This window comes from Microcaecilia unicolor, chromosome 1 (genome assembly GCF_901765095.1).
Source record: "Microcaecilia unicolor chromosome 1, aMicUni1.1, whole genome shotgun sequence".
Classification (NCBI taxonomy): Eukaryota; Metazoa; Chordata; class Amphibia; order Gymnophiona; family Siphonopidae; genus Microcaecilia; species Microcaecilia unicolor.
The window spans coordinates 221291423-221363511 of NC_044031.1; the positions used below are offsets into that span (position 1 = coordinate 221291423).

The following is a 72089-nucleotide window of genomic DNA, read 5'->3' on the forward strand; positions in this document are numbered from 1 at the left end:
TCCACTCCCATTCTTTGCCCATGACCCACCTAGTTCTGCTCTGTAACACAAAATTCCCTTAACATGTGACTCAGCAGTTAACACATTTGTGTGTTAGTTGTTACCTTGCGCTAAACTGTACAATAACAGCCCATTGTGCTTTAATAATAGGGTCCTTGTGTAATTTTGCTGCACGTTGTTATGGTTGCATTAAACAACCTTTGATAGAAAAAATGGTTACAAACAAATGGAGAAGGTCCACAATACCCAATAAAACATCATCATAGTAATAAAGGTGTATTAATTGGGCTGAAATAAAATGAGGTCAACCTACTTTAAGTTTCAGATAATGAAAATAGTTACATTCAATGCAAAGGGTCTCAATACCCAAATTAAAAAGAAAAAAAAACTTCTTCTGTACATAGCAAAGTTAGGCTCTGATATTGCTTTTATTCAAGCATTTCATCTCTCCCAACAAGTTTCCTTTCCTTAGGTGACAAAAATATGAAACTAAAGCCTTTTCACCAGCTATGAGAAAATGGAATAGAGTATTTATTTTAATTAAGAAAACCTTAATCTGTGAAGTACTATCAGAAGCATCAATTCTATTCACAAATTGATTTTTTTCTTACTTTTCAAAAGCATACTGTCCAAGTTATTATTATCTGAAATACATAGGATTATAGTTTCAGATCATTCAGCTGTCTCGATTGGTTTTGATAATAACTTTTTACAAACACGCACTTGCTCTTGGCAATTTAATGCAGCACCATTGCAAGATGATATATTCTGTGAAACAGAGTAAAATAGAAACTGATGGCAGTTAAAGACCATAAGGCCCATCCAGTCTGTCCATCCATGTCATCTACTATCCCTTTTCCCTTAGAGATCCTATATGCTTATCCTATTCTTTCTTGAATTCAGATACAGTCTTTATCTCCTCCTCCCTTCATCAGGAGGCCATTCCACATATCCACCATCTTTTCAGTAAAGAAATATTTACTTAGATTACTTCTTTGTTACCTTTCACTAAACCAGTTTCTAACCCAGTCAGTCACTTATAAGTCACCCAGTGGCATTCCTAGGGTGGCTGACACCCAGGGCGGATCACAGATGCGCCCCCCCGGGTGCAGCGCGACCCCCCCTGGCGAAACGACGTACACCCCCCCGGGTGCATCTTTAACTGCTGGGGGAGGTGCCGCGCATCTGTCGGCAACACTCGTTCCCTGCTCCCACGGGTTACTTCCTGTTCTGGGTCAGAGGGAGCAGGGAACGAGCGTTGCCGACAGATGCGCGGCACCTCCCCCAGCGGCAAAACAACGGACACCTCCCCCCGGTGAAACGACACCCCCCCCCGGGTGCATCTTCACCTGCTGGGGGGGTGCCGCGCACCTGTCGGCTTCGCTCATTCCCTGCTCCCTCTGCCCCGGAACAGGAAGTAACCCATTCTGGGGCAGAGGGAGCAGGGAATGAGTGTTGCCGACAGACGCGCGGCACACCCCCAGCGGCGTGCACCCGAGGCGGACCGCCCCCACCGCCCCCCGCCTTGGTACGCCACTGAAGTCACCTACGTGGAACTGTGTCAAAGGCTTTGCTGAAATGTATAACAATCTAAATTGGACCATGCAATCTCAAAATACACTCATTTTTGAATGTGGGGAAAAGTCTCATTAAACACCAGGTCCTATTATTTTTACTTCAAAGATCTCTTTGGTGCTAAGTTTAGTCATCAACAAAAAAAACCTCCATCCGTTGGTGACATGAAAAATTCAAGTAATATGTGAATACAAAACTGTGAAAAATTAACTGTGAATGAACTATTATATCTTCAGCAGCATGGCATTTATCTTAAACTCAAAACTCTTTTGTCTTCAGCAGAGTATGAGTATACAGTAGACTCTCTATGAAGAGTCTAAGATAAGTGTTAGTCTGCTGAAGACATAACAGTTTTGAGAGGGACATACACAGTCTAAGATAAGTGTTTTTGTCAATGATTAAACTCAACACCAAAGAGGTCTTTGAAGTGAAAATAATAGGACCTGGTGTTTAATGACACTTTTCCCCCCACATTCAATAATGAGTATATTTTGAGATCACATGGGTCGTTATACATTTTTGTGGTATAGTTGGAACCGTGATATTGAGCCTTCCATTATATAGTAATTAAGTAACATATGGTAACATAGTAGATGATGGCAGAAAAAGACCTGCACGGTCCACCCAGTCTGCCCAACAAGATAAACTCACGTGTCATTTTTTGTGTATACCTTACCTTGATTTGTACCTGTCTTTTTCAGGGCACAGACCCTATAAGTCTGCCCAGCACTATCCCCACCGCCGGCTAAGCTTCTGGGGATCCCTATATAATAGTTTTGCTGAAATGTAACCACACCACATGTGGCACTCTTCCTTGATCCAACTGTCTGGTTACTCAGTCAATGACAAGATGTATTTCTAGTAAAACCAGGCTGCCTCAGGTCTTGCAATCCATTGGATTCCAGAAACTTCACTATCCAAACCTCTCTACTGCCAGGCACCTTGTGAAATAATACAATACTAATTTCTATGATTCAAACAGCATGAGCTCTATCTAAGAAAAAGTAGCACTACAAATAGTACACGGGGCCCTAGAATACCAATTCACCGACTGCTGATAGAACAAGTGGGACTGCTATAGAGTTCAACAAAGAAACTACATGCAAACAGAACACCACACATTGGCCATTTGCAAAATATAGACAAACTTTCACCAAATACAGAACAAGGGATCACAAATTAGAAATAGAAATATGAAGACAAAAATTGAACTGGAAATCCTAAGAAGTCAAACTAGGCATGTACCACAACACGAGAGAAATAAAAACAGAAATACATTTCCTCTTATACAGAACAAAATACAAAGATATCTGTGATGAATGTTTTCCCAAAGCTAACATATTCCACTTAATAAATTCAAAATAAAATACTTTTTTAAATCTTTGTTTTCTAGGAATTTTTATTTTCCAAGAATGTTTACCCCAGTTTCTCTTTTCTTACTTCTGCTCTCTTTCCAGTGAGTGTGTCTATTTGTTCTTTCCCCACTTTCCTCTGGTGTTCTTCCATTCTCTCACTACATCTGTCTTTCTGACATATTTCCTCTTTCTTTATCCTCTTGCTCTTCAGTCTTCTGTCTATATTTCACTTACCTATCAACATTCCTTTTTTTTACTCTCATGCCCTAGGTATCCCATTTCTCCTGTTTCACTCCTTGCTGGTCTCTTATTCTCTTCTCTTTCACCCACTTCCCTTTACAACACTTCTAGACTCTGTATTCACCATCTTCCACCCACAAAATAGCCTCTGCACACATGGACCTCAGCCAGTGGTGTGCTGGAGCCGGCTCGCACCGGCTCGCAAGAGAAGAGAAGAGAAGAGAAGAGAAGAGAGAGAGAGAGAGAGAGAGAGAGAGAGAGAGTTCATGGTATGGTGGAAGGTGAACAACCATAGTAAGAGACCTGGTCAGATGGAAAATGAGATATACACTTCCACTATTCATGATGTATTGTAAGCCACATTGAGCCTGCAAAGAGGTGGGAAAATGTGGGATACAAATTCAATAAATAAATAAATAAATATACTGATCATGTACTCAGAGGCTTTGGTGGCAAATTAATTTTTCTGAATAAAGCAACTTCAGTTGATTTGGTCATATTTCCATGAATCTTATTTTTCGTATTTGGTACAAATGCTGATACTACCATATGTGGCCCCCATATTACAAAGCCATGCTAGCGGCTGCCGGTGCAGTAATGCCAACACAGCCCATTCTTTGTAAAATGGGGGTCTGGACTATTGTAATTCTCTCATTGGTTTAAATGCTGTTTTGATGAAGAAATTACAGCTTATTCAGAACACTGCAGCTTGCTCGATTTTTTGGATGACTAAATTTGAGAATTTATCTAAGCATCTACAGGACCTACATTGGCTTCTGTTGAAAGAGCATGTCTCCTTTAAAATGGTCTGTATTGTTTTTCATATTTTACAAGGCAATGCTCCTATTCCAGTTGTTGAGTTATTGTCTCAGTTTTTTTTCTTTTTTTTGGTCACTATCAGGCTTATTTTCCAAAGAGAAGGGCGCCCATCTTTCGACACAAATCGGGAGATGGGCGTCCTTCTCTCAGGGTTGCCCAAATTGGCATAATCGAAAGCTGATTTTGGGTGTCCCCAACTGCTTTCCGTCACGGGGACGACCAAAGTTTCTGGGGGCGTGTTGGAGGCGTAACGAAGGCGGGACTGGGGCATGCCTAACAGATGGGCGTCCTCGAGCAATAATGGAAAAAAGAAGGGCGTCCCTGCCGAGCACATGGGCGATTTTACTTGGTCCATTTTTTCTTATGACCAAGCCTCAAAAAGGTGCCCAAACTGACAAGATGACCACCGGAGGGAATCGGGGATGGCCTCCCCTGACTCCCCCAGTGGTCACTAACCACCTCCTACCCCGAAAAAAAACAACTTTAAAATTTTTTTTGCCAGCCTGAAATGTCATAGTCAGGTCCATCGCAGCAGTATGCAGGTCCATGCTGGGGGGGGGGGGGGGAGGTATGTGTGTGTCAGCAGAGGCATAGCGAAGGTGTGGACGTTTCTTTCAAACATTTTGGATGTCCTGAATGCCCCCCCCCCACACACACACACACAGGGACAGCCAAATTTCAAGGGTGTGGAGTGGAGTGGAGTGGAGTGGAGGAGTGGTCGAGTGGAGGAGTGGAACACTGGTCTTCCAATGCAGAGGTAGCTGGTTCAAATCCCACTGCTGCTACTTGTGATCCAAAATCCAAGCAAATAAAGGAGATGTGAGAGGCATAGCAAAGGCATAGACATCCTTCTCACAGAAACACCCACACTTTGGACTTCCTCAACTGCCCTCACAGGGACAGAGGCATAGCAAAGGACATCCTTCACCCATACTCAAAAAAAACATCCCTGACAAGCACTTGGATGTTTTCACCTGGACTTACATTTTTCTAAGGTTGTAGATGGCAATTTATTTAAGGTTGTAGACGGCTATTATACACGCAGCTTGTCTGCATGTATGAAGCCATTTTTGGCATGTGCAGAGCAGCCATGCATAATACTTGGCTGCTCTGCAATGGCTTCCCCTCCTTAGGAAGGAAATCGTGTGCAAATGAGCTCATTTACCCAGTGAACTCCGTTCGCTGGGTAAATGTCTCCTGTCGTTCCCCCTTCTCCCCCACTGCTAACTCCCGGCTCCGTTCCTTCTATCTCGCTGCTCCCTATGCCTGGAATAGACTCCCTGAGCCAGTACGTCAGGCTCAGTCTCTGGCTGTCTTCAAGTCTAGGCTTAAAGTCCACCTCTTTGCTACTGCTTTCGACTCCTAACCATGACTCTCTTACTCAACACCCTCACTTATCACCCCTACCACTGCAATTTCCCCACCCCTAGCTGTCTGTTCGTCTGTCCAATTTAGATTGTAAGCTCTGTTGAGCAGGGACTGTCTTTTTCATGTTGATTTGTACAGTGCTGCGTAAGTCCAGTAGCGCTATAGAAATGTTTAATAGTAGTAATAGTAGTAGTAGTAATTTCCTTCATGCGTGCCCATTCCTTTCCGAATTGCTAAGGGATCGATAATGGAAGGGCTTTTTCCATTCAGTTAGTGCATCAGTTAGTCCACTGCAGTGCCCCCTAGGGTGCCCGGTTGGTGTCCTGGCATGTCAGGGGGACCAGTGCACTACGAATGTTGGCTCCTTCCACAACCAAAGAGTTATATTTGGTCATTTTTGAGATGGGCGTCCTCGGTTTCCATTATCGCTGAAAACCGGGGATGACCATCTCTAAGGTCGACCATCTCAACATTTATGTCGACCATCTCTAAGGTTGACCTAAATGTTGAGATTTGGGTGTCCCCAACCGTATTATCGAAATGAAAGATGGCCGTCCATCTTGTTTCGATAATATGGGTTTTCCCCACCCCTTTGCGGGGACATCCTGCGAGGACGCCCTCAGGAAAACTTGGGCACCCCGTTCGATTATGCCCCTCTTTGTCTCTGAGACCAACTATTACTTAGATATCCGGCTATTAAGGGTGTTCGTTATAAGTGTATATTTAATTCTGTTTACTTCTCAAGCTGTTGCTATTTGGAATGCCTTAGCAGATTTTATTAGATGGATCCAAAATTATCTGTTATTTCGCAAAAGGTTGAAAACATTTTTATTTGTTTGACTGTAAATTTTCTTTTCTTTTTTTTCTCTTTTTGTTTTATAGTTATAAATTATATTTTTAATATTAAGTTGTAAGGCGTTGCATTCTGTTTCAAGCTTCTTATTTTGTAAGTCACTTACGGGGGTCTTTTAATAACTGATTGTAGCATTTTTAGCTTGCGATAGAAATCAGCTGGCGGTAAACACAGAGACGCCCATTATATTCCTATGGGCATCTTGGCATTTTCCACCAGCTGATTTCTACAGCGAGCTAAAAACTACTACTGTGGATTAGTAAAAGACCCCTTAGGACCTGTTTTAGGAATTTTGCGACTCTGCAAGCTATCTATTAGATTGGATTAGAATTGATAGATGTTAAAAAGAATAATGCAGAGAAAATTGAAGGCAATGACATAAATGATTGTAAAAGCCAGTAAGCATGAGATGAAACAAGTGGAAAAGCAGTTTGAGCTTCTTCTCCATATGTCAAGGTTCCAGGTTCATTTACTTGATATACCACCTATCACAGTATCAGGTAAGCGGTTAATAATAAAAATAAGTTCAAAGTTGGAAATGAAGTTCAAATAGGGTAGAATAAAAAAACAGAGTGGAGCAATGAGCTGTACTGTACAATATACCGTATTTTTCAGACTATAAGACGCACTTTTCTCCCCCCAAAATTTGGGAGGAAAATGGGGGGTGCGTCTTATAGTCCGAAGGTAGAGAAATTTAGCAGGCCGCCCTCCCTCCTGCCGAGTTCCGGGATCGCCCTCCCTTCCTCTGCCCTCCCTCTGAGGTCTAAAAGTAATTTTACCTAGTCGGGGCTGAAGCGAAAAGCATGCAGGCTCAGCACATCACTCTTCCCTTCTGTCTCTCTCAGCTCTCTGGTCCCGCCCTCTGAGGTCTAAAAGTAATTTTACCTAGTCGGGGCTGCAGTAAAAAGCAAGCAGGCTCAGGACATCACTCTTCCCTTCTGTCTCTCTCAGCCAGGGTTGCCAGCTGTGAAAAATTTTCCCAGCCCGAAACAGCCGTAAACCCGCCCAAAAACCGCCCGTAGCCAATCCCCGTCTTCCGCATCACCGAACCCCGCCCCCGCGTCACTAACCCTGCCCCCCCGCATCACCTAACCCGCCTCCGCGTCACTAACCCTGCCTCCCACGTCACTAACCCCGCCTCCCATGTCACTAACCCCGCCTCCCACGTCACTAGCCCCGCCCCCTACGTCATCCCTGACGTCAGCCCCACCCCTGAAAGGCTTCTATTGGTCCAATTTGGACCAATAGAAGCCCCGGAAAAGCTTCTATTGGACCGAATTGGACCAATAGAAGCCCCAGAAAAAAACGCCGAACTCGCACAGCGGCGACGGGAAAACCGCCCAAAATACCGCATCCCGCGGCCGGTGAAATTTTCCCGCCGCCGCTGGCGAAAACCCGCCCAATTGGGCGGTAAAACCGCCCACCTGGCAACCTTGCTCTCAGCTCTCTGGTCCTGCCCTCAAACAGGAAATGAAAGCGGGACCAAAGCTGAGAGAGACAGAAGGGAAGAGTGACGTCCTGAGCCTGCATGCTTTTCGCTGCAGCCCACTAGGTAAAATTACTTTTAGACCTCAGAGGGAGGGAGGGCAGGGGATCTCGGAACTCGGTGGGGCGGGAGGGAGGGAGGGATTCCCTGAACTCGGAGGGAGGGATTCGGACAAGATGCACCGGAGCACCTAGGTTTTAGAGGAGGAAAAAGGTGCGTCTTATAGTCCGAATTTTTTTTTCCTATTTCCCTCCTCTAAAACCTAGGTGCGTCTTATGGTCCAGTGCGTCTTATAGTCCGAAAAATACGGTAGTATCAGAGACTTTGGGTCTTTCATTTCCCCTCAAGATTGTAGCTTTTTTTCATAGAAATAGGTCTTAAGATATGCCATACATTTTTGCAGGGATGGTTCAGTACGTAGATAGGAGATTATTCCAGAGAGATGGGCCCATAACAATGAATAAGGAGCTACTGATATGTCCATAGCATATTTGGTGAAAAGATGGAATATTTATTAATATGATGGTTTTTGCATGCATTTGCTGTTTCTCTAGGACACCTATATGATCAGAGTGATTTTGCATGTCCAAGCAGGGATAATAAGATTATGTATAAAGAAATAAGATAGCTCATACTTTCCATAGGACGGAGCAAAGTATGCTTGAAATGCCTTATTAAGGTGCCCTTTTACTAAAGTTTAACACAAACTAACGGAATTAGCGTACTGAGGAGCACTTTTACAAAGGCACGTTATGCTCTATGCACATGCAGCGCATGCTAAAATGAGACTACTGCCTGGCTACCATGCCCCCTGGCGGTAATTTTAGATTTGCTGCGTGCCCATACCGCCTGGATGATTTATTTATTTATTTCCTACCTACCGCATGTGGCATTTCTGGTAATAATTGGCAGTTGGCGCATGCCAACCGGTCAACGCACATGTAGCATGTGAGCCATTACCGCTAGATCAATGGGTGGTGTTAAGGGTTCAGGCTGGTTTTAGGCATGTGCTGGTTTCAGTTTTACTGCATGGCCTTTTCCTGTCCCATTAAAATAAAGCCCTATTTTCCAGACGCAGTAAAAACTGGCCTGGTGCACGCCAAAAACATGCGCCCGCACTATTGCTGGCCACTTTTTACTGCAGCTTAGTAAAAGGACCCCTCAATGCTAAGACGTCCATTTTATATCTTTGGAAGTCTTAGCGCTTAGCACGTGCAAATTCCATTAGTACACACTAAGCTACAGTAGAAGGTCCTCGAAATGTTTATTGTTGCATTATTTACCCCTGCTCAGCCTTATGTACAGCTTCTGCTTAAGTTTTTAGTGCCAAACATGTTCATTTGCCAACCTGCCTGAATAGCTATTCATTGTTCAGAAGGAATGGATCCTCAGAAGCTTAGCGGAGATTGGGTGGCAGAGTCGGTGGTGGGAGGCGGGGCTGGTGGTTGGGAGGCGGGGCTAGTGCTGGGCAGGCTTCTATGGTCTGTGCCCTGAAAATGGCAGATACAAATCAAGGTCAGGTATACAAATAAAGTAGCACATATGAGTTTATCTTGTTGGACAGACTGGATGGACCGTACAGGTCTTTCTCTGCCATCATCTACTATGTTACTATGTATTGTGGTTTCCTTTGTGGCCTAAGAGGGATTAGGATGAAGCCATAATTTCCAATAAATAGAAAAATGTCCTCTACTTTGTAGATACTAGAGCTAAATTTTGGATTAGAACCCAGTTCATGAAGTGGATCATGTTTCTGGGGAGGAAACAATGGTAACTTATAAATTTCTTATAAATTTATTTGGAAAGGGAAATCTTAAGTACCAATCAACTGTGTCCATCTCATCCTGTTGGGATCTTTAGTGTCACTGATACAAATAGGTATATGGCCAATATCAGATGTGGAATTGATTTAGTAGTTTCGAATCACCACAATAATTTTGGAATCCGTATTCTGTGGTAAAAAAAAGTGCATCTGCATGGCATTCCCACCTATGAAAAAGTCAGCTATTTTTTTATAAATACGTTCAAATGGTATCTTTTCGAAATGTAAGAGGTTTGAGTCAGAACCTCGTAGAGGAGCCATCTTTATAAGGTCATTGCTACATTAGTAATGAATAGATTTGAACTTTATTCTGCTAACTGACCATCCCCTAAGTAGCAAGATTAGGGGCAGGTCGGGGCAGAGTTAGGGCGGTACACCAACTTGAGCGGTTAGTGGCGCTACTGTTTGGTGTGCTAACTGGCTAGGTAAGTGCATAAAGTTAGGATAGCAAATAGCTGAATATCAGCCAGAGCCTGGTTAACTTCCAGGTCAGCGGTCATACCTAAATATTCAGTGCCAGGAGCCAAGCATGCCCCAATAATGAATATCTGGGGTTAGGTCAGCTCATGCCCAGGGTTGCCAAAAGACAATCCAGGCCCAGGGCAAACACCCACCGGGCCTTTGTGCTGCCCCTCCAGGCCCATGTTCTCCCCCTCCTCTGGGCCTGCTTACTTGCTTGAGGTGGGATGTAGCAGGAAGAAGGATCTGTGGCTGGCAGAGCAGAGTTAATGTGATAATTCTGCTCTGCGGCACACAGGAGCAGGAGAGCCATGCTAGCACCAGGCAGACACTGGGCCCCCCTTGAAGGCCAGGCCCTGGGGAATTTTGCCCCCCTTCCCCCCCTTCTCAGTGGCCCTGCTCATGCCTGGAAGCAGCTTACAAGCCGCTTATCGCTGCTGGCTAAATATTATCCCCTAAAAGAACAATTCTATAACTGGACACCTGCACTTACAGGCTCTATGTGCATGTAAATTTACCGAATACTAGCACTTTTGCATGTGTAAGTGCTAGAAGGATGCCTATGTGCCATTCTATAAAGGGGGGTGAACACTTGGCTAGAGCATGGTGGGCAATGGGTGGTGCTCCCACTTACAAATATACTGCCAGATTCTATATAACGCGCCTAGCATTCCTCGCTGATATCTAAGCGTATTCCCTAACAACACACGTAACTTAATTGGCTTAACAAGCTAATCATCATTGATAATAGCACCTAACAAACAATAATGAGCACTAATTGGCAATAATTAGAATTTATGTGCACAACTCGCTAAGTGCATTCTGTAATGAGCTGTGCCTAAATTCTAATGCACGCAGTTCACAAGATGCATGGTTATGGGTGGGGAAATGGCCTTTCCATGGGCCTAGTTATAGAAAATGGCCCAGTGCATGTAAATCTACGCGCAAGAATTTACGCCACATTTTTGTCGGTGTAAATGGAGGCATGTTGTTTTAGGACCGCGCTGATTTTTTAGACGCCTTAAATAGAATCTGGCCCATAGTGTAGGTTGCATGTGTTCCTGCCAGATTTACATGACTGCGCTTATGCTAGCTCTATGGTTGGTAAAACTGAAGTCATGTAAATGCAAAGTACCCTAATATCAGGCTGCACTAGTATTCTATAATGGAATCTGGGTGGCCAATGCCGTTATAGAATAGGCTTTCACTGCAGAGCATTGTGGCACCGAAGTGGAGACAAAATTTATAAAATTGCCTTCTGACTGCTCAGATCTGAAGCAAAATGGTCTAGCTACTGGCCAATAGTCTGTTTTTATTTTCTTGTCAAATTATTAGAAGGAGTGGTTGCTTCTCTCAACAAGCTATTTGGCTACTTATGATTTAGATCCATCTCTGTTCTGACCCCACTGCCGTGTGTCCATGTTTATATTTGTTTGAATTGTACTTACAGTCTGAGGCTATGTGAGATTTTCCCTGCTTAATTCTATAACCTGCACTCTGATAGGAGGTTATTAGCTCCTTGCATGAGAACCTATTCCTGCAACCACAGGAGTCTGATGGGTTAGCTTCCCATATGTGTCCTATTTCCTTTAATCACAGAAGTACTGGCAGAGACTCATTTCATTTGGCCTGTCTTAGCTTCCTGTCACACAGACCCTTTGCTCATTGGTCCTGGCCTATGCCCTGTACTTCTGTTGCTGTTTTCCCACCTTGCCCCCTGTATGGTGAGGAAAGAAGAAATGATGACTAGAACACAGGCAATGCTAGTACTCCCATCAACTCGGGAAGAGAGATCCTAATGATCATGCATAATTTGCACTAGGATTGACAGTTTGAAGGCACTTTAAATTTCAGTGCTCAATGAATTTAAATTTCAATGCTTAATAAGTTTATAAAATATTTGGATGGATTTCTTTGCAATATATATCTGAACATTGAGTGGTTTATCTATAATTGTTTTGTTTCTGAAACATATATTTGAATATTGGATACATGTTTTTCATAATTGGACCCAAACAGGATTTAATATGTTTTAAAAATATTCTGGATAGTGTCCTTTTGTATTTGTGCAAATTTTGAATTTTGAGATGTAATTTGTACTAAATTTTTAATGTCCCTTTGGGAACTTTCTGATAACAAACTTGGATAATTCCTTACTTTGGGTCGTTTTGAGAGACCTTATTTTGGATTGAGTTATCAATTTTTGATCTCTTTTTTTCTGCCTATTGTGGGTACTCAAATCAAGAGAAACCATATACTCATTGAAGTGTTTTTCAATGGTGAATACTCTATATGACCCACTAGTATTCATGGCTCCAGTTACCATACAAGGAAGATCCTTATTAAGAGAACATTCATCAAATGCAAGTGATCGGGATGCTCCATTATTTCAGGAAAGAAGACAAGAATGGGAATTTGGAAATATTTTCTATAAACCCTTGAATAGTCCCATTAGTAAAGGCAATAGCCACAGTAGCCTATCTGAAAATAATAGATTCAGAAGGCATTGCCCCATGTGGGATTTATCTTTAGCAGGGCTAAGTTAGCTCCATAACCTAATCGCACCAATTCAAGTCTTCAGTTATGTGGAGTGATACTAGCAGTAGAGATTGCCAGTGGTGTTCCTTGGTCAGCTGCCACCCGGGCGAATCGTCACTGCACCCCTCCCCCTGGTGCAGCGTTATCCCTCCACTCCCGGGTGCACCACGACACCCCCCCCCCCCCCCAGTGTATCACCTCCAAGCAGTGGTGTAGGAAGGGGGGGTGGGAGGGGCGGTCCGCCCTGGGTGCACGCGCTCGGGGGGTGCCGGCCCCACTGGTTCCCTGCTCTCTCTGCCCCGGAACAGGTTACTTCCTGTTCCGGGGCACAGAGAGCAGGGAACCAGCGGGGCCGATGCAGCTCCGAGTGACGTGCAATCGGGGTGGATCGGCCCTCCTGCAGGTAAGAATGCGGTCCGGGGGAGGGGTTGCACTCCGGGGGGGGGGGTGCGCTGAAGAGGGTGGGGTCGCACCATGCTGCACCCGGGGGGGGGGTGCGCAGCAGTGACCCGCCCCAGGTGCCATTAGCCCTCGCTATGGCACTGCCTCCAAGCTCCCCCCCCCCCTCCGGGTGCATTCTTCTTACCTGCTGGGGCACTGGGAGCAGCTGAACAGCTGTCGGCTCCACCAGTTCCCTGCTCCCTCTGCCTCAGAACAGGAAGTAACAGCAGGGAACCGTCAGAGCCATTAGCTGTGTGGCTGCTCCCTGCACCCTTCCTGCAGCGTGCACCGGGGTGGACCGCCCCCACCGTCCCACCCTCGGTATGCCACTGGAGATTGCAGAGCTTATACTGAGTGAAAGGGACATTCAACCTGATGCACTTGAATTCTGCACTGACAGCAACATAGTGCTGGGCTATATATTATTATGTATGCCGCATTGAACCTGCTTTGAGTGGGAAAGCGCGGGGTACAAATGTAATAATAAATAAATAAATAAATATACAACTAGAGCAGAAGGTTCTACGTATATGTAAGCAACAGAGTAAAATGCATCTGGAAATCAACCAGACCTGAACAGCTCACTGACGAAAACCCAGTAGACCATTCCATGGAAGCCATCTGATATCCCGACTGACACAGACATTATTAACTGGGCCAGGCTTCCTTTTAAAACCTAATCATACACACTCAGAAATATTTTCAGTTTGTGGACCCTGAAATTGATCCAAGAATAGCTGTCCTTGCTACCAGAATTGTTTCTGGAAATAACTTGGGAACTCATCGCTTTAACTACTTCTCAACTTGAGTAACATTCAGAAGAGCCATAGCAACCTCATCCATATTTATTTTAGTTACATTTGTACCCCGCACTTTCCCACTCATGGCAGGCAATGGAGAGTTAAGTGACTTGCCCAGAGTCACAAGGAGCTGCCTGTGCCGGGAATCAAACTCAGTTCCTCAGGACCAAAGTCCACCACCCTAACCACTAGGCCACTCCTCCAACAGTTTCATCAAACAGTTAATGAAATATCTATTATGTGTTATCATTGGCATCTTTGTATAAATCCTTACACAGTCAATGAAATTTTCCAATTTCCTATGTCTATTTCAAAAGCAGACTATGGACTTTTCCCCCAGGAGCTTGTCCAAATGTTTTTTAAATCCATATATGCTAACCGCTATAACCACATCCTACTGCAATGAGTTCCAGAGCTTAACTATTCATTGAGATAAAAAATATTTATTCCTATATATTGTAAAGCGGATCCTCTTCCCTCAGCGGTTGCAGCTCTCCACAACCTGAAGAACACCTTCCAAAACTGCTCCTTTTTTCCTCAGAACAATGAAGCTTTTTATTGCCTAGGAGGGGCTTCCCTCCTTCCCTCAGTTTCATGCACCAAAACACAAAACAAAGCACAGTTATCATTCACCTTTCTCAATCCGGTTAGTTTCCCAGTCCAGGGTTCCACAGCTGCTGCCTCTCCCTCCCTCCTGGGGAAGAGTAGCAGCAAATAAAATAAAAAAAAACACAGCTCAGTCCAGCTTGGCTTTCAAAACACAGTTCAATTTTAGCCAAGCTTTCCAAGCACAGCTCAGTTTAGCCAGGCTTTCCAAAACACAGTTCAGTTCTAGCCAAGCTTTCAAAACACAGTTCAGTTCTAGCCAAGCTTTCAAAAACACAGCTCAGTTTAGCCGGGCTTTCAGAACACAGTTCAGTTCTAGCCAAGCTTTCAAAACACACAGTAATGGCTTTGCGCGGGCTCAAAGCCTAGGGTCCCACCCTCTTGGTCAGTCATACTCCTACCTGACTTCCTCCCGCCTGACCCGGCTTGGCCCCGCTACTTCCTTGGCTTTCGCTGAGCCAGAGCTGAAAAGTACATCGGCTCTTCCAGGGTGTTCTCCGATTCAGTCAACTCCATAGGGCAAGGCTCACTCTCTGCCTCTCTCTCCTCAGGAGCCCAATCCATATTCTCCTCGCCCCGCCCTTCTCCCAGCTGCTCACCCTTTCTTTCATTAAAGCTCTTTGGTGTCTCTTCTTTCTCCACCCACCTGTTCCACCACCTCTTCCACCAGGTTGGAGAATCAGCCTTACTCCTTCCCCTGCAACCCTCCTCTGGAGACTCCTGGGAATGCACCTCATTTCTCTTATCCCCAGGCTCCCTTAGGGCATGCTGGGAGCTGTAGTTCTTTATTTCTAGTTTTTTCCTGGGGAATGCCTGCCTATAACGGGGGTATTCTGGCCTATCCCAGGGTTCCTTTGGGGCCTGTCCTACATACTCTTTACAATATTTTATGTTTCAACACTTTATTGAAAAGTCAGCATATGATAAAAATCAATCAACTCAATATACAACTAAATATCATATAACAGTCGTATTACCCAACGAGTTATTTACGTTCTATAATTTTTAAATTTCCCCCCTTTCCCCCCTCTCTGTTCGTAACCCTCCCCTTATTGAACTATATATGAACTCCCCTATTGTCCTCTTTCTCTCATACCTTCCCCTCCCAGCCTCTCATTTATTCCTATATATTTTGAAAGTATTTACCATGTATCTTAATTAAGTGTCCCCCTAGTCTTTGTACATTTTGAAAGAGTAAAAAAATGATTCACATCTACTTGTTCTACACCACTCAGGATTTTATAGACCTCTATCATATCCTCCCTCAGCCATCTCTTTTCCAAGCTGAAGAGCCCTAACCTCTTTAGCCTTTCCTTATATCATAGAAGTTCCATCCCCTTTATCATTTTGGTTGCCCTTCTTTGAACCTTTTCTAATTCCGCTATATCTTTTTTTCAGATACAGTGACCAGAATTGAATGCAATACTCAAGGTGAGGTCACACCATGGAGTGATACAGAGGCATTATGATATTCTTGGTCTTATTTTGCATCACTTTCCTAATAATTCCAAGCATCCTGTTAGCATTTTTGGCTGCCGCTGCATACTGAGCAAAAGATTTTAAAGTATTGTCTACAATGACACCTAGATCTTTTTCTTAGGTGCTAACAACTAAGGTGGCTCCTAGCATCAGGTAACTATGATTTGGATTATCGTTCCCAATGTGCATCACTTTACATTTGTCCACATTAAATTTCATCTTCCTTTTGGATGTCCAGGTCTTCCTGCAATGTTTCACAGTCTGGATGTGTTATAACACCTTTGAATGTCATCTGCAAATTCAATTACCACACTTGTTCCGATTTCCAGATCATTTATAAATATCGTATGGATCTGTCCTGGTACAGATCCTTGGGGCACTCCATTGTTCACCTCCTCCACTGAGAGACATGAGGGATCATTTTCAAAACAGAAAAACATCCAAAAAGTGTCATAAATCAGCATTTGGACATATTTCTTCTCAAAACCTCCAAATCGCTATTTTCAAAACCTATTTTGCAGACGATTATCGATAATAATGGAGGAGTGGCCTAGTGGTTAGGGTGGTGGACTTTGGTCCTGAAAAGCTGAGTTTGATTCCCTGCACAGGCAGCTCCTTGTGACTCTGGGCAAATCACTTAACCCTCCATTGCCCACAGCATTGAGCCTACCATGAGTGAGAAAGCATGGGGTACAAATATAACAAAATAATTGGTACTTGCTAGAGAATCCAATTCTAATATCTACACATAGCAAGTGATATTCTCAAATATGCTTCTACTACATTATTTATATAGAGGAAAAAAGACTTCAGATGCTCGGCACTCTCATCTGTTTTTTTTCAATGTGAATGCCTCGCTGCACAGAATTCACTGTTTGAAAATCAATTTCTTGAATGTGAACTTCTGGCGAGCTTCTTTATGAGTCAAAAACCTCTTCATAAATTGGATTTCTAAATATGTTATACACATTTTATATCATGTTTCCAATATCCCTTATCGATTTCTCTATTTAGAGGAGCAAAAGGCACTTATCTCATTTGTGGCTTGCGCTACTGGGTACGCTCTACAGAGAGCCCCTGTTTCACCAGTGCTTCGTTAGGAGCATAACCCGCAGCCCTTCTGCAGTGTCCGTTCCAATTTTCTTACAGTGGGTTTTTGGTGAATTTTGGAGGGCTCACCATACAATATAAGGAGGAAATGGTGAGATGTGTACCTGGGACCTTTTATGTGAAGTTCACTGCAGCGCCCCCTAGGCCAGGGTGCCTCACTGCTCTCCTGGGATGTCTGAGTGGCTAGTCTGCTGCGAATGTTGGTTCCTCCTACATCACAATAGCTTGATTTTGTGCATTTTTCACTTTTTTTTTCTTTTTTGAAAATGGACCAAAAAGATAAACACATAGAGCACAAAAACATCTAACATGTGGCCATTCATTAAAAAAAAAAAGATAGAAGTCTTGCTGTTTTGAAAATGGCCTATTTCCTATTCAAATTTGGTTGTTACATCAAAACGTCCAAAGTCAGACATAGATGCAATATCAAAAATGCTCCTCATGGTCATTTAACCCTATCCTCGATTTTCTATCCATTAAGGCCTAATCCAGAACAGAATATTGCCTTCTATCCTATGGATTTTTAATTTTCTCAGGAGTATCTCATAAAGGGCTTTGTTAAAAGCTTTCTGAAAATCTTGATACACTACATCAAACGGCTGACCTTTATCCTCATGTTTATTCATGCCTTCAAAGAAATGAAGCAAAATGGTGAGGCATGACTGAATCCATGTTAACTCTGTCCCATTAAACCATTACATAAGTACATAAGAATTGCCACACTGGGACAGACCAAAGGTCCATCAAACCCAGCCAATCCAGGTCACAAATACCTGGCAAGATCCTGAAAAGGTTCATACATTTTATGCTGCTTATCACAGAAATAGCAGCGGATCTTCCCCAAGTCAATTTAATAATGGTCTATGAACTTTTCTTTTAGGAAGCCGTCCAGACCTTTTTTAAACCCTGCTAAGCTAACCACCTTTACCACATTCTCTGGCAACGAATTCCAGAGTTTAATTACACATTGAGTGAAGAAACATTTTCTCCAATTTGTATTAAATTTAGTACTTTGTAGCTTCATTTCATGTCCCCTAGTCCTAGTATTTTTGGAAAGAGTAAACAAACGATTCATGTCTACCCGTTCCACTCCACTCATTATTTTATAGACCTCTATCATATCTCCCCTCAGCCGTCTTTTCTCCAAGCTGAAGAGTCCTAGATGCTTCAGGCTTTCCTCATAGGGAAGTCGTCCCATCCCCTTTATCATTTTCGTCGCCCTTCTCTATACCTTTTCTAATTCCACTATATCCTTTTTGAGATGCGGCGACCAGAATTAAACACAATATTTGAGGTGTTTGTTTATGTATTCACTGAAGTTAGGCATACCGGTCTGTAATTTCCTGGATCACCCCTGGAACCCTTTTTAAAAATTGGTGTTACATTGACCACCCTCCAATCTTCAGGTACTATGGATGATTTTAACAGTTCGTTACAGATTACTAACAGCAGATCAACAATTTCATGTCTGAGTTCTTTTGATATCCTGGAGTGCATATTATCCAATCCAGGTGATTTACTACTCTTTTATTTGTTGATTTTGCTCAGTATGTCTTCCAGGTTCACCCAAATTTCTTTTAGTTCATCTGCATCATCAACCTTGAAAAGTCTCTGCATCTTTTTCAGTAAAGACCAAAACAAAGAATTTATTCAGTCTCTCTGCTATGACCTTGTTCTTCCTGAATGCCCTTCACAGGCTTTCTGCTTCTGATGTACATGATAAAGTTATTACTATGAGTTTTTGCTTCTGTGACAAGTTTCTCTTCATATTCTTTTAGCCTTTTTTTAAATCAGTGCTTTGCATTTAACTCGTCAGTGCTCATGTTGCTTCTTATTTTCTTAATTGGGATCCTTTTTCCATTTTTTGAAAGATGTTGTTTTAACTCTAATAGCCTCATGCATTTCACCTTTTAACCATGTTGTCTGTCATTTGTTCTTCTTTCCATCTTTATTAATATGCGGCATACTTCTGATCTGGTCTTCCACGGTGGTATTTTTAAACAAAATCTATGCCCAATTTAAAGTCCTAATCTTTGCAGCTAATCCCTGCATGTGAACCTTTCCATGCAATCACAGGTGTCTGATAGGTTAGCTTTCCATATGTGTCCTGTTCTTTCCTGTTAAAGAAATACTGGCAGAGACTTATTTGATGTTGCTTCAATGACATCACTGTGCCCTTAACACATGCAGTTTCCTATTGGCCTGCCTGTGTTTCCTATCACACATACCTTGCTCATTGGCTCCGGGTGACCAGTATTGCCAGGTGGGCGGTTTTACCGCCCAATTGGGCGGTTTTCCGCGACCCGCTGCGGGAAATTTTTGCCCGCGGCGGGTTGCGGTTTTTTGGGCTTCTTTTTGTTTTTTGGGCGTTTTTTTTGGCAGTTTCTTCAGCCGTGGGGGCGGGGTTAGTGACATTTTGGGCGGGGCCGATGACGTTCTGGGCGGGGCTGATGACGGGGAGGCGGGGCTGATTACGTGGGAGGCGGGGCCGATGACGGCGGGGGCGGGGTTGATTACGGCGGGGGTGGGGGTGATGACGCGGGGGTGGGGGTGTCGGGGGCGGGGTTTGAGTTTGGGCGGGTTTTGGGCTGGATTTAGGCTGGTTTGGGTGGGAAAAAAATTTTCCACCTGGCAACATTGCGGGTGACCCATGCTTTGAGTTTCTGTTGATAGCTTCCTGGCTTGTGTGTGTGTGTGTTGTGAAGAAAGTAAAAAGGTGCCTTATCTCAGCTCTGCCAGTCAGCTTATTTTCTCCTCTTCTTTTCTCCTAGGGACAGCATTGTTTTTCACTATATACAGAGACATTTATTCATTTATACCGATTTGCCTCCTACATTTATTTACCAGTGTTCCAGCAACTGAACCCAGATCCCTTGATCTGAAGGGTAGAGTTTAAACAGGCTCTCTCTTTGTGTGGAGAAACCTTGGTGCAGTATTCTTCAATTCTGTAAGTGACTGTTTATTATTTATATTAAAGAATAGATGGCACTAAGGGTTAAAGTCTCTTTCTGGTGAATGATGATAACCAGCTTTGCTGGGCTTGTGTGAGGCAGAAGAATCTGTCTGGTTTCCACAGCTTTGTAGCACAGAAACCTTACTTGCATCTTTATTATTTCGAGCTGCATCTTATATCGGATAAGGGAGGTCAGGCTATTGCTGTGCACATTGAAGTATCCCCTGCTTTTGATTTTGTAGATCACAATCTTCATTTAGGCATTGCTGTTCTAGTTCTTCAGGGGTTCTCTGAATTTCTAAGTAGCAGATCTTTCAGGATAATGTAGAGGAAATGTGTTATGTATCTCGTGAAGGATGAGATGCAGAGTTCCCCAGGGCTCTCTACGATTTACAATATACTTTAATATCCTTTTACGCTCATTTGCCTAAAAGCTACTGGAGTTAGGTATTATAATTTTTTTCCTATGATGATGATGTTATTTTACTGATAATTTCTTTTTAGGATACCCTGTGTATTTTCAAAGCACTAAGATTTACAAAGTTACATGATGGCTCATTTTCAAAAGAGATGGACGTCCAAATCGGTATAATCGAATTCACATTTTGGATGTCTTTCTCAGAAGTCCCTCGCAAGGGCGTCCAAATCTCAAGGGGGCATATCGTAGGCGTGTTTGAGGCGAGACTTGGGTGTTCCTAAGACTTGGATGTCTTTGAGCCATATTGGAACAAAGCAAAGATGTCTGGGACTAATACTTGGACGTTTTCAGCTAGACCTGTTTTTATTACGAATAAGGCACAAAAACATGCCTGAAATGGCCAGATGACAAGTGGAGGGAATCGGGGATGACCTCCACTTACTCCCCCAGTGGTCACTAACCCCCTCCCACCCTTAAAACACATGATTAAAAATACTACTTGCCAGCCTCAGATGTCATACTCAGGTCCATGACAGCGAAAGCAGGTCCCTGGAGTAGTTTAGTAGTAGGTGCAGTGCACTTCAGAGAGGTGGGCCCAGGCTTATACCCCCCCTACCCACCTGTTACACTTGTGGAGGAAACAGTGAGCCCTCCAAAGCCCACCAGAAACCCTCTGTACCCACATATAAGTGCCCCCCTTCACCTGTAAGGGCTATGGTAGTGGTGTACAGTTGGGGGTAGTGGGTTTTGTAGGGGTTTTGGGGGGCACAGCACACAAGGTAAGGGAGCTGTATACCTGGGAGCATTTTATGAACTCCACTGCAGTGCCCCCTAGGGTGCCCGATTGCTGTCCTGGCGTGTCAGGGGGACCAGTCTACTAAAAATGCTGGCTCCTCCCACGTCCAAATGGCTTGAATTTGGATGTTTTAGACTTGGACGTCTTTGTTTTCAAAAATGGCCGAAAATCAAAGATGTCCAAATCAAAAAACGTCCAACTCCAAGGACATCCATGGTATTTTCAAACAGAAAAGATGGACGTCCATCTTTTCCGAAAATGACCTTCACCCTGCCTCTGAATTTGGACGTCTTTGTAAAACGTCCAAATTCACACTTAGACGTTTCTTTCGAAAATGCCCCTCATGGTAACCTATGAAACTTTGTAAGTCTAAGTGCTTTGAAAATGAGCCCCAGCCTATGTCATACTCTATGATCTTGCTTTATATTAGTTGAAGCCAGACCCAGATTTATGTATAAGCAACATAGCAACTGGCTAGGGTGCTAAATATTTAGGGTGCCAAATGTCTAGGCCAAGGAGCAGCCTGCTCCCCCTACTTAAGAGCCATGCCTACGTGCTGCTTCGAAGAGACACCACTATGGCCTCTTTAGGTTCATCTTTTGGCTTTTTCGTCTTTGGGATCTCCACCCCCCGCCACCCCACCATTACTCCTCACTATCTGGGATCTGCTTCCAGTCTTGTCTATGGATATCAAAATCTTAAATCCAGCTCTGGCTGAAATGTGGGTGATGATGAATCTTTTGAGAATTATCCTTGAGAAAACAAACTTGGTATATTGGGTGATTTGGACAACATATAACCAAAGGAAAATCCTTGTTTTTCTGGTAACAGAATTCTGCTTGTTAAACCTTTGAAGGTTTTGACTGTCACTCTAGATTCAGCACTTACCACACAGAAACAGGTAGACACAGTAGTTAGCATAACTTTCATCTTGCATAAATAAAGCAAATCTTTTTTTAATTAGGAAATAATTTGAAAGAATTAATGCAAGCTATTATTCTTCAACCCTTTCATTACCATATTATAGTTTATTTATGGATTTCTGGAAAACTTGTAGCTAGATTATTCTGGGTGATCATAGATGGAGAAGAAATAGTCCTTTCCTGGTTCAATTGTATTTGTTAGCAATTCAAGCCAGAATACTGTTAAAATTACTGACTTTTGTTTTTAAGATTCTCCATGGTCTGGAACCAGACTATGGGGCCCTTTTACTAAGCCGCGTAAGCGTCTACGTGCACCCGTGTGCCAAAATGGAGTTACCGCCTGGCTACCACATAGCTCCTGTGGTAATTTCATTTTTGGTGCATGTCTGATATGCGCATCTGAAAAATACTTTTTATTTTTGGACACGCGTATCGGACGTGCGCAAAGTGGCATTTAACGCGCATAGGTCATTACCTATTTTGCCACATGTCCATTTTCGGCAAAAATTTTAAAAGAGGCCTTTTTTACAGGTGCGCTGAAAAATGGATTGGTGCACACCCAAAACTTGCGCCTACACTACTGCAAGCCATGTTTCAGTGCACCTTAGTAAAAGGACCCCATAGGATTAAAATGTTGAAATGATATGTTGTGCCCAGATCATTATGTTTCACTGGCCTCCTTCCCCTCATCATAAGCTCCATGCTACTAGAATTAGCTGCCTGAAGATCTTAGGTCAGGAGCTGATTAAATGACTTTTAGAAACATTAAAAACCTACTGATTGATATAAAAAATTATTTAACTGGCCACAAATGGCCACCGACTCGTTAAATCACTTGTTTGGGGCAATCCACTAATTTTCAGGAGCATTTAACTGGTTATCGCTGCTGAAAATTAGTGGTCAGCATCTAAGTAAAAGTTGACTCTTTTATGGGCATTCTGGGGGCAGAGTCCACATTTGGTTGGTTTTGTGCCAACATTTTTCACTTAACCAGCCAGAATAATCACACAAATAGGACTTCATAAAAATCAGTCCTATCTTTGGGGCCCTTTTATTAAAGAGTTGCCACATGGCAACGGGCTTGCCACATGGCAACCCGGAACTACCACCGGTCCAACACGGGTGCCAGCGGTAGTTCCACCCCCAGCAAGTGCATTTGTGGCGCTGCCAGAATTTGTCTGAAATTATCAGTACAGCGGTATTCACAGGAGATATTACCGCCACCTCAGTGGGTGGCAGTAAGTGCTCCCCCAAAATGGCAGCACAGCAAGTGCAAGCTTACAAAATGGCAATTTCTTTTTTCCACCTTTCTGCTGTGGAAAAGGAGACTCTGCATGCGCTAAAACCTTTCTTAGTAAAAGGAGCCCTTTATGTGGCAACCGAAAGCCAGTTAAGTTCTGGATATTGACTTAACTGTCCATGTGTTAGCTGGCGCTGCATAAACTGGATATTCAGTGCCGAAGCCCAGACATGACCCTGCAATGAATATCCAGGAATAATGCCGGTGATGGTCAGCAAGACACTCACCACCACCGGCTGAATATTTACCTATTAGTTAATTGAGAGATGCTTATGATTTTTTTAGTATTGTCTTTTTTATTGGGTTGCTTGTATTTTGTTTGTTTTCCTGAAAAATTGTGTGTCTTATTGTTCTTTCCTTTATCACTGTAATCCACCTTAAAATTCTTTTTTTTATGTTTCAACAGTTTTTATTAAAGAACACAGTGCAAACAACTCACAGCTTGTATTTATAACAGATATGGTTTAAAGATTTGTTCACACCAATCAAATACAAATTAACAGAAATGTCTAAATTAAATGCTCTATTTAATTTCAATTTTTATGCTATCCCTGGGATCTCAAGGCTAGTTGACTCCTCTTTACAATGAATAAAAAAAATTGAAAAAACATTCTCTCTCTCTCTCTCTCTCTCTCTCTCACACACACACACACACACAGCCAACAGTGTATACCAGAGACAAAAGGTTAATATGAACAAAATTCACAATTTGCAACATTGCTATATTAGATGAGGTTTTATTTATCAGAAGAACATTAAAGGAAAAGAAAAAATAAATTTTAGATTCTTGGGGGTCTCTTTTACAATGGCACGCTGGCGTTTTTAGCATGCGCTAAACACTAGAGATCCCATAGGAATATATGGGTGTCTCTAGCATTTAGCACACGCTTATTTTTAGTGCTCACTAAAAATGCTAGCATGCCTTTCTAAAAGGACCCCTTGGTGATTTATAAGGGGTATTAAAATAAAAATAACATCCTCTGTAATATGAAATCTAAATGCAACTGATTCATGTAGCAATCTTATCTAGCTGGACTGGCCAGTGTGGCTCATTGCATTTCAAGCCTCAATTCTGAAAGGTCGTGGAAGGTTAATACTGAGTACTGCATTTGACTTAACTATTAAATTCGTTTTCATTGTATTTGTACTGTTAAAATGCATATATATGCATTTTAAACTGTACAAGCATAATGCAAAAGAATTTAATAGTTCAGTCAAATGCAGTACAATTTTCTACCTCATCTGAGAGAATTTAACTCAGTGTTCCATTATTTCCAAAGTACTTGCTGTATTTTAACAAGTAAAATCAAATGCCAGTGGGATTGATTAGTTTAGAAGTAACAGTGAAAATATAAAAGATCTTTAAGATTTATAAGAAAAAACATGTGACTACGATGTGGCATTATTATGAGCTGCTTTGCTACATTCACTGATCTCACTATCCCTTTCCTGACATGCAGTGGCTCTCATAGCATCTCCAACATCTGGAACTAGATAAAGGAATCACACCATAAATTCCATGATATCAGCTTTAATTCAGAGCAAAAGGCCAGACAAGCTTGACAAAGCTTCAGTAGACAAGGTACATGGGGTAGAGAGCCACTGAATATTGCTATTAAGAAGGTAAAATTATAACAGGTCTTCTACATGAGAAGGGCAAGTAGACGCCTATTTCATAAAGACACGTGGAGGGGCATAATCGAATGGCGCCGGCCAAATAGATGGCTGGCCATCTTCGGGCCAGCTCTGCAAAGGGGCAGAGCAAACCATATTTTAGAAAAAGATGGTCGGCCATCTTTTCTTTCGACAATACGGTTGGTGCTGGCCAAATCTCAACATTTAGGTCAAATGTTGAGACCGCCAGGTTTAGAGATGGCCGGCTTCGGTTTTCGGCCATAATGGAAACCGGGCCCAGCCATCTCAAACCCGGCGAAATACAAGGTATTTGGTCATGGAAGGAGCCAGCATTTGTAGTGCACTGGTCCCCCTGACATGCCAGGACACCAACCGGGCACCCTAGGGGGCACTTCTAAAAATTAAAAAAGAAAATTAAAATTACTCCCAGATGCATAGCTCCCTTACCTTGGGTGCTAAGCCCCTAAATCCCCCCCACAAAACCCACTCCCCACAACTCTACACCAGTACCATAGCCTTAAGGGGTGAAGGGGGCACCTACATTTGGGTACAGTGGGTTTTGAGGGGGGGGGGGTTGGAGGGCTCCCATTTACCACCAAAAGTGTAACAGGTAGGGGGGATGGGTCTGGGTCCACCTGCCTGAAGTACACTGCACCTACAAAAAACTTCTACAGGTACCTGCATACTGCTGTCAGGGAGCTGGGTATGACATTTGAGGCTGGCATAGAGGCTAGCAAAAAAATGTTTTTAATTTTTTTGTTTTGGGTGGGAGGGGGTTGGTGACCACTGAAGGAGTAAGGGGAGGTCAGCCCCGATTCCCTCCGGTGGTCATCTGGTCAATTGGGGCACTTTTTTGAGGCTTGGTCGTAAAAAATAAATGGACCAAGTGAAGCCGGTCGAAATGCTCATCAGAGCCGGCCATCTCGTAACCACGCCCCCATCCCACCCCCGTCCTGCCTTCTGTACCCTGCTGACACACCCCCTTGAGGTTTTGTCGGCTCCGCAATGGAAAGCAGTTGGCACCGGCCAAAATCGGCTTTCGATTATACTGATTTGGCCGGGTTCAGTAGATGGCTGGCCATCTTCCGGTTTGTGTCGGAAGATGTCCAGCGATCTCTTTCAAAAATAATCTGAATAGGTGCCTATGGTCCTTATTTTAGAAGCCCTATTCTTGATTTACACATATAAATACTGGTATTTATACTTATATATGACATAAATATGTAAAACCCAATTTTAGAAAGCTAGCATGTGCACATGTATACCTGCTCTATGTGTAAATTGCAAGGGGGTTTGGATTGGGTGCAGGGGCCTAGCTACGGGTGGGCCTGGATGGGCCCAGGCCCACCCAGTTTTTAGTCAGGCCCACCCAGATGCCACCGTGTCTCCTCACCCTCTCCCACCCCCGCCGTAGCGCTTGTCTTCAACGCTATCGGCGCTGCCTCCTCTACCTCACAGTCTCCGAGTCCGTCTCCCACTCCCATGGCAGCTTGCGATTTGCTACCGGCACTGCCTGACAGCTGACTGACATGGCGCAACGTTCTGCTCTGGGGCGGGGCCTTCCCTCTGCTGCGCTGATTCAACTTCCTGTTTACGCAGGGCAGAAGAACACACGCGGCAGAGGGAAGGTCCTGGAGCAGGTCGTCGGCTCCGCGTCTGTGATGTCAGGCAGCGCCGGTAGCAAATTGTAAGCACTGCCACGGTGGGGGGGGAAAGACAGAGACTGTGAGGAGGAGGAGGCAGCGCCGATATCGTCGAATACAAGCATTGCGGCGGGGGTGGGAGAGGGTGAGGAAGACAGTGGTCTGCTCGCCCTGCAAGGGGAGGGGGCTGAAGGGAAGGGAGAGGTTCTGGACGTGTGTGGGGGAAGGGCGAGGTTCTGGACGTGTGTGTGGGGGGTGAGGAAGACACAGGGGAGCGGGCTGAAGGGAAGGGAGAGGTTCTGGACGTGTGTGGGGGAAGGGAGAGGTTTTGGACGTGTGGGGGGAGGTGAGGAAGAGAAAGGGGAACCGGCTGAAGGGAAGGGAGAGGTTCTGGACGTGTGTGGGGGAAGGGAGAGGTTCTGGACGTTTGTGGGGGGTGAGGAAGACAAAGGGGAGCAGGCTGAAGGGAAGGGAGAGGTTCTGGACGTGTGTGTGGGGGAAGGGAGAGGTTCTGGACATGTGTGGGGGTGAGGAAGACAAAGGGGAGCCGGCTGAAGGGAAGGGAGAGGTTCTGGACATGTGTGGGGGAAGGGAGAGGTTCTGGACGTGTGGGGGGGAGGTGAGGAAGACAAAGGGGAGCCGGCTGAAGGGAAGGGAGAGGTTCTGGAGGTGTGTGGGGGAAGGGAGAGGTTCTGGACGTGTGGGGGGGGGGTGAGGAAGACAAAGGGGAGCCGGCTGAAGGGAAGGGAGAGGTTCTGGACGTGTGTGTGGACATTAGGGAAGGAGTGGGGGAAATCCTGGCCACACTGGATCACAGGAGAGGGGGGCAAGACGAAAGAAAGAAGTGACAGGAAGATGCTGGGAGGGGGTGAAGGGTGGGGAGAAGAGAGGGAGCGGATGATGGGCTGGAAGGGTGGAGGGAGAGAGACACTGGGAAAGGTGGAACCATGTGGGAGAGGCCAAGGGGGTGGCAAGGAAATAAACGTGAGGAAGATGGTGATTACAGGGGAAAGAAATATGGTAATGAGGAATAGATTGAAGATGGAAGGGAATGGATGGCTAGGGAAATAGAGAGATGGGGAATAGGAGAACTAGTGTGTGGAAAGGAAATGGAAATCTGACAGGTATCTGAAAAGTAAAACAAATGAAAAGGGGTTAAGATAAAATTTGGGTGGACAGAGAAAAGAAAAAAAAAAGAGAGGAAAGAGCTAAAATGGAAAGGTCAATATGTCAGAGGCAAGTGAAGTGAGGGAATGGAACAAGAGAGGAGAAAAAGACAAATGGACAGCAGCTGCTTGAAGGAGAAATAGCAGAAAGATTGGAAAGTTCAAAAGAGAAACTGGATCAAAATGATGGAAAAAGAAAATGACCAGACAACAAAGGTAGAAAAGGCATTTTATTTTATTTTGAATCTTAACTGAAATATGATAGCTTGAGAAATGTGCATAGCGGATGTCACTTTCCTCATGAGCTAAAGTGTTTCTGATTCTATTTTGAGTTGGGAGGTGCTGGGGGAGAGGTGGAGAATAGGGGGAGGAAGGGGGCGGGGCAGAGAGAAAATTTTGTGCCCACCCACTTTGGGCTGAGGCCCACCCAAAATTGGCTGTCTGGCTACGCCACTGATTGGGTGGGGCTTGAGCAAGACCAAACTCTACATGTGTATGCCCCATTTCAGAATGGGAATGCTGGTGTATGTCCCCATATAGCAGTGATGGGATTTGCAGCTGCTGCCTTGCACATATAGATTGTGAAAAGGGCTCATTGAGGCCAACCCTTTACAAGAAGCAGTAAGGGAGTTTTCCCCCTTCAATTTCTTAGTGCTTATTTCCTCTTCCAAAATGAAGGAAAGGATTGCAGCCTCAAGTTAATTAGCCGCATCAGTATGTGTAGGTTAGCAAAATGACAGGCATACATGTGTAATTTACTACAGTGCATTTTTTTCTAGCAAAAAAGGTGCTGGTACTCAAATGCCGGGTCACCCTTCAGGGGTGGGGTGATCACTGAGGGACCCACTCCACAATAGCCAGGACCCCTGCAACCAGTCACAGACTCTATGTCAAGGCAGAACTGGTGTGTAGAGCCTGAGCTCTTTCATTAACATTTGAAGACCATGGATCAGTTTTAGCAGACAGTGGAAAAGGTGCCAGTGCTCAGTACCCCCAAGTACCCCCTCAAAAAAGCTCTCAATTTACATAGGTAAGTTTATGTTGATGTAAAAACAAGATGTACCACTTTCCCTTATTGTACCAAAGAGGTTTACAAAACAAGCCCAAACACAAATAAGAAAGGGAACTCCATAAATCAACAGGATAGACCTACTTCAGACATACAAGATCAAATTTATTCTTCTGTATGATCAATACTATAAATACAGGGGCCCTTTTACTAAGCTGCAGCAAAAAGTGGCCTGCGGAAGTGTGAGCGCTTCTTTTGGGCGTATGCTGGGCCAGCTTTTACCGTTTCATGGACAAATGGCCTTTTTTTAAAGGGCTGGAAAATGGACGTGCGGCAAAATAAAAACCAGTGCTTGTCTATTTTCGGCCTGAGACCTTACCGCCATCCATTGACTTAGCAGTAAGGTCTCACATGCTACCCGTGCAGTAGGCATGCAGCATGCACCCAGTGCCGTTTACTGCTGGGTAAGCGCCACATGGTAGAAAATATTAAATATTTTCTACTGCATGTTATCGGTGCACGCCAAATTCAGAATTACTGCCGGGGCATGCGGTAGTCGGGTGGTAATGCCAATGTGGTGCATGCTGGATGCGTGTAGACCCTTGCACGCCTTTGTAAAAGGGCCCCACAGTGAGAGCATACTGATTGGCAATCCAGAATTCCTACCCCCTCCCCCCCCCCCCCCCCCCCCGGGGCTACAGATTGAGAGCCTGCTTAAAGAAGTAAGCTTTCAATAGCGCTTTACATTTCTTACAGTTTAAAATTTCCCTTTGGTAGACTGTTCCAGAGAGCTGGGGCCTGCCAAAAGAAGGCCTTATCCCTTGTGATTGTCCTGTGGGCTTTTACTAAGGCAGATGTCATCATCCTGAAATCCTGCATTGACCTAAGGCATCTAACAGGTGTATATAAAATTTTCCTCCAACATGGATTTAGTGAAGGGAAATCTTGCCTCACCAATCTACTACATTTCTTTGAAGGGGTGAGCAAATGTGTATAAAGATGAGCCGGTTGATACTGTGTATCTGGATTTTCAAAAGGCATTTGACAAAGTAACTCATGAAAGACTCCAGAGGAAATTGGAGAGTCATGGGATAGGAGGTAGTGTTCTATTGTGGATTAAAAACTGGTTAAAAGATAGAAAACAGAGAGTAGGGTTAAATGGTCAGTATTCTCAATGGAGAAGGGTAGTTAGTGGGGTTCCCCAGGGGTCTGTGCTGGGACCGCTGCTTTTTAACATATTTATAAATGATCTAGAGATGGGAGTAACTAGTGAGGTAATTAAATTTGGTGACGACACAAAGTTATTCAAAGTCGTTAAATTGCAAGAGGATTGTGAAAAATTACTTGCATGTGTAACTTGCATGTGAAAGTTAATCATGCATGTTGTCATTTCACAACAAACACATATTAGTTATAAAATACCAACTTACACATGAAAGTTGCTGAGTTCCTTCATTCAGTTTTTCAATGTGTATCTTTCTAAAATGGCTTATTACCACTAAAGGTAGAGGCAAAAACACACACACTCCTTCATGTATTTTAGAAAAGACTCTAGGGGCAATTCTGTAAGTGAGTGAATCCATTCTAGAAAACTAGCATAACCCAGCATCAGCATGTACTACAGTTAGGTGTGGCTATAGTGTGGGTAATTTAGTGTATTCCAGGGGCATAGCCAGCAGCCCATTTTGGCACCTATTCCTCTCTGCTCTCTCCCGTTAGGAATTTCACCTTCGCTGGTGGGGACATAAAGCCAGCTGAAAAGCTCCATGGTCCAACCACCCCCTTCCCCATGCAAAAAAGTCAGCGATGTGCTTTTTGGCTGCTGATGCCGGCACTCCTCACGCATGCTCAGTTCATGCCCACAAACTGAGCATTATCAGCTGGAAAGCACGCCACCAACTTTCTCACAACAGGGGAAGTTTGGGCTGTGGAGTTCTTTGACTAGCAAGGCTTGGGCATATCCACCAGCCACTCAGGTTACTGCAGTTTTGGGGATACCTGAACCCAAAGTGGGGACCCGGGTGCCCCAGGCCCCCAAGGCCCCCAAGGCCCCCAAGGCCCCCAAGGCCCCCAAGGCCCCACCATGGCTACACCACTGTAAATTACACATATAAATGACAGCACTGCCCATGCCCCTCCCATACTCTGTCCATATGAATGACCCCTTGCATTTATGCACTATGACATTTAAGAATAGCGCTTAATCATTGTGCTGCCACTTCCTCATGAAAGTGTCAGTATTCTGTACATTCACATGCACAAATAGTGCATAAAAACTGTTACTCAGTTACTGAATTGCCCTTCACATTGGGAGATCTTTTTCTAAAATACTACTGGAATTGCACACTTCCTGAATGAGATGTATTAATTCTGATGTCTTCATTCTCTCTGTAATAAATAGAAATAAAACAAAATACAGAAAAGAAAAGAAGATGATACCTTTTTAATTGGGCTAACTTAATGCATCTTTTGATTAGTTTTCGAAGGGAACCCCTTCTTCAGATCAGAAATGAGCAAATGTTGACAAATATCAGAATATATAAGTGAAACATAAAAGCATTCCAATGACAGTCTCGCAGGAAGAGGGTGGGGTGAGTTAGGTGAGAAACAGGGAGAGATGAGTGGGTGACAGACAGGGAGAGATGGATGGCTGATAAGAGGGTGATAAAGCAGTAGAATTTTATGGTTTATAGTGGGATAGAAAGCCCAGATCTTTGTTAAGTCCTATCATTCTATCTAAATGGAATTGTGTCTTTAGAAATAATCAGCAAAATTCTTGCAGAAATTATACTACTACTACTTATCATTTCTATAGCGCTACTAGACGTACGCAGCGCTGTACACTTGAACATGAAGAGACAGTCCCTGCTCTACAGAGCTTGCAATCTAATCAGGACAGACAAACAGGACAAATAAGGGAAATACTTAAGGTGGGAATGATAAAACAGACATGGGTGCTGAAAAAGTGAATAGGGGTTAGGAGTTAAAAGCAGCATCAAGGAAGTGGGCTTTTAGCCTAGATTTGAAGACAGCCAGAGATGGAGGTTGACCTACTAACTCAGAAAGTCTATTCCAGGCATATGGTGCAGCAAGATGAAAGGAAAGGAGTCTGGAGTTAGCAGTGGAGGAGAAGAGTACAAATATGAGAGATTGACCCAATTTATAGGTAAAATTAACCTGCATACATTTACACCTGCTCAGGAGCACATTTAAATGTTTATAATATTTTATAAACAATGCACATAAATTACAGCTCCTCCCATGTGCCACCCAAATTAGTCCCTGAACTTGCCTTTATCAGAGTCACATAAAAGTGTGCACTTTCTTATCTTCATTCATACTTTTACATAAGATTCAATTTTATAAGAAGCATTTTATGCCTCCATTCCAGCATATATGTGTGAAAATAACCATTATAAAATTCTTCACATGGAGAATAATTTTATAAAATATTTTGTGTGCATAAAACACTGATTAGTGCATATAAATGGGCACTTATAAAACTAGGGGGGAATTCATCAAGCAGTGTTAGAGCAGTAAGTTACATTAATTGGCTCTTAACTTGAGTTAAACAGCCTTAATGCCATTGTTCTAAAAATAGTGCAGTGCTATTCAAGTCACCACGTAGTAGGGAATATTGAGATGCAAAATATGCACATGCATGTTTTGTATATCATTAATATGTAAATGTCCAAATGCGACTTGCAGGGATACACTGCAAGTTGCATTAGAGCCGCATAACCATGGTAAAATAACCCCAGCAAAAAGCTGAGGTTATTTAACCATCCGGGAACATCAGGCCACAAAACAGAGGCCTGATGTTCCCAGGCTGCTAGCTGAAGGTCTCCCCACTCCAAGGCCCCCACCTGATAGTGGTCTGGTCTAGAGTGGGGGTCACCCAGGGTCCGGGGAATCTTCTGGGGTCTGGAGGGGTATCTTGGGTCAGGAGTGATATCCAGTCACTCCTGCCCTGTTCAGTGCCACCTCTCAAAATGGCACCCTTAGTCAGTTTACTAAGATGTTCTTAGCTTTAAGGTGTTTTATGAAAAATGCAAAGACATGTAAAAATATATATAAAAAATATAAAGGTTTTACTAAGTGCTAGAAGTCTATACGGACCAGTGAGGAGGGTAGGCGAGCCAAGAGCAGTTTGCCCTTGTGAAACGAGTCGCCACTGAGGTCTGTGACTTACTCATTACAAAGGGAGTTTCTGTTTCTATGTAGCATTAAAGTTTGGAGACATTGGGTCATTATCTCTTTGGTTGAGCAGATTACCCACGTCTATTGAAATTGATTGAAATAATTGGCTTATTAATTAGATCCTACATACATTTAGGAGCATAAATTATGCTCATAAATTTAGGAGTGTACATTTTAGAAGTGTAAGTAAGTAAAGGCTGCGACAACCTCCAACCAAATCAAAACCCCAAAAACCCTTCACCCCTAAACCCACACAGAGGAAAGGCGGGAGTTCAATTAAATATTCTTTAAATTACAAAAAAAACTCAACACTTTCCTCCTCTTCAGCTGCATTCAACACCGTAGCAAATAACTAAACTCTCCTTCCCGCTCAAATCAGCCCTTCTTTCCCAGCCAATAATGTTCTTTAGCTTTGCACTCTGCACCAAACAGTGCTCCCCAACCAAATTAATGGCACCTAAATAAATACTTAATGATGGAATGGCTCATCCAAGTTATAAACCTCTTCCTCTGAATAGAGTTGGGCTAATTTATCCTAGGGATTCTGTTATAAATTTACCTTCAAAGAAGGCAATCTTCTAAAATGGGTGCTAACATTTACACGCACATTGCACAAGTAAGGGCCTGATATTCAGCCAGTGGCGATCAGCGTTTTTGTGACTACCACCGATGTGGGCCATATCCGCCCTGGCATTGAATTTCCAGGTTTCCAGAGCTAGTTAATATATAGCTGGTTGTGCAGTATTCAACACTTAACTGACTGTGGGTTACCACATAAAGATAGGACTGACTTTTATGCGGTCTTATTTATGTGGTTAACCTGGATGCTTACGTGCTGACAATTGGCACTTAACCAGCCAAGTGTTGCCCCCACCCCCAGAATGCCCCCCAAATTGTTGGGTTTCAGTTCGGTGCTGATTGTTATTTTTAGCAGCACTAACTGGTTGAGTGCCGTTTGAAAACTAGCGGTTAGCCCAAAACAGGTGATTTAATTGGCTAGAAGCTGTTTCTGGCCAGAGTGGAGGAGTGGCCTAGTGGTTAGAGTCCTGGTCTTGACATCCAGAGGTGGCCAGTGCAAATCCTACCTCTGCTCCTTGTGATCTTGGCAAGTCACTTAACCCTCCATTGACTCAGGTACAAAATTAGATTGTGAGCCCTCCAGGGACAGGGAAATACCCAGTGTACCTGAATGTAGCTCACCTTGAGCTACTACTGAAAAAGGTGTGAGCAAAATCCAAAGAAATAAATAAATCATGTTGGATATGGGGCCTAGAATGTATAAAATACTAGCATATGTGTGCACTTACAGTTGTATGTGCCAAACTCCCACCTAAATGCTGTTTTTTTTTATTTTTGCATAGCATGCATTTTGCAGGCAGGCCTAGATATGGCAGAGTCTGAGCATAGCATGGGCAGGGCTCAGACACTCATACTTTATACACTTCTATAAAGTAGAGGTGTACTTTTGGAATTTAAGCACCTGCTGTTACACTAGCTGTATGGCTGCTATAAGTCTTTGCACCTAAATACTGTGGCCATGTATTACCTGTTACATCATGGAGCGATACAAAGGCATTATAATGTCCTCATTTTTGTTTTCCATTCCTTTCCTAATAGTACCTAACATTCTATTTGCTTTCTAAGCCACCACCGCACACTGAGCAGAGGGTTTCAACGTATCATCAACGATGACATCTAGATCCCTTTCTGGTCAGTGACTCCTAATGTGGAACCTTGCATTACGTAGCTATAGTTCGGGTTCCTCTTTCCAGATGCATCACTTTACACTTGCTCACATTAAACATAATCTGCATTTGGATGCCCAGTCTCGTAAGGTCCCCTTCTAATTTTTCACAATCCTCTTGCGATTTAACAGCTTTGAATAACTTTCAGGCTTACTTTCGAAAGAGAAGGACGCCCACCTTTCGACACAAATCGCAAGATGGACGTCCTCTTTTCCCAGGGTCGCCCAAATCTGCATAATTGAAAGCCAATTTTGGGCGTCCCCAACTGCTTTCCATTGCGGGGATGACCAAAGTTCCCGGCGGCATGTTGGAAGCGTAGAGAAGGTGGGACTTGGGCATGCCTAACACATGGGCGTCCTCGACCGGTAATAGAAAAAAGAAGGGCGTCCCTGACGAGCACTTGGACTACTTTACTTGGTCCATTTTTTCGTATGACCAAGCCTCAAAAAGGTGCCCAAACTGACCAGATGGCCACCGGAGGGAATTGGGCATGACCTCCCCTTTCTCCCCCAGTGGTCACTAACCCCCTCCCTCCCTCAAAATTTTTTTTTTTTTTTTTTTTTTTGCCAGCCATTATGCCAGCCTCAAATATCATACCCAGCTCCATGACAGCTGTATGCAGGTCCCTGGAGCAGTTTTAGTGGGTGCAGTGCACTTCAGGCAGGTGGACCCAGGTCCATCGCCCCCCTACCTGATACACTTGTGGTGGTAAATGTGAGCCCTTCAAAACCCACCAGAAACCCACTGTACCCACATGTAGGTGCCCCCTTCACCCATAAAGGCTTTGGTAGTGGTATACAGTTGAGGGGAGTGGGTTTTGGGGGGAGCTATGTACCTGGGAGCTTTTTATGACGTCCATTGCAGTACTTCCTAGGGTGCCTGGTTGGTGTCCTGGCATGTGAGGGGAACCAGTGCACTACGAATGCTGGCTCCTCCCACGACCAAATGGCTTGGATTTGGTCATTTCTTAGATGGGCATCCTCGGTTTCCATTATCGCCGAAAATCAGAAATGACCAAGTCTAAGTATGACCATCTCTAGGGACGACCTAAATGTCAAGATTTGGGCATCCCCAACCGTATTATCGAAACGAAAGATGGCCATCCATCTTGTTTCGATAATACGAGTTTCCCCACCCCTTCGCCGGAACGTCCTGCGAGGACGTCCTCAGGAAAACTTGGGCGCCCCTTTTGATTATGCCCCTCCATGTGCCATCAGCAAATTTAATTACCTCACTAGTTTCTCCCATCTCTAGATCATTTATAAATTCAAGTTCTGCAAAGTGGTGTAGTAGGTGGAATTAAAGGATTTGAATAACAGAGATTTGAACGTAACTATGTTTTTTCTTTGTAATTGTAAAAAGAAAACCCTGCAATTGCTTAATTAAATATACCCACTGAGATCGTGCAGTAGAATTTGAATTCTAAAATCACTTAGTCTACACCTACATATCCACTCACCTATCCCTCCCTTGTGTCTATTCTGTAATGGAAAATAGATGACTAAATGCCATTTATTTGCACAAAACTTATAGTATTCCCACAAATCATGTGCATAAGTATGAGTTCCACCCATGCTGCCGCCCATATTCTAGCCATGTGTATATTCAGTTGTCAAATACTAGTGCAAAACTTGCCTGTATGTTGGAAAAGCCAAAGTGTGTTTAAAAAAGTGTTTATACTGAGCATTGTCAGTGCACAAACCTGCCTGTATTCTGGACAATGCAAAATGAGTTTCGAAAAAGTGGAATTAAGGTTAAGGGTGATAAGAAGGTTTACTCCCTTATTACTGGTTCAGTTAAAATGGCTGGGAAAAGGGATATGCTGTAAAGCTAAATAAAAACAGCAAAGTTTAGGATACCCCAAAGCTGTGAGGGGAGAATTGGTGTTCTAAGAATTTTGTTTTCACATGAACCCTTGTTAAATAAAGCTGTTGTTTAGCAACTGCATGTGTCGGCTACAGTCTGTGAGGTCCTGTTGAAGAACCCAGTAGGAAAATTGCAGCAAGGAACCTCGAGAAACCCTGGGTTGTGCCAAGGCTGTAGTGTCATCACAATACATATACTTGCATATACCTTTATGGTCCTTATTTATACACTTAAATATAGGCACCCACTTTATAGAATCAACCCTGCATGCATTATCTCAATTATTCCTCTATCTGCTGCTCTACTTTTCCAAAGGTGACTGGGACCTTCTGGAAACCTTCAGCTAGATCACTAAGCCTGGAGACTTTTGAACCAAATCTGGCAATGTTTCTAGGGATGAACATTTGCACAAACTCAGGATAAATAAAAATGTAAAAACAAACCAACAAAAATTAAACAAACAAACAAAAAAAAAAGATATCTTGTTTTTACTTTTCTAATTGCTGAAATCTAAAAGAGGTATCTTCCAATGTAAACACCTGAGTTACTCCTGCCAGAATTCTATGAAAAAAAAATCAAAGTTCTGCACAAAAATTTGCAAATTCTGCAAAATTTAGCACACAAAATGTGCAAATTCTGTAAAATTCTGTGCACAAAATTTGCAAATTCTGCAAGTTTATTAGTCATAATTTAACCAATATTACAGCCCCCTCCCTGTACAGAGATACCATTCATATTTTTCCAAGCATCCATATTTTTACCAGCCCCCTTTCTGCACCCACATATAGCCCCTCCCTCCCTCCATCCATACACACACACACACATAGCATCCACCTTTTAACAGCCCCTCCCTCCACCCATAGCATCCACCTTTTTTACAGCCCCTCTCTCTACCCACCCACATTTAGCAGCCATGTTTTTTACAGCCCCCTCCCCCCCCCCACAGCATCCACCTTTTTACAGCCCTCTCTACCTTTTTTACAGCCCCCTTCCCCCATAGCAGCCCCCTTTTATACAGCCCCCTCCCACAGCAGCCACATTTTTTACAGCCCCCCCCCCCACACACATATAGCTTCCACTTTTTTTTTTTTTTTTACAGCTTCCTGCCTCCCTGCACCCACATTTTTTTTCAGCCGCCCCAGCAGTCACTCATTAGGCAGGAGCAGGAGGCTGGGTCACCGCTCATTATGTGAAAGCCATGGAGGCCTCAGTAGCCTGTTCCCGCTCTGCCTCTATTCAAGACATTTGCAATGCGGCTACATGGTCTACTGCCTGGAACAGAATTCTAGGCAGGATAGCCAGTTTGAACAAGCAGTCATGCTGAATCTTTTTATTATTTAAAATCCAACTCCCCCCTTTGGTCTGTTATTTCCACCAGGCTTGCTGTCACAAAATGCCTAGCCACTCACTGGGGCTGCCCCACGGCCACTTAGAAAGTCTATCCCTGCACAGCTCAGGTCCATCTGTACCTGCCACTTGTGCTCTACACACTAGCACCCTCCTCCTACCAACTGGGTCCCAAACGCCTCTGGGCAAATCTCACATTCTCGAGGTGTTCCTCAGTGATTTCTAGGTTACTGGGGCCACACGCCCAGTGGTACCACAGTTCCTAGACAGCACTCACAGACACAACACACAAACCACTAGGATTCTTAGTCAGTCCAGACAAGCAGAGGCAATAAACTAAAATGTTTATTGTCATAAAAAATAGAACAATGAACAGAAAAGGTGTAATCAGCAAACAAATAACAGATAAATGAAATAGCATTATTTATAAAACGAAACATTTTTTACTATCTAAATAGTATCTGGGGCATTCAGGACATGTGAGCTGCTTACAGGTTATCAAATATAACTGTTCACTGGGCCTCAGCAAAGAGATGTTTCTCTCTTTTCTCCCTGGCTAAGACGGTGGAAAAAGCCAGTACATCCTAGATAAATTGAGCTCCTGGGCCAATCAAAGCCCAGAATAACAAGTTTTCAAAAGTATACTGCATCTTACTTCCTATCTGTGCCAGACTAAAGAAAGAACAGTCATTCCTCTGTAACAGCTTTACAGTAAGAAAACATCACCTGTTGAAACCCACAGATTTGTCATACTATCAACTTAGTTACAAAAATTAATCTTTTCTGTGAGCCTGGTAGCTAGTGAATCCCATATGTGAAAATATTATGCCTGCTTGTCTTTGAGGAAAGCTAAGTTACTTAACTGTAGCAGGTGTTCGACGAGGACAGCAGGCATATATTTTCACATCCCTCCCACCTCCCCTTGGAGTTGTTTTCTTAGCTTTAACACTGTACTGCTGGTCCACGCTTGCATGTTGGGCGTGATGGCACCTGCACATGTGCTGAGGGGGCCCTGCCTCAAAAATTTAAAGTGACAGTGCACTTGGTAGTGTCTGCACTGTGATCATATATACCTGCTGTGCTTCGGAGAACAGCCCCTACCTATAAGTAACTTAGCTTTAGTGCTCATTACCATGTACACTTTTGAATTATTTGATATTGTATTATATAGTTTTATTTTATACCAGATCTTTAAATGTCAATAAATGCTGCTATTATTCTTTTTAAAATGTAGCTGCTATAGAGACAGGCCAAAGACAGATATTTTATTTTAAGATGTTTAGTGAAACAGTAGCAATTATCCAGTAATTACTGCAAAGTAGCAAAAACATAGTTCTATGCCTGGCTACAATGATTAATGCAGCTTCTATTGCTCATCAAATTACCGTGTTTTTCCTTGAAGTATACTGTCAGCTGTCAATCAAGTTCAGTTAGCAGCTTTGAGGGCCCCATGATACTTGTAACAGGCAAATTAAAAAAAAAAAACCAAAACTAAACAATGCAAAAAGTGGTAATGTGGAAATTATATAGTGGCAAATAAAAAGTACAAACCTTATAATTACAAAAATTATCAGCCATCAAAACATTGTAACCTGGGTTTCTGTAATTCTCCTAGGCAGTTGTCTAGCGTGTACCTGGACTGAAGGGAACCCAGTACATAAACAGAATTTATTGTTTGTTGGGACCGGCACAGGGGATTGGCTTGCGCCAGGAGGCTCAATAAGCAGTTTATATCAGACTTTTAAATTACAACTACTCAAGAAATCAACTGACTCCATTTATTTACTTCTGAACCAACTCTATACTTAGGGGCCCTTTCACTAAAGCTTAGCAAGAGCTAATGAAATTGAACAAAAAAAGTGACCAAAAATAAATACAATCAACCCTCAATTTAGTGGACTCTGAGTTAATGGAGTTCAGATTTAATTGACAGATTTCCAGCAGTTATGTGTGTATTATAATGACAGTACTGACATTAGTTATTCAGTGGTCTTGGCCGAGATTTCAGAATACAGAAGCAGAAGAATTTCAAAAAGGTATATATTTCTTAATTCTTGATATGTGATGTTCTCACATGTAGCTAAATTTGTGGTTTTTAATATGAAAACTGATTGTATTGCACTTCAAACTTCTCAGTATTTTGGTATTCTTATAACAAAGTTTGAATTTCCCTGGTTATATCTAGAGACTTCAAACTATATAAAATGTTATATTTTGGGGCATTTTGACTTAACGGACAATTAGATTTAACATACACCTCCTCCCACCAATTAGTCCATTAAAACGAGGGTCAACTATACAAAGTAGAAAACTGAATGAACCTGTAAAAGCACATCTGATAAGGTGAAAATAAGGTCTGAATTGCCCAGGCAACTAGAGAGCAATTCTTTAAAAGTGCACTATCTCCTAATTCAATAAAAGTTGCCAAAACTTGTGCGTGCAATTTAATTGAATAACGAGCTAATTAGTGCCAATAATTGATATTTAACCAAGCAATTATTGGCACTAATTAGGTTCAGTTGGAACTTACATGCGTAAATTTAGGCACCTAAATTTTACACATGACTAAAAAATAGGGCGCAGAAATGGGAGGGTCATGGGCAGAATGGGAACATTCCTAGCATTTAGGTACATTGTTATAGAATACGGGGTATATGCACCTAATGTAAGTGTGTACATTTGTACTACATTTCAGTTGGTGCAAATGGCCATGCCTAAAGTTATCTCTTGACTCCCGCTATGTAAAATTATAAATTATATCCAGTCCTTGAGAAAGCCCATGGAGGTGAAATATGCATGTCGGACATAGTACCCTCAGTACGACAATATCTAAGATGAGTATTAAACAGTTTTTTTACTTCAAAATTGAATCAGGATCGCATAGAATTTGTTAAATCTGGTGAACCGATAAAGAGGTGTATGCTGATTATCTTGCTAATGTGATTTCACAGGCAAGTGGCACTGTTGAGGTCACCAAGAATTAGTAAATCCACTTAATTGAACTTTAGTGTTTGTTGAACACAATCTATACAAGACTGTGGATATAATTTTACATAGTGGGAGTCAAGAGATATATTTATGTTTGGAGTCTCCCTCATAAGTCAATCTAATATTGCTTGCCATTTTTGAGTGACATATCTAAAGTTAGGCATGATTCCTGGGAGTAAGTGCTATTCTATAAACCATTCCTAACTTTACGTGCGGCTCATAGACTAGTGCTTTTTTGGCTCTGCTTTTTAGGCACCATATATAGAATCTAGCCCTATATGTAAGTACCTAAAGGATGCTTCTGGAGCACCTGTGCTAAAAAGGAATGCATGTGTCTACTTTCCATGATTGAACATTAGCTTAAGAGGTCAAATAGGTGCCTATAATTTAGACATGAGCACTTACACCACCATAGAAATGGTGTAAATACTTGCACCTAATTTGCAAATATGTGGAAATTATGGTATTCTAGGTTAGATTTAGATTTATTATTTTTAATCCGTCCTTATCCAGAACTGAGAACAAACAAACAAAGCATGCATAATCATAAACACAAACAACACAGACAATAAAAAGCAATCGTCACAAAAACTAGAACTGCAGGTACATTAAGTCAAAACAGAAGCTGTCAGTCCAGTCAAGACAATCCATATGCCAGATATAATAAATGCTGTTTTAACAAATGCTGAAAAACTGTCAGGTTTCTCTCACGCCGAATCTGCAATGGCAATGTGTTCCACTCCAGAGGACCAGCAATATTAAAAATGCTCTTTCTTGTGCTTTCAAGGCAGAAACATGAAGATCCGGTACCCCTAGTCTACAAATAGTTGCAGAGTTCAGTGTGCGAGATGGAACATATTGCTGCAGTTCATAACTCAGATACAAAGAAGAGTCCAGGCACAAACACATATGGACAAGCAACAACAATTTATATTTAATGTGATAGGCTACAGGTAGACAACGCAATGAAATCAGGTCAGGGGTTACATGTAAAATTTTGACAAACCATACATCAAATTGTGCTGCTGAATTCAGGACAATCTGCAAAGATTGAACACACGAGGCTGACAAACCCAGGTATGCAATATTGCAGTAATCCAAACCGCTCAAAATCATAGACTGTAAAACAGCCTGAAAGTCTGAATGCACCAACAAAGGGCGGAAATCAAGTACGCTAGCGTTTAACTATAGAAAAGGTGATTACGACAAAATGAGAAAAATGGTGAAAAAAAGACTGAAAGGAGCAGCTCGCAGAGTAAAAAACTTGCATCAGGCGTGGATGCTGTTTAAAAACACCATCCTGGAGGTTCAGGACAAATATATTCCACGTATTAGAAAAAAGGGAAAAAAGACTAAACGTCAGCCGGCGTGGCTAAACAGTAAGATAAAGGAAATCATTAGAGCCAAAAAACAATCCTTCAGAAAGTGGAAAAGAGAACCAACTGAAAGTAACAGGATAGATCATAAGGAATGCCAAGCCAAATGCAAAGCGGAGATAAGGAGGGCAAAAAAGGACTTTGAGAAGAAATTAGCGTTGGAAGCAAAAATACATAGTAAAAATTTTTTTAGATACATTAAAAGCAGGAAACCGGCCAAAGAGTCGGTAGGGCCGCTGGACGAAAATGGTGTTAAAGGGGCGATCAAGGAGGACAAAGCCGTAGCGGAGAAATTAAATGAATTCTTTGCTTCGGTCTTCACCGAGGAGGATTTGGGGGGGACACCGGTGCCGGAAAGAATATTTGAAGCGGGGGAGTCGGAGAAACTAAACAAATTCTCTGTAACCTTGGAGGATGTAATGGGTCAGTTCAGCAAGCTGAAGAGTAGTAAATCACCGGAACCTGATGGTATTCATCCCAGAGTATTAATAGAACTAAAAAATGAACTTGCGGAGCTACTGTTAGAAATATGCAATCTGTCCCTAAAATCGAGTGTAGTACCGGAAGACTGGAGGGTAGCCAATGTTACTCCGATTTTTAAGAAGGGTTCCAGAGGAGATCCGGGAAATTATAGACCGGTGAGTCTGACGTCGGTGCCGGGCAAGATGGTGGAGGCTATTATTAAGAATAAAATTGCAGAGCATATACAAAAACATGGACTGATGAGACAAAGTCAGCACGGATTTAGTGAAGGGAAGTCTTGCCTCACCAATCTAATGCATTTTTTTGAGGGGGTAAGCAAACATGTGGACAATGGGGAGCCGGTTGATATTGTATATCTGGATTTTCAGAAGGCGTTTGACAAAGTGCCGCACGAAAGACTCCTGAAGAAATTGCAGAGTCATGGAATCGGAGGTAGGGTATTATTATGGATTAAGAACTGGTTGAAAGATAGGAAGCAGAGAGTAGGATTGCGTGGCCAGTATTCTCAGTGGAGGAGGGTAGTTAGTGGGGTCCCGCAGGGGTCTGTGCTGGGTCCGTTGCTTTTTAATGTATTTATAAATGACCTAGAGATGGGAATAACTAGTGAGGTAATTAAATTCGCCGATGACACAAAATTATTCAGGGTCGTCAAGTCGCAGGAGGAATGTGAACGATTACAGGAGGACCTTGCGAGACTGGGAGAATGGGCGTGCAAGTGGCAGATGAAGTTCAATGTTGACAAGTGCAAAGTGATGCATGTGGGTAAGAGGAACCCGAATTATAGCTACGTCTTGCAAGGTTCCGCGTTAGGAGTTACGGATCAAGAAAGGGATCTGGGTGTCGTCGTCGATGATACGCTGAAACCTTCTGCTCAGTGTGCTGCTGCGGCTAGGAAAGCGAATAGAATGTTGGGTGTTATTAGGAAGGGTATGGAGTCCAGGTGTGCGGATGTTATAATGCCGTTGTATCGCTCCATGGTGCGACCGCACCTGGAGTATTGTGTTCAGTACTGGTCTCCGTATCTCAAAAAAGATATAGTAGAATTGGAAAAGGTACAGCGAAGGGCGACGAAAATGATAGTGGGGATGGGACGACTTTCCTATGAAGAGAGGCTGAGAAGGCTAGGGCTTTTCAGCTTGGAGAAGAGACGGCTGAGGGGAGATATGATAGAAGTGTATAAAATAATGAGTGGAATGGATCGGGTGGATGTGAAGCGACTGTTCACGCTATCCAAAAATACTAGGACTAGAGGGCATGAGTTGAAGCTACAGTGTGGTAAATTTAAAACGAATCGGAGAAAATGTTTCTTCACCCAACGTGTAATTAGACTCTGGAATTCGTTGCCGAAGAACGTGGTACGGGCGGTTAGCTTGACGGAGTTTAAAAAGGGGTTAGATAGATTCCTAAAGGACAAGTCCATAGACCGCTATTAAATGGACTTGGAAAAATTCCGCATTTTTAGGTATAACTTGTCTGGAATGTTTTTACGTTTGGGGAGCGTGCCAGGTGCCCTTGACCTGGATTGGCCACTGTCGGTGACAGGATGCTGGGCTAGATGGACCTTTGGTCTTTCCCAGTATGGCACTACTTATGTACTTATGTACTTATGTATAAATAACTCACCAAATGTAACTTAAAGTATGAATTTCGGACCGCAGCCTGTACTTGATATGTAAAAAACAAACTGGAATCAAAAAAACACACCCAAATTACGCATCCACTTTGAAATTTGAACATGCTTCCCTGAAATAGAGACTTTAGAAGAAATTTCAGAAGTCTCACTGGCTGAAACAAGCAATAACTCAGTCTCACCAACATTCAAAGAAAGCCGATTGTCCTTCATCCAATTTGAGACACTATCCAAAATGGTCTGTAACTGTAGAGTCACAGAAGGAATGTCAACTGTTAGTGGAAGAAAAACTGGGCATCATTCATATATATGTGGTATGAGACCCCATAAGAACTTAACAAACAACAAAAAGGAAGAAGATATAAATTAAACAACAACACTGACAGAAACGAAGCCTGTGAAATCCCAGCATACAGCAAACGGGCTTTAGAAATTTTAGCCCCCACACGCAACTCCTGGCTACAGTCATATAAAAAAGATACAAACCAATTCAAAATGGCTCCCTGAAAGCCACAATATTCCATGAGCCAAAATATCATATGTGACGTCGTTCATCCAAAGCAGCCACCACAAGTGTCACGAGGTTTACAGAATTGCCCCTATAAATGTTCCTTAGTCCATGGAAAATCAAAGTTATGTCTACTTCTTAACCCTAAAGAGTATGGGGTAAATGTTCAGCTAGCAGTAGTCGGTGATTTTATTTTGCCGCAGCCAACTTTATACCTGGATATTCATTGCCAACCCTCTCTGGGCACTGACATTGAATATCTGAGTATGTGCGGACTGCCAGCACTTTTCTGGTTAAGGGCCAGTATTTATTTATTTATGACATTTATATCCCACATTATCCCAAACAAGTTGCAGAATCTAGTATATTCTTGTATATTTCTTATTTTGGATGGTAAGGAGTTCCACCATTTGGTTCCTAGGTAAGTGAAATCTGCAGAGTGGACAGTTTTGTAGATCACTTTTTCGCAATTTGGCAGGTGTAGTCTGAGATAGTTTCTTGCCTAATATTTAGTGTTTCTTTGAGGTAAGTTTATTAATGGTACCATATAGTCCGGAGCTGTGCCATTTAGGATTTGAAAGATAAAGGTACATAATTTGAAGGTGATTATTGCTTTGATGGGAAGCTAGGGTAATTTAATTAATAAAGGCACTTTCAAAATGAGAGATTTTAATATATGAACCTGGCTGCAGTGTTTTGAGCTGTTTGGAGTTTTTACAACAGGTACTCCTTACAGCCAGCATATATGGCATTACAATAATCGAATTGGGATAATGTTAATGATTGTACTAATAGTCTGAATGTTTCTAATGAGAAATAGGGTCTAATCCTTTTTAGTTTCCATAGAGACCTGAATGATTTTGTGATTATTGAGGAAACTTGAGTATCAAATGTTAAATGTTTGTCTATAATTATACCTAGAATTTTCAGATTATTGTCAATGGGGAATGAAGTGTCAATTGTGAAACTGTTGTAGTCATTTTGGTCAGCAGCATCTCCTGCCTGGTTAAATCGCTTTGAATACTGAACCTTGTGTGTTCAATATTCTTCATCTAATTCCAACAAAGGTAGGTTACCACGTCTTTCAATATTCCTAATATGGCTACATAGTTCGACAATTGCAGAACTTCTTTCGGGAATAATTAAAGATAAAAACTACCAAATCAAGGGCAACAAAGCTGGACTTCAAGATATATCTTGTTTTGACTATCTTGGAGACGTCAGAAACCCATATTTTTTTACAGATCTTATCAGTTAAAGTGATTTGAATTTGAGTCACTACATTCATAGTAGTTCAAAGTGAGTTAATTCAAATACAGTAGATATTTTCCTGCCCCTGAGGGGCTTATAACCTAAGAGGCCTGTTTAATAAAGTATGCTAAGTATTTCCACTTACTGTGCCTTAACATCCAAAATTAATACGTGGACTAGATGCAGTAAATGGCGGCCAAATTTGTGTGCCGAAACAAATGAGCACTGAGTGCTATTCTATAAATGCCATTCCGAGTTGGGAGCCATTTATAGAATAGTTCGTAGCATCAGGATCCGCGCCCAGCTTTGGACGTGAGGATTTACACTGACTGAAATATAAATTAGGTGTAGATCCCCTGAATTCTATAATAGTACATACATCATTAGTGAATGTTCCTGACCTGCCCATGCCCTTCCCATATCCACGCCCTCTTTTCAGTTGCATGCTAAAAGATTTACACACTCATTTTTATAGGATCGTGCCTAGCAAGATGCATGTGTAAATCCACATTTTTGTCAATTAGTACCAATAATTGATTGCTAACACGCAATTATTAGACTAATTGGCTTGTTACACAATTAAATAGCATGTGCAAATTGCACACATGCCCAAATTTGCACGTGAAACTTTGATCGCCAAATATAGAATCCGGGGGCATAAGTGCAAAGCTGCGCAGTAACTGTTGCAGGCTAGTGAAGTTTCTGTACAACAAAGCAGTGGGTAAAAAACCAGGAGTTCCAGAGTGAAGATGAACCAAACTTTATTAATCAGTATATTGACTCGACACAACGTTGTGTTTCGGCCAAAGGGTCTACATCAGGAGTCTACAAATAAAAACAAAATATAAAAGAATATAACACTAAAAACAAATGATAATACATATATAATCTGAAAACTGTGCAAATATCAAATGAGAAAATAAAAAATATAAAAAACAAAACAGCTAAAGCATTCATATGTCATGAAACATGAACATCTTGAAAGTAAATAAAGCTTAAAATATATATAAAATTTAAATGCTATGCAAATGTGATGTAATTTTAAAGTGAAAAGCTAATATAAAGAACAAAACAGCAAGAGCATTCATATAACATGAAGCATAATAATAGTAAATTAAACCTAAAGCATATATATGTCAAACTGAATGACATTGATATGAGTAAATACTTCCATTTTCTAAAAAATGAACGTACATAAAATGAAACAATCCAGAGAAAAAGTAGGACAAACCTAAATACTTGAGTTGAGACTGATAATGATGATCCAGAATTAGCAATGTTGTAAAATACAGCCTGTATTGTAGTGGTCTGTGAAAATAGTAAAAAGCACACTACAGTAACTAAACAGAAAGGGAAAACCACTGTAAAGGGAGACACATAGCATTTAAATTTTAAATTTTATATTTGTTATATATATTTTAAGCTGATTAATAAAGTTTGGTTCATCTTCACTCTGGAACTCCTGGTTTTTTACCCACTGCTTTGTTGTATTGTGACTATCCGTGGGACTTCGTTGAGTTCTCCACGTTTGTGGATTCTCTACTAGTGAAGTTTCTGAACAGATAAGTTCCCTACTGTGTGCTACTGTCAAGCACAATTTATGCATAGTCACCTAATGCCAGCTCTTGAGGTGGCATTACACACATTTGACAGTGCACGCTATTTTTTGTATGCTTACTGCAATGTGCAGTCCCAACTCCATCTTGTGCTAAGCAGTTAGCATGTGATTTTTACCGCACTGGCTATTTTAGCATAGCAACCTTTGCCGTGTGCCTATGTCTACAGTTACTGGTCACTAGAGCCTGTGCTAACAGATTAACATACTTTAGTAAACATGCCCCTACATTTGTATTTGAGGCAATGGAGAGTTAAACGACTCACACTTGGGACAGACCCAGATCGTATGTTTTCTCTAGTGGCCAGTTGCAGTGGGTTCCAGGCAAGATGCTAAGGGAGTGATTCAGTGTCTTTGGGAGAGGAGGTATCTTTGTCTCCACCAGAGCCCCTGTGAGATTGGCAGCCAGAAGGGAACCATCAAGCTGCAGCAGTGATGGTGCTGTGAATGTTGTGCTAAGAGCACCAGAGATAGAATAAAGGAGAACCAGCAATTGAGAATGGGTTCAGTGACTACTAGTGGAGAATAGAGCGGAGTCAACTGATGATTATCTGGGTAGAAGCTCCATGAAGTTAGGATTCGGCGTATCTGTGTTTCTCCGGCTTTTGTCATCACCCCAAACAATAAGCCTGCAATCGATTTGGACTGTGCTGTTGAGAATGTTATGTATATTGAGTATCTTTATTTGAATCATTGAACCTTGTCATTTATAATTTGAGATAAATTGAAATTCTCATTTTGAGCACTGCATAAATAATTTTTGAGACAAAAAACAGCTTGACAATATCCTCAGGCTCATTCTCCTGTTCAGCAACAGCAGCAATGCAAGATTGTTTCCTCATTGTCTGTTTTCAAAGTCTTCCAGTTTATCCTTTAAAAGTTGGTTATCTATCTCGAGATTTTTGATTTGGTCTGATAGTAGGCAATAGAGTCAATTTCTTTACCTATGTTGACCTCATTTTGTGTTACTCTTGCATCAAATGATTTAAGTTCTCTTTTAAGATCATTAATTGCAGAAATGATATAAATTCTAATAATTTTTATCTGCATCACAATCTCTGAAATATCAGATTTAGTAGCTACCAATGCAGTACTGAATTCTGCAGTTCCAGAGCACAACTAGGGGCCCACCCAGACTCAGTTCAGGTCCACCTGAAAATTCTGACACTCTTATGACTGTCAGGGATCCCCAAGCCCTGCGAGCTGAAGATGTCCTTCGGCAGCCAGAACAAGTGATTTTCCTACGTGCTTCAACTGATGGCGCTTTCCACCCATTGCTGACCAACACCCCCACCTCGTGTACATGCTTGTTTTTTGCACATGCCTGAAAAGCATATGCAGGAGGGGAGAGGCCAGCACATCTCACAGCTGTCGGGGCTTGGGGATCCCCTGCCAGCTCAGTTATTTATTTTATTCTTTGGGGTCGGTGGTGGGGGCAGAAAGCTTGTGCACGGGGGAGGGGGAATTTTATGCTCACCCAGTTAGGGCACAGGCCCACCCAGAACACTGGTTGAACAGAAAAAACATTTACAGTATTTTCCATAGATCTACTAAGTTTCTTCAAATAATTCACAAGATTCTAACTAGGAACCTTCTTTTACTTTAGCTGTACTTTTGAATGGAACAGAAGAAGATTCCATCAAACAAATAAATAAAATATTAAGTTAAATCTATAAATATTGGCCTTTATTACCAAACAATTTTATCAAGCAGAGTGTAACACCTTTTCTCCATCAACAAGTTAATTTATATCTACTCCTCCTTCTTTCTCTGAGTCAGAACGCAAGGTGTTTTATTTTTATGTGGTGGATCCTCTAATATGAAGTTCCATGTTTATTAAGAATTTGCTATGCTGCCCATCAAAGCAGTAGTATCTGGGCGTCTTACAATCTAAAAAGTAATGAGGGAAATGTGGGGTTATCAGACATGACATGAAGGAATGAAAGGGAAGAACTACAATTCCAATAGGATAGGATAGAGAAGGTAAGTACATGAGGAAAGGGGGTAAAGGTCGCTCAGGCTCATCCCGGGAACCAAAAGGCTTCAGGCAGCAGAGCCATAGGCATCTGTAAATAGAAAGGCACATTTTGGCCACTGACTTTTATTATTTCTTTTCTGGTAAGATCCACTCTTGAGAGTAGTGTCCCCATATATTACCTAAAGATATACTTGGGGTCTGTGTGCTTTTAAAGAGTTTGGATGTTTATTTTCACTCCAGCTTAAGCCTTTAGGTTTCGCCTCCCCCGTTCCATCAGGACTCTGCTTTGGTTGCTCTGGTAAATTTTCTGCTGTTTCCCTCTTATTTTCCAAGCACCAGCATCTTTTATTTTTATGGAATATTTCATAGATCTTAGTGAGAAGGCCCCTACGCATACATACTTCTGCTTCATTTTTTGATAAAAATTCATTCCTCTAAAGAATTAATTCAGTCTGGGAGATGTACAACATATTTTATAAGTACCTAGTACATACTGGGACAGACCAAAGGTCCATCAAGCCCAACATCCTGTTTCCAACAGTGGCCAATCCAGGTCACAAATACCTGGCAAGATCCCAAAAAAGTACTAGTTCTGCTTATCCCAGAAATAGTGGATTTTCCCCAAGTCCAATTTAAGAATGGTCTATGGACTTTTCCTTTAGGAAGCCGTTCAAACCTTTTTAAAACTCTGCTAAGCTAACCGCCTTTACCACATTCTCTGGCAATGAATTCCACAGTTTAATTACACGTTGAATGAAGAAAAAATTTTCTCCTATTCGTTTTAAATTTACTACTTTGTAGCTTCATCGCATGCCCCCTAATTCTAATATTTTTGCAAAGCGTAAACAGACGCTTCACATCTACCCATTCAACTTCACTCACTATTTTATAGGCCTCTATCATATCTCCCCTCAGCCACCTTTTCTCCAAGCTGAAGAGCCCTAGCCACTTTAGTCTTTCTTCTTAGGGAAGTCATCCCATCCCCTTTATCATTTTCGTCACCCTTTTCTGCACCTTTTCTAATATCTTTTTTGAGATGCAGCGACCAGAATTGAGCACAATATTCAAGGTGTGATCGCACCATGGAGCGATACAAAGACATTATAATGTCCTCATTTTTGTTTTCCATTCCTTTCCTAATAATACCTAACACTTTATTTGCTTTCTTAGCCGCAGCAGCACACTGAGCACAAGGTTTCAACGTATCATCAATGACGACACCTAGATCCCTTTCTTGGTCTGTGACTCCTAACATGAAACCTTGCATGGCATAGCTATAATTCGGGTTCCTATTTCCCAAAAGAAACAAAAATAGAACTGACAATGTCAAAGATCAATATGTTGATCATGACCCCCCCCCCCCCCCCACACACACACACACACACAATATATTATCGTTTTTCATTTTAAAGTTTAGGGGTCCTATTACTAAGCTGCCCTAAAGAGTGGTCTGCGCTATTTTTAGTGCATGGGTTTCTCGTACAGTGTGGCCACTTTTAGCGTGGATGTACAATGGCCACAGTTTCATTGTTTTCCATTAATGGCCACACGCTAATTTCCCAATTAGCGCGTGGCCATTAGTGTGGGAGCCCTCACCATCACCCATTTTGTAGTCGGTAGGGGATCCCTTGCTAATCCTGTGCTAATCAGTCAGTGCACGCACCAATGCCCATGCACTAACCGATTAGCATAGGGCATGCCTACTCTCTGCCTCCAAATGCACCCCTGCACTAAAAAATAAAATCTATTTTTTAGTGCATGGGAAGCACGCGCCAATTTCAAAACTACTGCATAACGCCTGAGCATGTCCTGCGGTAGTGACTTTTTAGCCTGCGGTAAGCATGCTCTAGTGCTCATCGCAGCTTAGTAAAAGGACCCCTTAGTGTTTGTCATGGAGTACAGTTTTCTCCTTGCATGTTGTTTTAAATTCCTTTGGGGAAAGTGAAGGATGTCTAGTTGGTGTTCATTTGTGTTCAGCATCGCCCAACTGTGTTTATTTTTAAGAGCTGAAAAAGTCATCATGGACCTATAATGTTACACAATTCAGTATTTTGAGGGGTCAAACTATAACATTTAGCTTCTTCAGTATCAAACATTTCTCAACAGGAGGGCTTTAGACTAGTAGCTCACAAGCCTTGAATTAAAAGTTTTAGTACTTAGAATAATGTCTTGAACATCATACATATGAAATAGAAGGACCGATGAAAACATGAAAAATACTATCCCTGTCTTTCATGTCTTTTTTCCCCCTTGATTTGCAGCATAAGGCAATTGAAAGCATTATAACATTTAAGAAAAGGCCCAATTTTACCTGCTGTGATCGTTCACCACTTTGGCTTTCAGATGACGCCAGAGGGTTTTTATGTACAACATCAAGGAATGATTACACATGAGGAAAGCCTTAAAGTTTTACAATAATCGATGAAAAAGTTTTAAATGTCATGCTATGTTCTGTCTATAATGACAAATATCATTTCATTGCTTCCACTGATTTAAGTTTAATTGTCACAAATAGGAAATAAAAGTCATTTTCTAAGAAATGTAGCTGAAATTGTGCATTGGTTGATCCATAATTTTATTATATATTGTTTTTAGAGCAGTAGGAGCAGAATTCAATCTGATAATGTTGCCTCCTTTATTCTAACCATAATTTAAAATGTATTAACGCTAATGGGTCTGTTTACTAAAGTACAAAATTTATCATACAGTAAGTTCAAAGCCTCTGTGGTTACTGTTGGGGTCGTGTCTAGGATCTACACTGCAGTTCTCACAGAGAGTAGACATTGCATGATAAATGCATTGGCAGATAGCGTGGTAAGTGCATCCATGCTGTTAATAATACAGCCCCATATGGCAGAAGTTCTGAAGGCCCTAGCTTCATTCCACCACATCAGCAGCATCCCCCCCTTCCCCCCACTACCACAAACTTAATCACTAGCAGCAGGGGCAGAAACAACCCCCCCAACCCTCCCCTCCCACCAACCAGATCAGTAGCAATATGAGCGTCCTTGACCCATAATGGAAAATAAAAGGGCGTCCCTGACGAGCATTTGGATGACTTTACCTTGTCCAGTTTTTCTTACGAACAAGGCACAAAAAGGTGCCCAAACTAACCAGATGACCACCAGAGGGAATCGGGGATGACCTCCCCTTACTCCCCCAGTGGTCACTAACCCCCTCCCACCCTCAAAAAAGAAACTTTAGAAACATTTTGTGCCAGCCTCTATGCCAGCCTCAAATGTCATACTCAGGTCCATTGTAGCAGTATGCAGGTCCCTGGAGCAGTTTTAGTGGGTGGAGTGCACTTCAGGCAGGCGGACCCAGGCCCATCCCCCCTACCTGTTACACTTGTGGTGGTAAATGTGAGCCCTCAAAAACCCACCACAACCCCACTGTACCCACATCTAGGTGCCCCCCTTCACCCATAAAGGCTATGGTAGTGGTGTACAGTTGTGGGGAGTGGGTTTTGGGGGAGGTTGGGGGGCTCAGCACACAAGGTAAGGGAGCTATGTACCTGGGAGCTTTTTCTGAAGTCCACTGCAGTGCCCCCTAGGGTGCCCGGTTGGTGTCCTGCCACGACTGGGGGACCAGTGCACTAGGATTGCTGGCTCCTCCCATGACCAAAGGACTTGCATTTGGTTGTTTCTGAGATGGGCATCCTTAGTTTCCATTATCGCCGAAAATCAGAAACGACCAAGTCTAATGACGACCATCTCTAGGGATGACCTTAATGTCAAGATTTGGTCGTCCCCGACCGTATTATCAAAATGAAAGATGGACGCCCACCTTGTTTCGATAATACGGGTTTCCCCGCCCCTTCGCCGGGACGTCCTTTGAGGACATCCTCAGGAAAACTTGGGCGCCCCTTTCGATTATGCCCCTCCACTTGTCTCCCAGTGGAGGCCCAAATTATGTTCAAATTAAGTAGCAGAGATACCAAGTTGCCCAATTCCAGGCTGGAGATTTTGGACTAGTCCTGGTTTTGTTTTTACAACCCAGAGCAGTGTGGGATTGTAGTGCCTGATCCTGTCCATTGAAATCAGTGCTGGAAGTCCCATAATGCACCAGGATGGGGTGATCAGAAATCAAGGACTGTCCCAATATCTCCAGTCTGAAGCTGGGTAACTTGCCATCTCTGAAGTAGCCTAGTATTTAAGATGCTGTATGGAGCTATTCCAGGTTATATCTTGACACTAATATGCACACTGGTATTTGGGAGTCTTCACCTTGTATGGCGTTGTAATTGTTTAACTTTTCCTAGCCCTACGAGTGTGCATTATTGGAAAGTGTTTCAGACAGTTTTTATGTATCAAGCAGCAACCTTTTGGACACAGCTTATGAATGATATTAAAGCTTTTTCTAGTTTTGATTGTTTTAAGATGCTCTAAACTTACCTCTTTAGGAAATATGTTTTGAACACAGCAACTTAACTAATATGTTTGCTGGGGAATATTGATGTATGATCCTAGATGTATAGTTTAATTTTTTCTTATTGTTATCTGCTTAGAACTATATTTGGTAATAGTGAACTATAAGCACTGCAACTGTTAACTGTATTAATAAATAAATGATGCTAGTCAGAAGTGGGGGAGGAGACATTCTTAGGGTTGAAAACAATGGTATGTTCCAAGATTGCATCATAAACTGCCCATATGAGGTAAATAAGGTAAGTTGCTGACTACCCTGTTTATGATGTCAGTGTTTAATCATAAAGAAGCCTGCACAGAGTGCAAGATAGAACTAACACCTTGTTAGGCACACTGGATGCACCATACAGGTCTTTATCTATTGACATTTACTATGCACCTCCTATATGGAGGTGAAGAATCCAACAGAGCTGGATGACACTACTCCTGGGGAAAGGTAGGACCCATTATTTCTGGTGGCATATAACCTGAGGCAACAAAATGCAGAGCTAATGGGGTTTGCAGGTGTGCAGTCTGAGATCTACAGCCTAAACACCACCTTGTCTTCCTTCCTGCAGGAACTAGTGGGATGCTATAGAGAGGAAGGCAGACTTCAGAGATGAAACAAGGTTAATAAACTCCTTCAGATGGGCCCTTAGGTTCAGTGGCGTAGCTCGGGGGGGGGGGGGGGCAGGGGGAGCGACTGTTCCCCCAAACAGATTTGGATAAAAGCACATATTCTTGCTGCTGGGCCACTCCTTTCACTGGTCTTTCTTCCTGCGTCAGAGGTAGCGTGACTGACAAAGCAGCAGTGGCATTCGCACACAGGCAGAAAAATAGTCCCGCACATGCTTTCACTTTGTTTTTACTGCTAATACCATGCTGTTCTTCCGCCGAACTTGAAAGCTGTAAAAGAAGATGATCAGGAGAGAAAGGGGAAGAGACAAAGGGGATGACGCTGGATGTTGGGGTGAAGAGACAGAGAAAAGGGAATAAGGGGGGAAGGGATAAGAGATTCAGAAATGAGGTGATGCTTGATGAGAGAGAGATAGGGTGATACAGAGGCTGCACCATGCTGGATGGGGTAGCAGAGAGAGAGAATAATGCTGGATGAGAAGAAGAGAGATAGTGATGCTGGGGGGGGGGGGGGAGATATAGAGTGAGTGAGGCTGCGGGGGGGGGGGAGAGAAAGGATAATGATGGAAGCAGAGATGGGATGATGCTGGATGGTGAGGAAGATTAAGAGATGCTGGATGGGGGAGATGAAAGACAAGGTGATGGTGGCTAGTGAGATGGGGATGAAAGGGAGACAGAATGATGCTGGGTGGGGGGTGAGAAGAGAGACAGACAGAGTGATGCTGTATGGGGGAGGAGAGAGAGATGTGGTGATTTTGGATAGGAAGAGAGAGAGATGCTGATGGTGGAAGAGAGAGAGAGAGACAGGGAGATGGTGGATGGGATGAGAGATAGATGGGGTGAAGCTGAATTGAGTTAAAAAGAGACAGAGACAGAGCAATGATGGATGGGGGAAGAGAGCCAAATACCACAATGCTGGATGGGGAGAAGAGAAAGAGAGACACTGTAATGCTGAATGTTGGGAGAAGAGAGAGATATGAGACAATTCTGGATAACAGGGAAGAGAGAGAGAGAGAAAGATACTGGATATGGGGAAGTGAAAGAAAGAGAGACAGATGTTGCGATGCTGGTTGGCAGGGGCTGAAAGACATAGAAAGAGAGTGGAGATGCTGCATGGCATTCAGGTGGGGAAGAGAAAGAGATACTAAGAGAAGATCCTTCATAGTGGAGGGGGGGAAGGGGACAGAAAGAAACAGAGAGGAGATGCTTTAGGACAAAGGGAAAGAGCAAAGAGTTAATGAAAGACTGGGGAATAAGAGAATGGGGAATAGATGGACTTGAGTGAGGGAAACATATGGAAAAATGTAGGTAGATTCAGTGAAAAAAAAGGGAGCTTAAAGACTGGATAGTAAGAATGAATAAAATCTAAATGGACAGAAAGGCAGAAAAATAGAAGAAAGCTGAAAGAGAAAGATGAGTTCATAGATGAATGCAGTGGAGGAAGTGTAGAAGACAGGAGAGAGAAAAACAGAGAAATGGACAGAAAACCCTGGCAAGAGAGTTAAGAGAAGAATGAAGAAGCAGAAACCAGAGAAATTAAATGGCCAGACAAGAAAGGTAGAAAAAGAATTGTAATTGTAATTCAGATTAAATTAGTGTGGTAGCCATGTTAGGGCTTCTTTTACAAAGCTGTGCAAGTGACTCCCATGTGGCAAATGAGAGGAAGTCCATTGGAACTGAATGGGCTTCCTCATTTGCCACACTGGAAATCACTAGTATGGTTTAGTAAAAGAGGCCCTTTTTTAATGGAAAATTAGGTGATACTTTTCTATTGGACCATCAATATATTTTTTGACCAGCTTTCAGAGGCCAAAATCACCTTCCTCAGGTCAGGACAGTATACCATAAAAGCATTATGTCACCCTGGCCAGAGGAAAAAGGTTTTGGTCATTGAAAGCTAATTAAAAAAAATATATTAAGTTAGTGCAATGAAAATATATCACCTTATGTTCTGTTTTTTTGCTTTATTTGTATTTGCTAATTTCTAATGTAGTGATTGGAATATGTCGGTTTTTGAAATTTGCAGCTGCTGTCTTTGTTTTGCACGCATCACTGTTTCTTTTTTTCTGGTATTGCAATGTTTGCATTTTCTTGCTTCTTGGAGTTTCAGATTAATTTTTGCCTATATATTTCTACTTTTAGGTTATAGTTACTTATTCTGCATATGATGAGGGTCTGTATATTCTGTGTGTGTGAAGGAGGCCAGGTATTTTGTTAAGCACTGAATGTATGTGTAGGATCAGTCTGTATTAATCTGGCTTGTTAATCTTTTTCTGGCTTGTTAATCTTTTTCAATAGGTACATTGATGTTCTAGTGACCACTACAATATTTATGGAGCTGCTTTTTCCTAGGTAGACCCTTGTTGTGTGATTCCTAGATGTTAGTGCTATTATGGTATGGTAGAGTTGCTCTACAGTTCCTGAATTACTTTTGTAGGTTTTTATATTACTTCACAATATGCCTGGTACTGGATGTTGGGTTTTTATTTAGCTCACACCTCTCATAGTAGTGGCTGAAGGTGAGTTGCATTTATGTACAACAGGTATTTTCCTGTCCCTGGAGGTTTACAGTCTACGTTTGTACAGGAGGCAATGCAGAGTTAAGTAACTTGCTGAAGCTCTCAAGGAGCAGCAGTGGGATGTGATCCCTGGCTTCCCTGGTTCTCAGAAACTACTAATTGCTCCTACTGTTATCTAACCCATTAGATAACAGTTAATGCAGATAATATTTTTTCCAAACATGTTTGGTAACTGTACAGTAAACTAAAGACCAGCAGATCTAAAGCCTGATCTCCATTTGGAAACTTACTCAAACATTTTGATAGACTATTTTATGGTTGCTAGTAACCACAGAATTTCTGTTACGGTGCTGCTGAATTCCACTGTTCACATAGCCAACAGGAAGATGCTGGACTGGGAGCTAGGACTGACTAGGAGTCCAGTGTTAAAGTACCTGCATATATTTCCAGAATATTGCAAATACTGTTCAGTTTAATAATTTACATTATTGTGTACATTATTTTGGATGTTTTTGGAACATAATTCTCTGGAGTGTGTTCAGTGTGCATAATACCATCAGTAATAGAGATACTAGGGGGAAATAGCTGGTGCATGTGCACCAGAGACACAGTAAAGGGGTCCTTCGCTGCTGTGATCAAAAGTACCCCTACTATCCCTTTACTGGTGACGGGGTATTGCCCCCACCATAAGGATTTTAACTAGCCCCACCCCAACCACACCCTAGCCGCCCCAAACAGCTGAGTCACCAACTGCATACGCATATGAGGATTTTAACCCTCCCCTCTCTCTCGGCCCTTCAGCCTTGCACTTGCACCTATTTTAGAAAAGTCTGCTCCCCCTGATGTCAAAACCTGGCTACACCCCTGCTCAGGTTCTCAGGATGGTCTCCGCTGTAGTAGCTGGTTGTTCTCTTCTTCCTCAAAGTAAAGGCATGGCAAAAAATTGTAAATATTTCACATTAAAGAATTTAGACTTACACACACACATAACTGTGTATGAGTTCATTTCTTGTAGTCATTATGAGATGGTGTGGGGGAGGGGAGGTTTGGTTCCTGATGTTCTACAGATGAGGAACCTCTGGTTCAGGCATCCTGCAGTCAAGGTCTAGGTTGTGGAACATTCAGCAGGGCATAAAAATGTCACATATGTTTTGTCTTTGGGTGTAGAGTTATTCTCTCCCCAACCTGTCCAGTCACTTGAAGTGAGCTCTCAATATGACAGATGTCTTTTTTTATTACATCCCTGGTCTGCCAATGGACTATGTGATATTTCTCTTCTTTTGCTTCCTTGGGGTAGGCTAAGGTCTTCATAAGCCAGGACTTGAGATGATAGCCTCTATCACCTGCAGGATTAAACGCAGAGGAGATAGGAATGAGTGTGTACTTGATGATGTGAGATTCAGCATCAACCAGTGCAGGCCTCCTTCCCTCTGTTGTGTCCCGCCTCCTCTGATGCAACAGTAAGTTACATCACAGGAAGTAGGGTGTGTCAGAGAGAAGGATTCTGCACTGCATGACTTTAATGTTGCCAGCCGTACTGGCAAGGTCCAGGATCCATGGTCCACTGGAAGGAGATGGAGACTCAGATATACTAGGTCATGGGAGGAGAGAAAATGGTATCAAGATTTGCAGGGGTAGGAAGCAGTGATGCTAGATCCACATGGGGGAGGGGTGCAGAGGGAGAGATTAGAGAAGGACATTTGCTGGACCTGGGTGAAGAAGAAAGATGCTGGCCTCCAATGGTGATGGTGGGAGGTAGGAGGGAAAGAAGAGAGATTCTGGTTCTAGGTGGTGTGGTGGGGACAAGCGAGAAGGAATAGAGATGCTGGCCCCTGGGGGTGCTAGAGGGAAAGAAGAGAGATGCTGGACCCAGGGCTAGGGGTGGCGTTGGGACAAGAGGGAAGGAAGAGACATGCTAGCTCCTGGGAGGGCAGGAGAGGATTAGACATGCTGGTCCCCGGAGAAGAAAGGTGAATGGAGGGAAGGAATACAGAGAGATGTTGGCCTGGGACGAGGGGTGTATGAAGGGAAGAAGTATATATGATTTGTAAGCTGGACATGGTGAGAGATGGGGACACAGAGGGGCTGGACAAAGGGAGAAGGAATATGGATGCAGAGGAGAAATGGCTGCACAGGGCAAGAATAAGGACAGAGAGAAAGGAGATGCTCAACATTGCAGGAGAATAGGAGCAGGGACACTTAGGGAAGATACTGGACAGGGGCTTGATTAGACAGGGTGAATAAGGGCACAGAAGGAAGATGAATAAGGGACCTGGAAAGAGAAGAAATTACAAATGGAGACCCTGGTGAAAATTAAGAGAATACATAGGAAAGCAGAAACCAGAGACTGGGACCAAACATGATTAGAAAAATAAAATGACCAGACAACAAATGTAGATAAATGGAATTTTTTATTTTCTATTTATTGATTAGAATATGTTAGTTTTTGGAATCTACATCGACCAGAACTAGTTTAAGACATTGCTGGGCCCTGCAAGAAAAACCTCAGTCATTTACCTTAAATGTCCAGCATAGCAGTGGTAAATCTCCAGCTTTTGGATGAACCACCCTTGGCATCTCTGAGGAAGGAAATTCTACCAGTGAAGAGAAGGGGAGGTTTGTGTTTTAAAGACTTAGGGGCCCTTTTAATAAAGCTTAGTATCTGCTAACAGAAAATAGTGTATGCTAGATACTGCGTGTCCTCTTTTATACCTGTGAGCCATATGGCACTTAACATACACTAATGTCCGCTATCCATGCTAAGCTGCTTTAGTAAAAGAGCCCCTTAGGTTTGTTCTTCTTAATAGCAGTCTCATGAATTATATTTTGTTTAGTTAGTACTCGGGCACTTGAGGCCTGATATTTAAATAGTGTTCACTTCCGGGGTATGTACAGTCCTTTGGGTTTTCCACTCAACTTGATATACACAAACAAAACCCTGTTAACACAATATATGTGTGTGTTTCAATAGTGCAATGAACCTGATATCATTCCAATTTTTTATATATTTTTTTAATATGCATTCAAGTAGTGCTCAGTGACTGGACAACCACCACTAGACTGACTTAGCAGCCTTTAAAGGTGTTATATCCAATTAATACATCATAGCACTATTCCACCTCCCTACCTCTGATGTTATGGTATAGCCGCTGTGAATACTGTACATATTCCTCATCCACATGAAAAATTGTTCAACAAACCACTTATCTTAGTGCTTGAAGTTGGCGCAGCTGTAGCTAGCGGAGGTCCGAGTCACTTTAAAAACGTGCAGTGAAACATAAATATTAAAGGAGCCTTGAACCAGTTCTTAGTTATCAGCTGCTCTTGGTGCCCTACATGCAAGCAAGCATGTTTCGCCGTAGCGTCATCAGGGGAACACCATTCTGAAACAAAGATCACAAATATAAAGATATGTCTCAAGAGCAGTACTTTTACTTGAAGCTATCGATGCAATCTCAATTCTTACAACATTCTTCATTGTTATCATCCAAATGATACATCATAATAATTTTATTTATTTATTTTTGTTACATTTGTACCCTGCACTTTCCCACTCATGGTAGGCACTTTCCCACTCATGGTAGGCTCAATGCGGCAGGCAATGGAGGGTTAAGTGACTTGCCCAGAGTCACAAGGAGCTGCTTGTGCCAGGAATTGAACTCAGTTCCTCAGGACCAAAGTCCACCACCCTAACCACTAGGCCACTCCTCCTGTAGGCAGGAACAGCCTACACTCCTCTCACTCGTTCGGCCATAATGCCGGTACATGCGCGATGGCTACACGCAATCTACTAGTTTCACATTGGATAGAGCTCAAGCATGAACTACGGGATCTGTCATTTGTAGTACTGCACCAATTACCCATGGGTTTTACTGGGGATATAGTGTCAGCGCTAGTTCAAAAAGAGCAGCGTCTTATCTATCAATGGCGTACGGTAATCCCAGCAGGACTTAACAAAAATCATCTTATTTATTAAATGTTGTGGAATTTCAAAGAACATTTACAAACTAATTTGGGTTTTCCTCCTGAAACATAGATAATTACTAGTAAAAAAGGCCCGTTTCTGTTAGAAATGAAACGGGCGCTAGCAAGGTTATATTGATTAGTTGTTTTTTTGTTAACCAAATAGTTAATATTAAAGTATTGTAATGAGATAGAGTAATAGTGAAGGGTGTATAATGAGGAAGGAGGAGGCCCTGTGTAGGGCCACAGGTGTGGTCATTGTGAGAGAGTGTTTGTGAGACAGACTGTGTGACTTCGATAGTGAGTGTATGTGAAGACTGTGTGAGTCTGATAGTGAGTGTGTGTGAGAGTGAGACAGAGGAGTTCCATGACCCCCTCCTTCCCTTGCTGTCCTTCCGTCTGATGTCAGAGAGTGTGTGTGCAGGACCACAGGGGTGGTCATTGTGACAGAGTGTTTGTGTAAGAGTGTGTGTAAGACAGAGAGACAGACTGTGTGTGTCCGATAGTGAGTGTGTGTGAAGACTGTGTGAGTCCGATAGTGAGTGTGTGTGAGAGAGAGACAGAGGGATTGAAAGAGTGTGTGTGTGTGTGTGTGTGTGTGTGTGTGTGTGTGTGTGTGTGATAGAGACTGTGTATTTGTGTGACAGAGAGATACAGAGTGTGTGTGTGTGGAACGGATTTCCATGAGCCCCTCCTTCTGTTGGTGTCATTCCGTCTGTTGTGAGAGAGTGTGTGCTTGCCGGACCACATGGGCGGTCATAGAGACATTGTTTGTGTGTGTGTTAGACAGAGGGAGAGAGTGTGTGATTCCGAGAGTGAGACAGAGTGATTGATAGAGACTGTGTGTGTGATTGTTTTGTGGTTGCACGGCGTGTTGGCAGTCCTTGTTGCTGATTTGTGCCTCAGTATTTTTTGTGAGGAAGCGAGGGCGCATGCCACAGATTTATTAGGAAAAAGAAAATAAGGACCACAAACATTTTATTTCCTTGGCCCAGATCATCTGTTTTGGCTGTACCGGATTCTCTCAGGCCATTGTCTGCTTCCTGTGCTCGATGTGAGCGTGTGTGTGCAGGACCACAGGGGAGGTCATTGTGACAGAGTGTTTGTGTGAGTGAGAGTGTGTGTAAGATAGAGAGACAGACTGTGTGAGTCTGATAGTGAGTGTGTGTGGTGCTGTGGCTTCCAATCCCTTCGTTTGCCTCAAACATTGTCTTGCAAGGGGAGGGGGGAAACAAATTCCCAAACTCTGAAAACACACATTTTAAAGGCCCCCCCCCCCCAATTGCTGGGACACCCATAACCCGGTGGAAGGACTTCTGCATACCCATGTCCTGGGAGCAGGGAAGGAGACATAAACCTTTTTTTTTTTTGTTCCTGGTAGTGTTTGGAGTCTGTGCGTGTCCCAAGCGGCTGTGCAGCTGAGGTGGGGTGAAAGCTGTCACGAAGGTGGATCGCGTGTCCCATGCAGCTCTGCAGCTGAGGTGGGGTTTGGGGTGGAAGCTCTCACGAAGGTGGATCGCGTGTCCCAGGTGGTTCTGCAGCTGAGATGTGTTTTGGGGTGGAAGCTCTCACGAAGGTGAACCGGATCCAGGCCTCGCTCTCACCCCCAGCATTTCCTTCCTCCACCTTCCGTCACCGTTCTGTTTCTTTCTCTTTCTCCCTCCCTCAGCCTCTCACCATCCGCCGTCAAGAGCGGCTACTGCGATGCAGCTAGCGCCTTTTGCGTAAGGCCACCATCCAGCCAGAAACACTAAGTCAGGCCGTCTGCGTAAAGAGGCTTGGTGAATGACCAACTCGGGTGGGGAGGGAGGAGGAAGCGCCAGAAGCTCTGCCTTTTTCTCGCTTAGAGGCGCAGTCGCGTACTGCACCCACGCCATCTGCGTAAGGAGGCTTGGTGAATGACCAAGTCGGGTGGGGAGGCTCGCTCAGAGGCGCAGTCGTGTACGGCCTTTGTACGCACTCGGCGTTACTGTAGTGCTGTGGGAAGAGGTTGTCCGTGCTAGCGTCGTCATCCGAGGCATAGCCAATCAGCAGCGCGACACTGTTGCCAAGTGTCATTGCTCTGCCCTAAACGTCATTACTTTTGACGCGTGGGCGGGGCAGACACTCATGTAGGAAAAGTGGTCTCTGCCGCCTCACTTTTAGAACGTTGGGAAAGTGAGGCTTCATTAGAACGTTGGAGGTGCGTTTTATATAGAGAGATGGTTATTTTCAAATTAGAGTGGATTATTGTCAATAACAAAGATTTAAAAGGAATTCTGTTTTTCTAAGTGCAGAAGTGTCAGAAATGACTATTTTCTATCATTTATCTTACATATTTGCAGGCATGATTTATGTCAAAAATATCAGTGTGGCAAAGCTGCCGGAAGGGGTCTGATTTTTGAGAAGGAGATTTTAGGCCATGTCCTCAGCCCCGCCCCACTCTATTCAGCCCCACCTACTTTACTTCTAGGCTCCACCCCCTGGCACACCTCAGTTCTGTTGCTGTTGCACCAACAAGCTGCCTGCCCCTCTAGTGGCAGGAAGCACCTTAATATAACATCATCTCCTCCTTCCATGGGACCAGACTTGCAATAAGAACTGTGAAATTTTGCAGCTATTATCACAAGACTATCACAGGTTCAACTAGAAGGCGCATCAGATCGGCGCACCACAGCTTGCATGGCCAATCCAGAGCTATCAGGATCACTGGACCCCTGTGGGCCTCGATCTGTTGGATTAGGTGCCCTAGAAGAGGCCACAGAGGAAGCGCATACAGAAGGCCTGATGGCCAAGGCTATAGAAGAGCATTCATGCCTTCTGCTTTTAGATCCCTTCAGTGACTGAAGAAATGGGGTACCTTTGCATTGAGATTTGTGGCCAAAAGGTCTATGATCGGAAGTCACCAGTGATCCACGACTGCTTGGAATGCTGTTGCACTGAGAGACCACTCTCCTGGGTCCAGGGTGTGCCAACTGAGAAAATCCACCTGAACGTTCACAGTTCCTGCCACATGTGACGCCGAAAAAGTGGAAAAAGCATGTTTTTGGATAAGCTTCATAAGACTCAATATAGATTCATACGAACAAAATTAGTCCCCAGTGGTCCCAGATGGAACCATAACATTCCAGACCACTGGAGGGTGTACAGCTAAAAAAAAAAAAAAGCAGTCAATTGTGCAGGTTGAAAAAGAAATGCATTTTATGGACTGATACTTAGCAATACATTTATATGGAGACTTGAGGAAAAAAACAGCTCCCAACTGAAGACTCCCAGGTCTCAAAATCTCTCTTCTAAGCTTCTGTATTTCTTTTGTCACATATGGAAAGTTCCTTATTTTACAATTAAGAAATGTCATTTCTATGCAACCAGTCTCTGTCAGACTTTAAAACGAAGGAAACCAACAAAATTGACAGTGTCATCAAATCAACAGTCAGAAATATTCAGATTTGAAGGCTCAGGAGAAGCAGGCCCTTCAGTAGACTTTGTTTTAGCAGCTGGAAAATAACCACTTTGTAATATTGAAAGCAATAGTCTCAGGTGTTACCTTCAAAATATCTGTCAAATATTGAATAAATACTTTCTAGGTGGCCTCAAAGGTAACTTAGAAAAATTTGATAATCACAAGCTAATAGATCTCATTTGATTCTCTAATGCCTCCACCTTCAAATTCAAAATAGTATTATTTTTCATCAGAGCTAAATTTGTATTCTGCAAATCAAATTCTACCAAAGATTCTTTCAAGACAGTCACATCTGTTTCAATCTGTTCAGCTTTGTTGTCCTGTTACTGTCTCATGGAAAAATCAATTGAGGATAAATAGCCTGCCCTAATTCAGAGTCAACCATCCAAATTGACTCTAAGGTGAAATGGTCAGGCCTTTTAGACTGAAACAGTCTTGGCAGAAACCCCAGAAAACTGACCCTTACCCAGCGCAGAAGTAATTTGCACAGAAGATTAAGGAGTCACCATCCTCACTGCTTCCAGATTCAAGACTGCAATATTAACAAGGTGGTTCGAAGGATTCCTTCATCCAAGAAGCTTGCTGGGTTCTCTACTTCTCAGCCTTGAAGTCTGCTAACCAGATATGTTCAATGAGAGGGGTGCTTCAGGCTGCATTGATGGAGTCCATCAATCCGGTCTTAAGATGATGTCAGATGCCAAAGAGGTACTCAATCCTCTTGTCCCTAGCATACCTTGAGCTGGGCCAGCTCCAAACACCCCAATTCGAGACCCTCCCCACCTCCCACCTCCACATTCAACAAATTGATCTATTAGATCAACCACCAGGGTAATAGCGGTTTCTGAGGGACAGACTTTCACTTTCCCTTTTCGCTTGCCCATCACAGGGTTGAAAAGTTTCCAAAGAAAAGAATATTCAGAGCCAGTAAGCTAACCCACCATCATCTTGACTCCCAGACATGTAATCTAATGCAAATTAAATAAATAAAGTTCCTATACTAAAACAAGATCTAAATCCAGTCTGAAACATGTGTACCAAAGAATTTGCTTCCATATGGTCACTCAGTTGTTGAAGGACTGCCTGCTCAATTAACTTGGTCAAGATAAGTAATAAGGAGATAGGGCAACAGTTGATAAATTGGTGTGATCATTGAAGTGTTTCTTCAGAAATAAGTGCATGATGGCCTCTTTCCTTTCATGTTTAATCAGTCTAAGTGCAGGAAAATTCAAATCTAATAGTATACCTGGTTAACTCCTGATGTTTCAAGCTTATTCAGAATTTACTATCCCACCCATCAAAAGGCATGTCTATGCGGCTTACAATTTAAAAATTATAGAAAAGAAAGATAATAATAATGAAACATGAAGGAGGAAGGGTGGGGAAGAACTACAATTTTTATAGTATAGAAGAAGGATAGAGAGGGAGGGATTTATCTAGTCTGTAGGGTTTAACAAGTTTTCATGGATTACAATGGAGAGACTATGGATGCGCATCAAAAAAGAGAAACATTATCAGTTCTATTTTAAAGTTTTGAAGAGAAGTCTGGTTTTGAAAAGACCAAGGTCATTTATTCCAATGTTCAGGGTCCTGAACTGAGAAAATTGCCTTCCTGGTGGGTTGATGAATTATTTCCAAATGATCAATGTTGTAAGCAACTCTACGTCAGGGTCAACTGGTCAAAAATATCTACTCCATTCATAAACTGATGGAACTCTGAATGGAGTAGATATTTTTGACCGGTTGACCCTGACACAGCCTCTCGAAACGCTGGCCATCGTTGGTCACGGTCGGCTATGTTTAAACAAGAAAAGAGAGCAGCTAAGTATTTTAAGCTGGTATTTTGAATAAATCCATGTCTAATGCTTTAGCCATCGAGATTAAGGAGGTTTTTTGCTGATGATGAAGAATTCTTGCTGTTCCAACCTATAGCTGGGAGCTTCTTTGGGCTTTTTCCTCCTTATTATTAAAAAATTCCTCTATTGCTTACAACATTGATTATTTGGGAATCTTTTTCTTTTTGTATACTTGCTGGTATATGGGATTCTCTTCCTCAGTTATATTGATGAATTATTTCCCAGAATGATGGTAGTATCAGTAAGTTTTGAAACGATGATATCAATGTTCTTGAATTTGAGTATGGAATTAGCATATGAGAAAGATATTGTGGCTCACCAGATAGATGGGCTTTATAAACTAAAAGTAAAATCTTGTAAATAATAAGATGGGGCAATGGAAATCAATGGGCTGCTTTCAGGAGCGGGGTAACGTGATCAAATTTCCTTTTTTCCAGCAGTGTTTTGAACTACTTGTAGACGCCTAATATCAATTGTTTTGAAACCTATGTAGAGTGAGTTACAGTAGTCATGTTTGCTAATGACAAAAGAATGACTAAGTAATTTGCAGCCGAAAAGAAAGTGATTCATCTAGAATGACACCTAAGATTTTTGTACTTGGTAATTGAGGAATAATGGTTGCACCAAGAAGAATGAGCTGAGACAGACAGGTGTTGGAGCAGTTTAGAAAAAGAATGCAGCTGGACTTGTTTGGATTAAGAATCAATTTGTTACATATCAGCCAATCAGATATCTGATTCAGATTTTGGTTAATATTCTGAATCATGTGGGCGTCAGTATAGTCTATAATGTGTAGTACTGAATGTCATCTGTGTAGATATAGGCAGTAAAGCCTAAAGTCTGAGCGAGTATAAGAAGTGGTTTAAGAAAATATTAAACAACATAGGTGATAAAATCAATCCTTGTGGGACACCGGAGGTTAATGAAAATTGTGCTGATACCACATATTTTGAAAGTGAACTTTATATGAGTGATCAGAGAGGTATGATTGGAACCATGTGAATGCTAACTTGATAAATGGGTTTGAATAGCAATCCTTTGGTTAATGTTGCATTAGTCTAACTCCAGCTAGACACGAGTCAACTATAGTTTTAGAGATTCAGAAAACAAGTTTGCTGTGTAATCTTTTCTTCGCAATATTCAGATTTTAAGGCTTTATTATATGTTGTTTCCAAGCAACAGTATGGTTCAATGAGGGATAATTATCTTGTTTCTTAATAGACTGACAAGTAGCAAAAACAGAACATGGAAGCAGTGAATCCTAACTGAAAGTTCCAGAATTCATAAACTAAATAGCCATCCATGCATCATTAGAGAAATACAGAAGAGATGGGACAGTTTAATAACAGCTAATTATTGAGTGTCAGTATCCCAAGGCTTTGATGAAAAATAGCTGCTCTTAACAGCATCAGCTCAATCAAGCTAGTTGATAGAGATACCAGTGTATATCTTCATTAATTTCCTCATGTCTGATATGACTACGAGGCTCATTTTCAAAGCACTTAGACTTACGAAGTTCCATAGGTTTTTATGGAACTTTGTAAGTCTAAGTGCTTTGAAAACACCCCTCTATGTTTCCTTCAGTTGAGATTGTGGATGTATTATAATCCCCAGAAGATTTTCAACTTCAATTACTTTTAAGATATGTTCTCTATTCCAGTTTATTTATCAAAGTACTAAAAGAAGTGTACTTCTAGTAAGAACATGTTCAAGGGAATTTAAAATTAAACTTGGCTGCTGTTCATGCTTTCTGGACACTGCCAACATCAAATTGTGAATATCTACAGCACAGACTTTCAACTCAATCCTCGGGACACACTCAACCAGTTGGGGTTTACAGGATATCTCCCTTAAATTCAATGGGGACATTCAGAAATCCCCGACTGGCTGGGTGTACCCTGAGGACTGAGTTGAAAACCTGTGATCTACAAGAATATCTGCTTTCCCTCATTAGCATATACACATACCATAAACAACGTGATTGTAATTATGACATCTATTCTTACACATTTATAAATTATAAATTTATCTTCCAATATTCAGTCTGTGGTGGTCAGTGGTTTTAGGGCCGCTTACTGCTGTGGGCTGAATCTAACTCAGATATGCAATACTGGGAACATGTCTGGACACCAACACTGAATTTCTGGATCAACCACTAAGCCAGTAGTTTTCTGTGGTTCTATTTAGTTTAGTTTACATAAGTACATAAATACATAAGTGTTGCCATACTGGGACAGACCAAAGGTCCATCAAGCCCAGCATCCTGTTTCCAACAGTGGCCAATCCAGGTCACAAATACCTGGCAAGATCCCAAAAAAGTACAAAACATTTTATACTGCTTATCTCAGAAATAGTGGATTTTCCCAAGTCCATTTAATCGTGGTCTATGGACTTTTCCTTTAGGAAGCTGTCCAACCCTTTTTTAAATTTCGCTAAGCTAACCGCCTTTACCACATTCTCTGGTAATGAATTCCAGAGTTTAATTACACGTTGACTGAAGAAACATTTTCTCCGATTCGTTTTAAATTTACTACATTGTAGCTTCATTGCATGTCCCCTAGACCTAGTATTTTTGGAAAGCGTAAACAGACGCTTCACTTCTACCTGTTCAACTCCATTCATTATTTTATAGACCTCTATCATATCTCCCCTCAGTCGCCTTTTCTTCAAGCTGAAGAGTCCTAGCCGCTTTAGCCTTTCCTCATGGGGAAGTTGTCCCATCCCCTTTATCATTTTTGTCACCCTTCTCTGCACCTTTGCTGATTCCACTATAACTTTTTTGAGATGCCGTGACCAGAATTGAACACAGTATTCGAGGTGCGATGACACCATGGAGCGATACCAAGGCATTATAACATCCTCATTTTTGTTTTCCATTCCTTTTCTAATAATACCTAACATTCTATTTGGTTTCTTAGCCGCAGCAGCACACTGAGCAGAAGGTTTCAATGAATCATCAACAACGACACCTAGATCCCTTTCTTGGTCTGTGACTCCTAACATGGAACCTTGCATGACGTAGCTATAATTTGGGTTCCTCTTTCCCACATGTATCACTTTGCACTTGCTGACATTAAACGTCATCTGCCATTTAGACGCCCAGTCTCGTAAGGTCCTCTTGTAATTTTTCACAATCCTCTTGTGATTTAACGACTTTGAATAACTTTGTGTCATCAGCAAATTTAATTACCTCACAGTTACTCCCATCTCTAGGTCATTTATAAATATGTTATAAAGCAGCGGTCCCTGCATAGATCTCTGCACTCCACTAAGAACTAGATCAAGAATTTTCCTTCTCTCGTCGGCTCCTGTACCAGCTGCTCTATAAAGCAGTCCTTGGTTTCGTCAAGGAATTTTACCATCCTAGCGTGCCCTGTTGTTACATTTACCCAGTCAATATCGGGGTAATTGAAATCATCCATTATTATTGTGTTGCCCTGTTTGTTTGCATCCCTAATTTCCTTTAACATTTCTGCATCCATCTGTTCATCCTGGCCAGGTGGACGGTAGTACACTCCTATCACTATCCTTTTCCCCTTTACACATGGAATTTCAATCCACAGTGATTCCAAGAAGTGTTTTGTTTCCTGCAGAATTTTCAATCTATTTGATTCAAGGCTCTGCTTAATATACAATGCTACCCCTCCACCAATTCGATCCACCCTATCACTATGATATAATTTGTACCCCGGTATGACAGTGTCCCACTGGTTATCCTCCTTCTATCAGGTCTCAGAGATGCCTATTATATCTAATTTTTCATTTAGTGCAATATATTCTAACTCTCCCATCTTATTTCTTAGGCTTCTGGTATTCGCATATGGATATTTTAAACTGTGTTTGTTGTTCCTATTTACATCATGCTCAGTACTTGACAGTATTAATTTGCAATCTTTTGTCTGATTTTTATTTTTATTTAAGGACACCTGATCTACCACGGTCTCTTTTGAAACCTCACTATCGGGATACCCTATCTTTCCTGTTTTGGTGATATCTTTGAAAGATACCTTTTGAGCGATTGTCGGCATTTAAAAAGGAGATAGAGCTTCTTGACCATGAAGCTGGCTGGACATTATGTTATCGTATGTGATTGGTCCACAGGTATCATCTGACCCTTGGATACCAAAAGTTTGGGCTGAAGAGAGTTCAGTTGGAGGGAGAACACCAGAAGAGAGAAACACCGGAGGATTTGCAGGTGAACAAAATGCTCGGAAGAGCCAGAGACTGATTTTCCTAACACCAATGAACTGCGTGCCTTGTAACCAACTGACAAGGCCTGCTCAGCTACCACATCAGGCCTTATCTAAAACTGTACCATTTGCATCCAGAATTCAACTCCTGAACCTTATTCCTGGACTGGGAGGCTCTCTGAGACTTTTAGCTCGAGACTCTGAGGACCTCCGCTTCTCTACCATTGGGAGTCTGTGACAGACGGCAAGGTGAGATAACAGGATATATTACCTATGGTCACGGGGATAATAAGTCCTTAGTTTTTGTCTGAGACAGATAGATTTACGTCAGGACTTCTGGTCTGTGTATTCAGTTGCTAACTGTATTTTGCATAAGACATGTGATAAGTTCTCATAATAATCATTAGGATATCAGTTATGATTGGTATAATCACTCCTTTAGTTAGTCCGTTAGGATAACCATATTGTATTATTTTTTCTGGTGATAATCTATTTTTATAGCAAGTTATTTTTATATTATGCTTGCCATTTTGCTTCAGTACTGTTTATATATATATATTTTTTCTTTACATAATAAATAATAATATATTCTATCTGTGGCATGGTTTCTTTCACAACAGCTAGCTTGTCATTCGGGCTATAGAGGTACACCTCCCTAGACACGAGTCCAGAGTATTGCTATCTGGTAATGTTCTCTGATATATAAGTACCTCTAGCATGCCTATATACCTAAACCGGGGAGAGATCCAGCCAATGTTTCCAATTATCGTCCTATTTCTCTTATAAATGTGGATAATAAGATTTATGCCAAAATATTAGTTAATCGTTTACAAAAGGTTTTACCTTTTCTCATACATCAAGACCAAAATGGTTTTATAGTTGGAAGATTACCTTCAGATAATTCTAGGTTATTCTGGAACATACTTGCACATTCTATTGATAATGATTCCCCATTGATTGCATTATCTCTTGATGCTGAGAAAGCATTTGATCGCATTGAGTGGTCATACCTCTTTAAAGTTCTCTACTGGTTTGGTTTTAATGACCCTTTTTTGAATATGATCAAGCTTCTTTATGCCTCTCCCCAAGCATTCATTTATGCCAATGGTATTTCCTCTTCAAAATTTTTCCTTAAAAGAGGAACTAAGCAAGGTTGCCCCCTCTCTCCATTATAGCTTAATCTAGCTTTAGAGCCTCTTGCAATCTCTATACATGCCAATCAAAATATACAAGGTGTTAAGTTACATGATGAATCATTTAAGTTGTCCATTTATGCGGATGACATATTAATGTATGTAA

General features: G+C 42.3%; 1 long non-coding RNA gene across 1 annotated transcript; it reads right to left on the minus strand.

Moving 5' to 3' along the window:
* Positions 1–8761: 8761 nt before the first annotated feature.
* LOC115460174 lies at positions 8762–30106 on the minus strand. The gene is made up of 3 exons (XR_003940395.1): positions 30092–30106; positions 19850–19852; positions 8762–8863 (listed from the first exon to the last, which is right to left on the minus strand). It is a non-coding gene; the product is annotated as an uncharacterized LOC115460174 (long non-coding RNA).
* Between the last annotated feature and the right edge of the window lie 41983 nt (positions 30107–72089).